The 70,693-nt window shown below is 45.0% G+C and overlaps 2 protein-coding genes and 1 long non-coding RNA gene across 5 annotated transcripts; 2 read left to right on the top strand and 1 right to left on the bottom strand.

Moving 5' to 3' along the window:
- The first annotated feature begins 10,124 nt into the window (after positions 1-10,124).
- On the top strand, positions 10,125-37,697 carry MOB1A (MOB kinase activator 1A). Of its 2 annotated transcripts, none has more exons than XM_023187952.2 (6): positions 10,125-10,433; positions 16,159-16,325; positions 21,597-21,690; positions 23,353-23,486; positions 30,412-30,575; positions 33,659-37,697. In XM_023187952.2, the coding sequence occupies exons 1-6, from the start codon at positions 10,420-10,422 to the stop codon at positions 33,734-33,736; spliced, it is 651 nt and encodes a 216-aa protein (XP_023043720.1). In that variant the 5' UTR covers positions 10,125-10,419; the 3' UTR covers positions 33,737-37,697. The 2 variants fall into 2 exon arrangements, with proteins under 2 accessions (XP_023043720.1, XP_023043721.1); XM_023187953.3 differs by having other exon boundaries at positions 10,214-10,433; positions 16,162-16,325.
- Positions 37,698-41,786: 4,089 nt separating this feature from the next.
- On the bottom strand, positions 41,787-42,965 carry LOC111523429. The gene is made up of 2 exons (XR_002725522.1): positions 42,520-42,965; positions 41,787-42,300 (listed from the first exon to the last, which is right to left on the bottom strand). It is a non-coding gene; the product is annotated as an uncharacterized LOC111523429 (long non-coding RNA).
- Positions 42,966-43,048: 83 nt separating this feature from the next.
- On the top strand, positions 43,049-55,540 carry BOLA3 (bolA family member 3). Of its 2 annotated transcripts, XM_023188026.2 has the most exons (4): positions 43,049-43,217; positions 45,689-45,803; positions 48,602-48,690; positions 55,297-55,540. In XM_023188026.2, exons 1-4 carry the CDS (start codon positions 43,164-43,166, stop codon positions 55,360-55,362), a joined length of 324 nt encoding a protein of 107 aa, XP_023043794.1. In that variant the 5' UTR covers positions 43,049-43,163; the 3' UTR covers positions 55,363-55,540. The 2 variants fall into 2 exon arrangements, with proteins under 2 accessions (XP_023043794.1, XP_023043795.2); XM_023188027.2 differs by lacking the exon at positions 48,602-48,690 and having other exon boundaries at positions 43,066-43,217.
- Positions 55,541-70,693: the final 15,153 nt, after the last annotated feature.

The raw sequence follows: 70,693 nt of genomic DNA, 5'->3' as shown, positions 1-70,693 counted from the left end.
GCCCCAGGCCTGCCACAGGAGTCACCTGTCCACTTGGCCAGCTAGGCTGCACCTGGCTTGCACACTGGCCCAGATCCTGTGCTGGCTGCAGGATCCATGCTCATCCCACAACTGTTCTGGGCATGCCCCAGCCCGCCTGTGTTATAGCTCATATCCACATTTGGCAATTCCTGAGTTCTTGTCCTGAATCCAGGAAGAATGAGGTTACGCTGACAGTGGAAGGGTGAGGAGGGTGGAGAAGAATTTTATTGAGTGACAGAACAGCCCTTAGTTGAGAGGAGATGACAGGGTGATCCCCCACCCAAAGTCAGATGGTCTCCCTCCCAGTATGGCTGGTTGCAGGGCTTTTATGGGCTCTGAATGGGGAGTGTGTGCTGATTGGTTTGTGAGTATGCAAAAAGGGTAAAACAAACGCACCACTCAAAGGTGGGCATGACAGTGTAAAACACCAATTAGGAAAAGGTATGTCTATGTAAAATAGGTGAAGGGTGGGAATCAATCAGAGGAAACCTTACCAAACAGGAAGAGAGGCTCTCAATCCAGTCCATGGATTTACCTGGGACTCGTAGCTTGATTTTCAGGCTTTAAAACTGTCTTTGGTTTGAAGGTTGGGTTTCACCAAGGACCTGCCCCTGTCTGCCTAGGCATTTGTCTGCCTCCTGCCACTATCAATGATCCACATTCAGCATTTTAAAGTTAGTAGCAATATTGGGAGAAATGATTTGCTGCAGAGAACAACATAACTAACAGGTAGCCCTTACTATGTACTAGTCACTGTACCAACTGCTTTATGCTTAGTAACTCACTTCATCCTCACAGTGACCCTATAAAGCAGTATACTACTACTATTCCCATTCTACAGAAGAGGAAATTGAGGCACAAAGAGGTTAGTAACCTCACATAGATAGTAAATGGCCAATCTAATTTTCAAATCCATTTTCTTTCTTTTTTAAGATACAAGAGAAATGATCATTTTTGAACTTTAAGAGAAAAGGAAAGAAGTTAACAACACAAACTTTAGTTTCTGATAAATAATAATAGCCAGTATGACAGAAAACAGATAAAAAGTACAACATTAACAAAATCATAATAATAACCAACATATACCAGTTACTGTTCTGAGCATTTTACATGCATTATTTAATCTTCACATCAGTCCTACTCTTATTCCTTTTTTGCAGATGAGGAAACTGAGGCACAAAGAGGTTAAATAACTTACATTAGTTACACAACTAGTGAGTTAGAGTTAAGACAACAAAGGAAAATGACAAAAATATAAAAGTAGAGGCATTTTGGATGGTCGCAGTGGCTCTTGCTTGTAAGCCCAGCACTTTGGGAGGCCGAGGCAGGTGGATCACCTGAGGTCAGGAGTTCAAGACAAACCTGGCCAATGTGGTGAAACCCTGTCTCCACTAAAAAATACAAATATTAGCTGGGCACGGTGGCATACACCTGTAGTCTCAGCTACTTGGGAGGCTGAGGTGGGAGAATTGCTTGAACCTGGGAGGCCGCAGTTGCAGTGAGCCAAGATTGCGCCATTGCACTCCAGCCTGGGTGACAGGGCAAGACTTTGTCTCAAGGAAAAAAAAAAAAAAAAGAGTAGAAACATTTTAAAACTGCAGAGTGGGCCAGACGCAATGGCTCATGCCTATAATCCCAGCACTTTAGGAGGCCAAGGTAGGCAGATCACTTGAGGTCAGGAGTTCAAGACCAGCCTGGCCAACATGGTGAAACCCCATTTCTACTAAAAATTAGCCAGGCGTGGTGGTGCATGCCTGTAATTCCAGCTACTCAGGAGGCTGAGGTGGGAGAGTTGCTTGAATCCAGGAGGCAGAGGGTGCAGTGAGCTGAGATCACGCCATTGCACTCCAGCCTGGGCGATGAGAGCAAGACTCCGTCTCAAAAAAATAAAAAACTTCAGGGTGATTGGGGTTTCCCCATGGTTGAAAACAATATTAGCCAAATTTTTGTCACCAATATGAGCCAAAATTTTGGCATCACATCTCACTCAAAAGTGCACCTTCAGGCCAGGCACGGTGGCTCACGCCTGTAATCCCAGCACTTTGGGAGGCCAAGGCGAGTGGATCACCTGAGGTCAAGAGTTTGAGACCAGACTGACCAACATGGTGAAACTCCGTCTCTACTAAAAATGCAAAAATTAGCTGGGTGTGGTGGCATACGCCTATAATCCCAGCTACTAGGGAGGCTGAGACAGAAGAATCGCTTGAATTTGGGAGGCAGAGGTTGCAATGAGCTAATATCACACCACTGCACTTCAGCCTGGGCGACAGAGGGAGCCTCTATCACAAAAAAAAAAAAAAAAAAATGCACCTTCAGAGAAAGCTACTTTGTAGTCAGAGAACTACAGGCCATGCCTGGTAATACAGATTGCCATCTGTGCCCTTGATTCCGGCCTGAATCCCTCCCCCTACACCAACGTCTTTTGTGGGTATTCACTTCTGCACCACTGCAGTGGAGTGTGACGATGAGAATGCTGTCAGAGGACTTTCCCAACATCACCACATTTATCAACTTCCCCCTTCCGTCCTCCTCTTACAGGAACTTTCAAGATCATTGAATAGATCCTTCTTAAACACTCTTCTCTTGCTTTTGTAATACTCCTTCTTAGTTTCCCTTCCGTTTCTCTGACTGCATCTTCTCAACCTCCTTTGTCTGTTTCTTCCCTTGTGGTCTTTAAATGTCAGAAGTCTGGGCCAGGCGTGGTGGCTCACGCCTGTAATCCCAGCAGTTTGTGAGGCCAAAGCGGGCAGATCACGAGGTCAGGAGTTGGAGACCAGCCTGACCAACATGGTGAAACCCTGTCTTTACTAAAAATATGAACATTAGCCGGGTGTGATGGTGTGTGTCTGTAATCCGGCTACTCAGGAGGCTGAGGCAGGAGAATTGCTTGAACCTGGGAGGCTGAGGTTGCAGTGAGTCGAGATGGCGCCACTGCACTCTAGCCTGGGTGACAAAGTGAGACTCTATCTCAAAAAAAAAAAGAAAAAAAAAAAGGTTGGAGAAGACCAGCCTGGCCAACGTGGTGAAACCCGTCTCTACTAAGAATACAAAAATTAGCCGGGCGTGGTGGCATGTACCTATAATCCCAGCTACTCGGGAGGCTGAGGCACGAGAATTGTTTGAACCCAGGAAGCAGAGGTTGCAGTGAGCCAAGATTGCGCCACTGCACTCCAGCCTGGATGAAAGAGCAAGACTCTGTCTTGAAAAAAATCTATATATATGTATATATAATATATATAGTAAATATATGTATATATAATATATAGTAAATATATATATGTATATCAGAAGTCCTCAAGGCTCCATTTTGGCACCTCTTCCTTTTTACCCTCCCCTCAGCTATTTTACACACTTCCATGGCTGTAAATATCTATATGCTGATAACTCCCAAGTTTATATCCATCCATCCAGGCCTCTTCTTTGAGTTCCAAATCTGTATATGCCTGTACAGTCTAACATTTCAGAGTTAATGCATCCAAAACAGACTACTGATGTGCCCCTAAAGCTGCTTTCTTCCCAGTCTTTTCCATCTCAGTAAATGGGAACAACCAGCTACCAGTTGCTTGTGCCAAAGACACAGGAATCAACCTTGCCTCCACATCCAGCTCTTCATTGAGACTTGTGTATTTTTTTCTCTAAAATAAATCTCAATTCCACCTACCTCTCTCCATTGATCTAAGCCAGGTCAACTCTATCTCCTACTCAGACAAACACAACAACCTCTTACCTGCTTCACTTTTTTTTTTTTTTTTTTTTTTTTAAGACGGGGCTTACTCTATCACCGTGGCTAGAGTGCGGTGGATTGAGTACAGCTCATAGCATCCTCAACCTCTCAGGCTCAAGCAATCCTCCCACCTTAGCTTCCCGAGTAGCTAGGACTATAGGCACATGCCAGCACACCTGGCTAATTTTTGTATTTTTTGTAGAGATGGAGTCTCCCTATGTTTCCCAGGCTGATCTTGAACTCCTGAGCTCAAGGATCCTCCCTGCTTAGCCTCCCAAAATGCTGGGATCACAGGCCAGGATCACCTGGCCACTGTCTCGGTTTTTTAAAGAGTAAATGGTGTCATGCTTGTCCTGAAACCCTTTCAATGGATGGCCACCTTGCTTCGAATAAGATCCAAGATTCTTGGTGCTGGTTTCATCTCTCTTCACTTTCCCCTTTGTCTATCACATTCTCATCACACTGACTTTTTTCAGTTCCTTGAACACAACATACTCTTTCTTGCTTCAAAACCTTCACACATGGCCGGGCGCGGTGGCTCAAGCCTGTAATCCCAGCACTTTGGGAGGCCGAGGCGGGTGGATCACGAGGTCAGGAGATCGAGACCATCCTGGCTAACATGGTGAAACCCTATCTCTACTAAAAATACAAAAAATTAGCCGGACGTGGTGGCGGGCGCCTGTAGTCCCAGCTACTCCGAGGCTGAGGCGGGAGAATGGCGTGAACCCAGGAGGCGGAGCTTGCAGTGAGCTGAGATCCGGCCACTGCACTCCAGCCTGGGCGACACAGCGAGACTCCCTCAAAAAAAAAAAAAAAACCTTCACACATGCTGTGGACTCTGAGCAGATCTCTTCTTTCTCTCTCTCCATTCAGCTAACTCATCTTCTGGAGACTAGGCTTAAATGACATCTCCTAAGTCTCCTCAGTCTCTCTCAGATCTCTCCTGCAACATGCTTTTAAAAAAATGTTGCCAGGCACAGTGGCTCACTCATGCCTGTAATCCCAGAAATTTGGGAGACTAAGGAGGGAGGATCCTTGAGCCTAGGAGTTCAAAACCAGCTTGGGCAACCTAGTGAGACCCCATCTCTAAAAAAAAAGGGGGGGGCCGGGCGCGGTGCCTCAAGCCTATAATCCCAGCACTTTGGGAGGCCGAGACGGGCGGATCACGAGGTCAGGAGATGGAGACCATCCTGGCTAACACGGTGAAACCCCGTCTCTACTAAAAAATACAAAAAACTAGCCGGGCGAGGTGGCGGGCGCCTGTAGTCCCAGCCACTCGGGAGGCTGAGGCAGGAGAATGGCGTGAACCCGGGAGGCGGAGCTTGCAGTGAGCTGAGATCCCTCCACTGCACTCCAGCCTGGGCCACAGAGCAAGACTCCGTCTCAAAAAAAAAAAAAAAAAAATTAGCCATGTGTGGTGGAGTGAGCCTGTAGTCCCAGCTACTTGGGAGGCTGAGGTGGGAGGATCACTTGACCCTGGGAGGTTGAGGCTGCAATGAACTACGATCACACTACTACTGCATTCCAGCTTGGGTGAGAGAGTCAGATCCTGTCTCAAAACAAATTCTTTTAAAATTATTGTTAAAAAAATTTTAAAGCCAGTGAAATTTACCAGTACGGGATTGTATATCAACTTTAGGGACACTAATGTTTGTTTGTTGAGACAGGGTCTCACTCTGTTGCCCAGGCTGCAGTGCAGTGGCACGATCTTGGCTCACTGCAACCTCTGCCTCCCAGGTTCAAGCAATTCTCCCGCCTCAGCCTCCCAAGTAGCTGGGATTACAGGTGTGTACCACCACACCTGGCTAATTTTTGTACTTATTTTATTTTATTTTATTTTTGAGTCAGAGTCTTGCTCAGTCACCCAGGCTGGAGTGCAGTGGCATGATCTCAGCTCACTGCAGCCTCTGCCTCCTGGGTTCAAGTGATTCTTGTGCCTCAGCCTCCCAGCCTCAGCTGGGACTACAGGCACATGCTACTATGCCTGGCTAATTTTTGTATTTTTTTTTATTTTTCTTTCTTTTTTTTTTTTTTTTTTTTGAGACAGAGTCTGGCTCTGTCGTCCAGGCTGGAGTAAAGTGGTGTGATTTTGGCTCACTGCAACCTCCGCCTCCCAGGTTCAAGTGATTCTCCTGCTTCAGCCTCCCTGGTAGCTGGGACTACAGGCACACGCCACCACGCCTGGTTAATTTTTGTATTTTTAGTAGAGACAGAGTTTCACCATGTTGGTCAGTCTTGACCTTGTGATCTGCCCACCTCAGCCTCCCAAAGTGCTGGGATAACAGACGAGAGCTACTATGCCCAGCCTCTGAGTGAGTTTTTGATTTCTGATAAATTGGAATTTTTCCTTCACAGTTAGAAAGTCTGCAATCTGAGTACTGAGATAATGGACAGGGACAGGCTTACCAACTTATTTTATTTTATTCTAATTTTTTTGAGGCAGGGTCTCTCTCTGATGCCCAGGCTGGCGTGCAGTGGTGCAGTCTCCATTCACTGTAGTCTGGACTTCCTGGGCTCAAGGGATCCTCCCACCTCAGCCTCCAGAGTAGCTGGGACTACAGGCTCAAGTCACCACGCCCAGCTAATTTTTGTATTTTTTGTAGAAAAGGGGTTTCGCCATGTTGCCCAGGCTGGTTAGCAACTTTACTGTTTGTTTCTTTTTTTTTTTTTTTTTGAGACGGAGTCTCGCTTTGTCGCCTGGGCTGGAGTGCAGTGGCGGGATCTCAGCTCACTGCAAGCTCCGCCTCCCGGGTTTATGCCATTCTCCTGCCTCAGCCTCCGAGTAGCTGGGACCACAGGCGCCCGCCACCTCGCCCGGCTAGTTTTTTGTATTTTTTAGTAGAGACGGGGTTTCACCGTGTTAGCCAGGATGGTCTCGATCTCCCGACCTCGTGATCCGCCCGTCTCGGCCTCCCAGAGTGCTGGGATTACAGGCTTGAGCCACTGCACCCGGCCTACTGTTTGTTTCTTTTCACCTATTTGTGACAAAGATTAAAATTCCTTAATCTGTCACAGGAGTAGAGTTTGTTTGTTTGTTTTGTTTTTTTTTTTTAAAAAAAAAAAACTTGAGCTCCCAACACCACCAACTGGCTGGGAGGGGCAGGAACCTTACTGTGACCAAAGTGGGAAGATGCCCTGTGAGGGTGAAGTTGTTAGGGTAAAAGTGGAGTTTTGCAAATGATAGGATGGGCACTTACACAGAACGAAAATGCAGAGTTGCAAATCTTGCCTCAGGGAGCTGGAAAGGGGAACTGTGTGATGAAAGGGGGGCGGGGAGAGGTTCAGAAGAGCCAGTCCTGGAGACTTCATAATTTGCTGCTTAGCTTCTGCTTTCAGCATCTGCTGTGACCAGATGGTGTGCAGTGATCTCTGGTCGGCTAAGCCAAGAAGTGAATAAAACTTCTTTAGTCTTTGTACAGATCTTGTCTGATGGGGAACAAATTGTCCCGTAGCAATTAGCAATGAACAATTTCTTTTTCTCTCTTTTACTGGAAAATCTTATCTTTGATCTCTAAGTGAACTATGTTGATATCCTGCTTAAATATTGATTGAGGATTTTTCCCTAACCCTGAAATCCTCCCTCCCTGCTACCCCAACCAAATTTAGCCATCCTGAAAGGTTTTTCTTATAAATAGCTGGTCGTCTATCCTCAGTGGTTCTTCAACTGGAAGAAAAATACCATTGAAAGAAGAAAAACTTCCATGAATTTCTTTTTTCCATGTTATTTGGAAGTCATTTTTATGATGTTATTTAAGTAATATAAATTACCACAGAAGTGTAAATCGATTTTTTTTTTTTTTTTTTTTTTTTGAGACAGGGCCTCACTTTTGTCAACCAGGCTGAAGTACAGTGGTGCGATCTCGGCTCATTGCAGCCTCTATCTACCTCCAGGGCTCAACCCATCCTCCCGCCTCAGCTTCCCAAGTAGCTGGGACTATAGGTGTGCACCCCCACCCCTGGCTATTTTTTTTTTTTTTTTTTTTGTAGAAATGGGGAGATAGGGATTTGCCATGTTGCCTCGGCTGGTCCCAAATCCCTGAGCTGAAGTGATCTGCCCACTTCAGCCTCACAAAGTGCTGGGATTACAGGCGTGAGCCACCTCGCCTGGCCTAAATCTGTGTTCCTATATTTGTAACTTCTATATAGCTATGTCAAATCACTTATATTTATCAATCAAATTCCAAAAAACTACAAAAGTTTAAAAAATTCAAATTAAAATTACTAATTTATTTTTTTCAGGGGAGGAAAAAGAGTACGTAAATTTGCTTTACATAACTGACTGAAAAATATATTCAAGAAATAGTAAATATAATTTAATACAGTCTCATGTGCCCTAACATCATTAACTTAATGTGACAAGTGATACATGAATGAAATAAAATTACTGGAAACATGAATAGTGTGTAGTCAGGTACAGGGCAAACTCTTTTACACTGAGCACCCTGCACCACCATTGGCTGAGCCATGACTCAAGTCTCCCACTATTTTCCTTTTGTTTTCTTCATTCCACCATGGTGGAATGAAGGCGTTGCTTGGCTGTCACTTGGCATTAATACCACACAAAAGCCTGTACATGAATGTTCATGACAGCATTATTAATAATAGACAAAAAGTGGTAACAACCCAAATGTTCCTCAACAGATGAATGGATAAACAGAATGTGGTATATTTCACATTATGGAATATTACTCATCCATAGAAAGAAATAAAGTTGCCGGGCGTGGTGGCTCACGCCTGTAATCCCAGCACTTTGGGAGGCCTAGGCGGGCAGATCACGAGGTCAGGAGATCGAAACCATCCTGGCGAACACGGTGAAATCCCGTCTCTACTAAAAATACAAAAAAATTAGCTGGGCGTGGTGGCGGGCACCTGTTGTCCCAGCTTCTCGGGAGGCTGAGGCAGGAGAATGGCGTGAACCCGGGAGGCGACTTACCCAGGCTGGAGTGCAGCAGCGCCATCTTGGCTCACTGCAGCCTCCACCTCCTGGACTCAAGGGATCCTCCCGCCTCAGCCTCCCAAATAGCTGTGACCACTGGCACACCCCATTATGCCTGACTAATTTTTCTATTTTTGTAGAGACAGGGTTTCACCATGTTGCCCAAGCTGGTCTCGAACTCCTGAGCTCAAGTGATCCACCAGCCTCAGACTCCCAAAGTGCTGGGATTACAGGCGTAAGGCACAACTGTGCCTGGCCAGGAATGAAGCTTTGATACATGCTACAATATGGGTGAGTTTTAAAACATGCCAAGTGAGAGAAGTCAGTCACAAAAGATCACATAATGTATATTTCCATTCACAGTGTATATGAAATGTCCAGATTAAGTAAATCCATGGAAATAGAAAGTGGAGTAGTGGTTGCCAGGGGTTGGGAGGAGGGAGGTAGGTGATAGTGACTGCTAATAGGTATGCGGTTTATTTTCCAGGTGGTGAAAATGGCCTAGAATTATGGTTAGGCTGGGCGCCGTGGCTCACGCTTGTAATCTCAGCACTTTAGGAGGCCAAGGTGAGTGGATCACTTGAGGTCAGGAGTTCAAGACCGAGACCAGCCTGGTCAACATGGTGAAATCCCGTCTTTACTGAAAAAAAAAAAAAAAAAATTAGCCGGGTGTGGTGGCGCACGACTGTGATCCCAGCTACTCGGGAGGCTGAGGCATGCGAATCACTTGGAATTTGGAAGGCAGAGGTTGCAACGAGCCTAGATTGCACCACTGCACTTCAGCCTGGGTTACAAAGTGAGATTCTGTCTGAAAAACAAACAAACAAACAAAAAAATTAGTGGTGATGGTTGGCACACTTTGAAAACATAAACAAAGCCGGAGGCAGTGGCTCACACCTGTGATCCCAGCATTTTGGGAGGCCAAACCAGGAGGATCCCTTGAGCTCAGGAGTCCAAGACCAGCTTGGGCAACACAGTGAGACCCCCATCTCTGCAAAAACTTTGAGAAAATAAGCCGGGCGTGGTGGCACGCACCTGTGGTCTCAGCTACTCGGGAGGCTGAGGCGACAGGATCACTTAAGCCCAGGAAGTCCAGGCTACGATGAACTGTGAACTCCAGTCTGGGCGACAGAGTGAGATACCTCAAAAAAAAGAAAAAAAGAAAAAAAACATAAACGAAAAGGACCACTAGAAGGTACATATTTAAAGGATAGATTTTATGCTATGTGAATATATCTCAAGTAAAAAATTAAAAAATTTTTAAATTGCAGGGGTATGTAGCGCTTATAGAGAGCCCTGTGCAACCTAGGGAGCTGGGTCGAAACCCAGCAGCACCAAGATAGACCAAGACCAGGACTAGCCACAGCCCCTTCCGCAGGACCGCCGTCCTCGCCACGCCTCCGGGGGAGGGAGGGCCTGGCTTGGAGAGCGATGATTGGCCAAGTTCTAGGACGAGGCGGAGCGAAAGGGGGGTGCGTCAGGTCCCTCCCGGCGCCGCGAAACCTTAACTCGCGAGATTTTGTTGGTTCCGCATTTCGGGTCTGCAAGGCGGGGGTAAGCGAGCAAGGCGGGCGCGGAGGTTTGCAAGGGCTCGCAGCGGCCAGAAACCCGGCTCCGAGCGGCGGCGGCGCGGCTTCCGCTGCCCGTGAGCAAAGGACGGTCCTCTCCCTCTCGCCGGCTCCGAGTCCTGATCCGGGCGGGGGCCAGAGGCCCCTCGCCTCCCATCTGAGGACCGAAGATGAGCTTCCTCTTGTGAGTGGGACCGGGCCGCGGGCGCTGGGGCTGCGGGCCGAGGTCGTGGGGGAGGCCTCCCCGGACCTGAGGCAAGGGCTGGGCCTAGGGGCCGGGGCAGGGGCGGGGTAGCTGGCGTTTGTTTTGCCTCTGTTTGGGTCAGCGGGGGAGGCCGAGATGTTGGGAGAGGCCGACAGAGATGAAGGTGAGGTAAAGGAAACGGAGCGTGAAGGTTGGGGAGTAGAAAGGCCCCCGGGGCGTAGCACCTCCAAACTTTTCCGCCCGAGCGCCCCCGAGGGCGGGGAGACGATCTGGGGGCGGAGCCGCGAGCCCCCAGTTTCTCTCGTCTCGAGCTTCTAGAAACCGTCCATGCCGACTTAACTCGCCGCTAGGTTATAGGTCCAGTTTCAGTATTGTCGGTGTTGAATGCCGCTCCGGGAGAATGTGCCTTGCCCCAGTTTGAGAAGCTTGAAGTTAAGATGCGGGCCTTGGAGTCGGATCGTTCTGTCCAATTCTGATTCTGCCCACTTACTAGTTTTGATTTTAACCACCTTCTCTTGTCCTCGGTAGAATCGTGTGTTTTTAATCATTATGTAATATACCATACAACATTATTACATAGTACATTGCAGTATTATTGTAAATAATTTGGAAAGTTAAAATTAAAACAAATTCATAGTCCCATTACAGGAACAATATTGCTATTTTAGTGCACTACAGCAATTAACTTGATACGCATACCTTAGAATCTCATTTTAGAGATAATGCCTGAGCCCAGTCAAACAAGGCTAAAATGAAGAAGCTTGTAAATTCCTTCATGATTCTTATGCACATTAAGGTTTGAGAAGCATTGCTCTGGCAAAGTATTTTTTATTCTCAGGTGGCTCTCTCTACCTTGTATATTGCTTAAATGTGTGTTTCGTGATTGAGTAATTATCCATTTTTAGTTATGGGTGTAATCCACATGCTTGACATTTTTATTAAATACAATATAAAAACACTACATAGTTTTTTTTTGTTGGTTTTTTTTTTTTGTTTTTTTATAACCAGAGTTCACCCACTTTATTGTGAGAGACTGGGATTCCTTCCAGTATTTGCTTTTATAAAATAGGACTACTAAGAATATGTTTATCTGCGTCTCATTTTCCCTCCTTTGGGTTATTCTCGTAAAGGAATGGACTCTAAAATACGATTACCTTGTCAAAAAGCCTGTATGATTTAGATTTAATTTCTATATTAATAGAAGTATTCCTCCCTCCTGTACTTTTTTCTTACGAGTTGATATTTAGTTAGTGAATGCACAGTTGCTTTGTGGACCGTAATGTGAGACTTTTTTTTTTTTTTTTTTGAGACCGAGTTTCGCTCTGTCACCCAGGCTGGAGTGCAATGGCACGGTCTCGGCTCACTGCAACCTCTGCCTCCCGGGTTCAAGCGACTCTCCTGCCTCAGCCTCCCGAGTAGCTGGGATTACAGGCGCCGGCCACCACACCCGGCTCATTTTTGTATTTTTAGTGGCGACTGGGTTTCATCATGTTGGCCAGGCTGATCTTGAACTCCTGACCTCAGATGATCCACTCCTGCACCCGGCTGAGACTTTCTTTTTTTAAAACTTGACCTTCTTGATGGGTGCTTGAGTTGTTGCCGCTTTTTGACCGTTATGAATAATGCTGCTGTGAACATATGTGACAGGTTTTTGCGTGGATGTATGTGTTCATATCTCTTGGGTATATACTTAGGAGTGGAATTGCTGGCTTACATGGTAACTGTGTTTAACCTTTTGAGGAACTGCCAAACTTTCAAAGTGCTGCACCATTTTACATTCCCATAAGCACTCTATGAGGGGTCCAATTTCCCCACACCTCTCATAGCACTTGTTAATTTTCTTTTTTTAATAGTCATCCTAAGTGGATGTGGAGTGGTATCTCCTGATTTTGATTTGCATTTCCCTAATGACTAATAATGTTGAACATTTTTTCGTGTACTTATTGGTCATTTGTATATATTCCTTGGAGTAAGGGCTATTCACATCTTTTGCCTGTTTTTAAATTGGGTTGTCTTTTTGTTTTTGAGTTGTAAGAGTTCTTTATACATTCTAGATACAAGTCCTTATCACATCTGTGATTTGCAAATATTTTCTTCCCTGTTCAATATAATTTTTTATCATGTTAAAAACGTTTCAGATTTGATTTTTAGTGTTTTCATAATTCTTTTTTACTTCTTTTTTTAAATTAAAAAAATTTTTTTTATTTGAGACAGGGTCTCACTCTATTGCCCAGGCTGGAGTGCAGTGGTGCCATCTCAGCTCACTGCAACCTCCGCCTCCCGGGTTCAAGCAATTCTCCTGCCTCGGCCTCCCAAGTAGCTGGGATTACAGGCACTTGCCACCACGCCCAGCTAATTTTTTTTTTTTTCCTATTTTTAGTAGAGGCGGGGTTTCACCATGTTGGTCAGGGTGGTCTGGAACTCCTGACCTCAAGTGATCCACCTGCCTGGCCTCCCAGAGTGCTGGGATTACAGGCGTGATCCACTGCACCCGGCTCTTTTTTACTTCTTAATCAGTCTTATTTAAAGTCCAAATTATTCGGGTAAAGTAAAAGTCTGTAGTTCTATTCCATTCCTCTTCCTAGAAGTAATCACCAGTTTTGATGAATTTAGTTTTTGATATTTTCTATGCATTTACAAAATGGGCTCCTGCTGTACATTTGGTTGTGTATTATATTTAACTGTGTATTAGATCTTTTCCTGTGAATACGTGTACTCTGTCTGGTTTTCTTAACTTCTATACAATATTCCATGATATGGATGTACCATACTTTAATTCAGTCCTCTGCTGATAAAATTGAGGATTGCTTGTAGGTTTCTCCCTATTAAAAACAATCTTGGAAAACAAATCCTTATCCGTATCTAGAGGAGATATTTAGAAGTAGAATGGATGGCTTGAGGAGCTTTTCAGTGTTAATAGATACTACCATATTGCCCTCCCAAAATGTTACACTTTATACTTTCACCAGTAGTGTATTAAAGTACTAGTTGCTCTGTACCCTAGTCTAGTGGTCCTCAGCCTTTTTGGCACCAGGGACCAGTTTTGTGGAAGACCATTTTTCCACAGATCTGGTTGGGGAGATGGTTTCTGGATGATTCAAATGCATTACATTGATTGTGCACTTTATTTGTATTATGACATTGGAATATATAATTAAATAATTTTACTACTCATCATAAGGTATGATCAGTGGTAGCTCTGAGCAACTAGACAGTCCCATATGGGAGTAATGGGAGAGAGTGACAGATCATCAGGCATTAGATTCTCATAAGGCACATGCAATTTAGATCCCTTGCATGCACAGTTCACAATAGGGTTCACGTTCCTGTGAGAACGTAATGTCTCTGCTGATCTGGCAGGAGGTGGAGCTCAGGCGGTAATGCCAGCAATGGGGAGCGGCTGTAAATACAGATGAAGCTTTGCTACTTGCTCACTGCTCACCTCCTTCTGTGGGGCCCAGTCTGTGACCTTGGGGTTGGGGGCCCCTACCCTAGTCCACATTTAATATAATCATGTAAACTTGACATTCAGATTAGGGAAAAAATAAATCTTACTTTAATTGAACAGGTTTTCACATGCTCATTGATTGTCATGCTTCTGAATTGTCTATTCATCTCCTTAGCCTATTTTTCTAAAGGATTCCTCATATTCTTAATGAGTACAGAAACCCTCTATTACCCAGTTCATCCTTAGTAATATATGTTACAAGTACTTTTATTTGGTTACTTGTCTGTTTGCTCTGTTATGGAAGTTTTAATTGATACTATTTGAAATCTGTCCATTTTTTTCTTTGAGATTTCTGAGTTTTGTGTAGGAAGACTCTATGGATGGTGTGAGATAGGAATAAAAACATTTTTTCCTCAATAATGAGTTGTGCCTGTCTCATTTATTTTCCCTGTTATAAACTTAAAGATGTTGGTGTTTCTTTTACTGTGGTTTGCTTTCAAGGCATCCCAAATATTTTGATATAGAAAATTGGATTTTTGAACTAAACCTCCCTGCGCCATTTTGTTTTTTATCTTCCCCACCCCCCATGTGGCCTTACTATGTTGTCCTGGCTGGTCGCAAACTCCTGGGCTCAAGAAATCCTCCCGCCTTCGTCTCTCAAATGGCTGGGATTATAGGTGTGAGCCACTGCACTTAGCCCCACCATTCTCTTTTCTTTTTTTTTTTTTTTTGAGACGGAGTCTTACGCTGTCGCCAGGCTGGAGTGCAGTGGTGTGATCTAGGCTCACTGCAACCTCTGCCTCCTGGGTTCAAGCCATTCTCCTGCCTCAGCTTCCCAAGCAGCTGGGACTACAGGCATGCGCCACCATGCCCAGCTAATTTTTGTGTTTTTTTTTTTTTTGAGACGGAGTCTCGCTCTGTGGCCCAGGCTGGAGTGCAGTGGCCGGATCTCAGCTCACTGCAAGCTCCGCCTCCCGGGTTTACGCCATTCTCCTGCCTCAGCCTCCCGAGTAGCTGGGACTACAGGCGCCCGCCACCTTGCCCGGCTAGTTTTTTGTATTTTTTAGTAGAGACGGGGTTTCACCGTGTTAGCCAGGATGGTCTTGATCTGCTGACCTCGTGATGCGCCCGTCTCGGCCTCCCAAAGTGCTGGGATTACAGGCTTGAGCCACCGCGCCCGGCCTGTGTGTTTTTTTAGTAGAGACAGGGTTTCACCATGTTGGGCAGGATAGTCTCGATCTCTTGACCTCATGATCCACCTGCCTCGGCCTCCCAAAGTGCTGGGATTACAGGCGTGAGTCATCGCACCCAGTCATGGCCCCATCATTTTCTATAGCACTTTGCGGGGCTGAGGTGGGTGGATCACTTGAGGTCAGGAGTTCGAGACCAGCCTGGCCAACATGGCAAAATCCCATCTCTATTAAAAAAAAAAAAAAAATTAACTGGGTGTGGTGGCACATGCCTGTAATCCCAGCCACTCGGGATGCTGAGGCAGGAAAATCACTTGAACCCAGGAGGTGGAGATTGCAGTGAGCCGAGATCTTGCCACTACATGCCAGCCTGGGTGACAGAGTCAGACTACATCTCAACAAAAAAAAAAAAAAAAAAAAAAAAAAAGGAAAAGGAAATTGAGGCCAAAAGAAGGTTCAGTTTCTCAAGAAGACACAGTTAGTGTTAGATCAAGAACTAAAATCCAGGATCTTTCTCTGTACCAGACTTCTTCAGAGGGCATACTAAATTGCCTTATTGTGGAATTGTGCTGCTAATCTTGCTTTTACGTGCAGGGGGAAAAAAAGCATTCTTGTGTTGCGATCATCATTTTCCTATCTTGGCATTTTTCAGAGATTTTCTTTTTCTTTTTCTTTTTTTTCTTTTTTTTGAGATGGAGTCTTGCTCTGTCACCTGGCCTGGAGTGCAGTGATGCAATTTCAGCGTACTGCAACCTCTGCCCCCCAGGTTCAAACCATTCTCCTGCCTCAGCCTCCCGAGTAGCTGGGACTACGGGTGTGCGCCACCATACTCGGCTAACGTTTGTATTTTTAGTAGAGGTGTGGTTTCACCATGTTGGTCGGGCTGGTCTCGAACTCCTGACCTCAAGTGATTCCAAAGTGCTGGGATTACAGGCATGAGCCACTGTGCATGGCCCAGAGAGTAATTTTTATTTTGTTTTTACAGACTACTTGATATACGTAAAATTATATACCTGTTCTACTTCCAGTCTTAAAAATTCATATACTTGCACTTTTAATCTTACAGCAGCAGCCGCTCTTCTAAAACATTCAAACCAAAGAAGAATATACCTGAAGGATCTCATCAGTATGAACTCTTAAAACATGCAGAAGCGACTCTAGGAAGTGGGAATCTGAGACAAGCTGTTATGTTGCCTGAGGGAGAGGATCTCAATGAATGGATTGCTGTAAACAGTAAGTTTTAAAATGCAACGTTGCTGTTTTATAGAAAGGTTTTGCTAAAATCTCATTGTTAATGAATTTTCTTTTACAGATAGAACTGTTTTAATATAACAAATTATCTATAAAGAAACATTAAGTACAAATACATCCAAAGCTATGTTGCTCTTTTCAGAGTACTTGGTGGTAGTTTGTGAGGTTGAGTAGAGGGACCTGAGGAGAAATGATGAGTGCTTTTGGGCAATTTCTGAGGAGAATAGCATGAAAAGCTGAGTAAGGTCAAATAAAAGATTGATAAATGAAAACATAATGCCTGTCGTGGTCTGTGACTTTGTAGCGAATCCATCTACACAGTTTTACTTCCACTCCCAGCAGTACTCATCAGCCTGCATATCCAGAAAAGTCAGTTGCAGTTCACATGGACAGTCAGTTGATTGTTGTGACTTAGAGTGTCACAGGGAATTGAGAGATTGGGAGAAAATGGAGGGATCTGAGCTGAAAGTCACTTAAAGTTCAAGAGAACAAGGGCATGACATGGGACAATATGCTAAGACTAGAGATTTGAATGTGAGAGTCTCTCATTTCTGAGATGAGATCATTTCTGGGTAATAATTAAATTAGAAATTTCAGATGTTCCAGGAATAAAAAGTTTAAATAAAAAGTTTAAAACTTTTTTATTTATTTATTTATTTGTTTATTTATTTATTTTTGAGACAGTCTCGCTCTGTCACCCTGGCTGGAGTGCAATGGCTTGATCTTGGCTCACTGCAACCTCTGCCTCCCGGGTTCAAGCCATTCTCCAGTCTCAGTCTTTTGAGTAGCTGGGATTACAGGCGCATGCTGCCACACCCAGCTAATTTTTTATATTTTAGTAGAGACGAGGTTTCACCATGTTGGCCAGGCTGGTCTGAGTTCAGGCAATCTGCCTGCCTTGGCCTCCCAAAGTGCTAGGATTACAGGCGTGAGCCACCATGCCCGGCCTAAAACTTTTTAATGGAAAATTTCAAACATACAAAAGTAGAGAGACTAAGTCCAGTGAATTCCAGGTATTGATTCCATTACCCAGCTCCAACAAATACCAGTTTGTGACCAATTCTTCTTCTGTATGCCACCCTGATTATTTTAAGCAAATCCCAGACATGATATTTTATCTATAAATATTTCAATAAGGTATGTCTAAAAGACAAGAACTTGTAAAGATGACAGTGCCATCATCCTTTAACTTATCAAATATCTGGTCAATGTTCACATTTTTCATGACCGTCCTATAAATGTTTCTTTTTTTTTTTTTTTTTTGGTTTTGAGATGGAGTCTTGCTCTGTCGCCCAAGTTGGCGTGCAGTGGTGAGATCTCAGCTCACTGCAGCCTCCACCTCCACCTCCCAGATTCAAGCGATTCTCCTACCTCTGCCTCTGCCTTCCGAGTAGGTGGGTGGGATTACAGGTGCCCACCACCACGCCTGGCTAAGTTTTGTATTTTTAGTAGAGATGAAGTTTTGCCATGTTGGCCAGGCTGGTCTCTAACTCTTGACCTCAAGTGATCTGCCCGCCGCAGCCTCCCAAAGTTCTGGGATTGCAGGCGTGAGCCACCGCACCTGGCCAAATGTTTTCTTTTTAAAATTTTTTTTGCCCTAAAACTTTATGCTTCGTTTAAATCAGGATCTGAAGAGGCCTGTATGTATGCTTCTTGAATCCCTCTTTTTTTTTCTTCAGAGATGGGGTCTTGCTTTGTTGCCTAGGCTGGAGTGCAGTAACATGATCGTAGCTCATTGCAGCCTCAACTTCTGGGCTCAAGTGATCCACCTCACCCTTCTGAGTAGCTGGGACTACAGGCTCACACCACCATGCCCTGCTAATTTTTTTTTTTTTTGAGACAGAGTCTTGCCCTGTCGCACAGGCTGGTGCGATCTCGCTCACTGCAGCATCCATCTCCCGTGTTCAGGTGATTCTTCTGCCTCAGCCTCCCGAGTAACTGGGATTATAGGTGCCTGCCACCATGCCCGGCTAATTTTTCTATTTTTAGTAGAGACAAGGTTTTGCCATGTTAGCCAGGCTGGTCTCAAACTCCTAACTTCAGGTAATCCACCCACCTCAGCCTCGCAAAGTGCTGGAAAAAAACCCCTGTTTAAAAAACTTTATTCAGGGCCGGGCGTGGTGGATCGTGCCTGTAATCCCAGCACTTTGGGAGGCTGATATTGGCAGATCCCTTGAGGTCAGGAGGTCAAGACCAGCCTAGGCAACATGGCAAAACACCATCTCTACTAAAAATACAAAAATTAGCTGGGCATGATGGCGCACACCTGTAAAATCCCAGCTACTCAGGAGGCTGAGGCAGGAGAATTGCTTGAACCCGGGAGACGGGGGTTGCAGTGAGTGGAGATCGCGCCACTGCACTCCAGCCTGGCTGACAGAGTGAGACCCAGTCTGGGAGGAAAAAAGTAAAATACAAAAAATACAAACAAACTATTGAGAACCCCAAAGAGCTTTTAATTATATCGAGTATATCTAGTGATACTCTGTTAGAAATTAAAACTGAGAAGATGTAAATACTTATTTTTTATTTTCTCTTGAGACAGTATTGCTCTGTCGCCCAGGCTGGAGTGCAGTTCATGATCTTGGCTCACTGCAACCACCTCCTGGGTTAAAGCAATTCTCCCACCTCAGTCTCCAGAGTAGCTGGGATTACAGGCATGTGCTACCATGCCCGGCTACTTTTTGTATTTTCAGTAGAAATGGCGTTTTGTCATGTTGGCCAGGTTGGTCTTGAACTCCTGGCCTTAAGTGATCTGTCTGCCTCATCCTCCCAAAGTGCTGGGATTACAGGCGTGAGCTGCTGCACCCGGCCCAAATTCATTTTAAAATAACAATAATAAACCCATTATATTTTAACATAAATATGTTTTTATGAAAAATGACTATTTTCCATAACAAATTTTAGTGAAAAATGTGGCATTGTTTTATATTTTTGTAAATCTTATTTAATGTCTGGCTTAATAGACAGCTGGATTCTTATATCCATTTCTATATTCAGTCTGTTGTGATATCACACATCATGGAGCCTCTGGAAAACACCATTGTGCCCTCTTGAGAGAGTAAGAGTGAAAAGAACAATTAAAATGGTTTGACCTTATAGATCCTTCCTCAGATAGGGGATTCCTGGACCACATTTTGAGAATAGCTCCTCTAGACCAAACCAACTACCGCCTGGGCATATATTTTGTTTTGTGTGAATATTGAATACCTGTGTTTCTTAGAAACATGACTAAGAGGAAGATTTATAAGTGAGGGAGTTTTGTATAAAATTCCTTTTACAAGATAGCATTAAAAAATCTATTTGTTTTTTAAGAAACTTGGAAAATCCCTAGTTGTTTTTAGGTACTTCTTTAGACAGGAGACTAAAACTTTTTATTTATTTATTTTTTTGAGACAGGTTGTTCGGGCTGGAGTGCAGTGGTACCCTCACAGCTCACTGCAACCTCGAACTCCTGGGCTCAAGGGATCCTTCCACTTCAGCCTCCTGAGTAGCTGGGACTACAGGCATGTGCCACCATGCCTAACTAATTTTTAAAAATTTTCAGCAGAGACTGGGGTCTAGCTGTGTTGCTCAGACTGGTCTCAAATCCTGGCCTCTTAAAGTGCTATGATTATAGGTGTGAGTCACTGCAACTAGCCTGAAACATTTTTTAAAACTTTCCAAGGCTTATGTCGTTCTCTTTGCATAGAGAGTATACTTCACTCGGTAACGTTTGTTTACTCACCCCCTTCCTCTTCCATTTTATTCTGGATCTAGTTGAAGCTCCTTCAGGAAGTACCCCGACTACTTCCAACTCTTCATTACTTTGCCTTTTCTCTGTAACATTTATCGTTGGCCTTTGGATCCTGTCTTCTTATATCTTGTACTATTATTGCTATTTTTATTTTGATACCGTGTCTCTGTCACCCAGGCTGGAGTGCAGTAGCGCCATCACAGCTCACGGAAACCTCAGCCTCCTGGGCTCAAGAAATCCTCTCGCCTCAGCCTCCTACATAACTGGGACTGTAGGTGTGCACCACCACGCCTGGCTAATTTTTTTATTTATTTTATTTATTTTATTTTTTTTTTGAGACGGAGTTTCGCTCTGTCGCCAGGCTGGAGTACAGTGGCCGGATCTCTGCTCACTGCAAGCTCCGCCTCCCGGGTTTACGCCATTCTCCTGCCTCAGCCTCCCGAGTAGCTGGGACTACAGGTGCCCGCCACCTCACCCGGCTAGTTTTTTTTTTGTATTTTTTAGTAGAGACGGGGTTTCACCATGTTAGCCAGGATGGTCTCCATCTCCTGACCTCGTGATCCGCCCGCCTCGACCTCCCAAAGTGCTGGGATTACAGGCTTGAGCCACTGCGCCCAGCCCGCCTGGCTAATTTTTAAAAAATTTTTGTAGAGATGGAGTCTCACTCTGTTACCCAGGCTGGTCTTGAATTCCTGGGCTCAACCAGTCCTCCCACCTCAGCCTCCCAAGTGTTGGGATTACAGGCATGAGCCACCATGCCTGGCCATATCTTATATTATTCATCTCTTTTAATTTTGTCTTTTCTGTTAACTAGAGACTCCACGGCAAGGGACTTTATCTGAAGTATTTTGTCCTCAATATGCTATAGACCTCAAAAACAAATGTTTATGATTAATTAGATCTTTTAAATGCCTCAGGATACAGCTGCTGCACCTTCTTCCTCACGGTATATTCCACAACATGTTTTGTCTCTTTCTAAACACAAATTGTATTATCTGGTCCAAATTGGCAAACTGGATTTTTCATTTCCTTGGATGTAATTATATTGTATATTCAAATGATGTAATAGTCATCATTAAGTTAGAGTTATCTCCAGTATCTTATTTTCCTGCTGTTATATGCAGGTGGATCATGAAGTCAGGAGTTTTGAGACCAGCTTGGCCAACATGGTGAAACCCTGTCTCTACTAAAAATACGAAAACAAAATTAGCCGGGCGTGGTGGCATGAACCTGTAATCCCAGCTACTCGGGAGGCTGAGGCAGAATTGCTTGAACCTGGGAGGCGGAGGTTGCAGTGAGCCAAGATCGCGCCACTGCACTCCAGCCTGGGCATCAAGAACAAGACTGTCTCAGAGAAAAAAAAAAATGTAGTGTACTAAAACTTAGAGTATCATTGGATTATTGAATGTCTCAAGGGTTCAGCTAAGAACCTAAATGTATTGTCTGTTTTTCCTTCAACTGAGAGGTCTCATGTTTTGTGTTTACACAGACATTTTAACACAATTCTATTATCTCTGCAGCTGTGGATTTCTTTAACCAGATCAACATGTTATATGGAACTATTACAGAATTCTGCACTGAAGCAAGCTGTCCAGTCATGTCTGCAGGTCCGAGGTACCTATACTGCCTATTATATAGGTGTTTGGATTAGTTTTACTTTATCATCAGTTGGTATAAATTAAACAATTAAGATTTGTTATTCATTTGTTTGAAGGTGATTCAGTTTTATTGGTTCTTGACTACTCACCCGTAAGCTTTTAGTTATTGTGTAATTTTTAAATTTTATTTATTTTGAGACAGAGTCTCTCTGTGTTGCCAGGCTGGATTGCAGTGGTGTGATCTTGGCTCACTACAACCTCTGCCTTCCAAGTTCAAGCAGTTCTCATGCCTCAGCCTCCCAAGTGGCTGGGATTACAGGCATGCGCCACCACTCCCATCTAATTTGTGCATTTTTAGTAGAGAGAGGGTTTCGCCATGTTCCCCAGGGCTGTTCTCAAACTCCTGGCGTCAAGTGATCTGCCCACCTCGGCCTCACAAACTGCTGGGATTAAAGGTGTGAGCCACCGCGCCTGGCCCGTTATTAGTTATTATTAAATACTTTGGTATGTGGGTACTCCCTGTTTTCATTTTTATATTGCATCATAGTAAGTCTGAATGTTTTGTTATAGAAGTAAACACAGAAGTAAACAGAAATTTGAGTTATGTTTGTCTTGAATTGCAAACATTTTATTTTTTTCAATTTTATTGATAACATGTTTCCTGTTTCTAGTTTTTAAATGAATTTCTTGAAAGAGTTTTTAGTTGATCTTTTAATATTTGATTATTTTTTCTTGTGCTTATTTAGTATTTAAAGCAGCACAATTTTGAAGTAATTATCTGGCTTGAAGATGCTAGATTTAAAAATGTTTTGACTTTAATAAATTTCAAGAAATACTGAAAAGATGGAGCTCTATCAGTCATAATATTAAGTCCATCATGTGATGGGATTAATATTTGCTGTGTTTCCTTCCGGGTTTTTTTTTTTCTTATAATAAATGACTGATTTTATGGATGATGGATGTTATCAAGATGTTTGTCTTTTGGAAAAGATTGTCCTTTCTGACTTTGCTACAAGTGTAAAGGAAAAAAGATCCCTAATGAGTTTGTAGTCCTATTTTTATTATAATATTTTAGGAAGAATGTTTTTGTTTTATATTGTGTTAAGTTATATTCCTCAAGCTTTAAAAGAAATTAAAATAAACAGGAAAATTAAACTTACCTATGGCTCAAATGCTTTACACAGTGATGTTTTGTATAACTCTTGTTAATCCTTCTAGCTCAGCAACGGTAAGGGGGGAAGTATGCATGCCTAATATATATCTCTAACACCTGGCCCACAAAACAGAGTTTTGTAATATTGGCTCCATTGATGATAATAAATTGATGAACAAGAATCTCAGAAGAATGTAATGGATCCATCAGCTCCATACCCAGCCGTCAGCAACCTTCTGCCTTACAGGAATGCATTTCCTTCCTGTTTCCCAGGGCTGTGTTGTTAATAAAACATCTATCCTGGCATTGCCTCCTGCCACATTATCTCCCTTTTTTCTTCCAGTTATAACTGTCACTTTCAGGATAATTCTATAGAGGACTTGTAGTAATCTTCAGTAGAACTTACGGTGATGTATTAAAGTTAGATATAACTTCTATTGACAAAACGTGAATGAACCTGTTTTAATTACAACTTGCACATTTGTTAATATTTTTGAAAAATCAGTAAAACATTTTTCTCTCCAGATACGAATATCATTGGGCAGATGGTACTAATATTAAAAAGCCAATCAAATGTTCTGCACCAAAATACATTGACTATTTGATGACTTGGGTTCAGGATCAGCTTGATGATGAAACTCTTTTTCCTTCTAAGATTGGTGAGTTAACATTGTGGAAATATTCTTTCTTTTTTTTAAATTTTATTTTATTAATATAAATAGAGCTGGGGGGTTTTTGCTGTGTTGTCCAGGTTGGTCTCAAAGTCCTGGCCTCAAGTGATCCTCCTGCCTTGGCCTCCCCCAGTGCTGGGATTACAGGCTTGAGCCTCCGTATCCAGCCTGTTTCTCTTTTTGAATGATAAATCTGTTCTTTTTAACATTGTTATACTCGTAGAGACTGCCAAATTCTTCTCCAAAAAGTTTGTACCAACATATACTCCCCCCAGCCATGTTTGTGTTTGCCTGTATTTCTTCACCAACACTGGTTATTACTCATTTTTTAATCTTCTCTAATTTGGTTAAATTTGTTTTAATGTACATTTAAAAAGTGTTGATGAGATTGAGCATTTTAGGTTTTTTGTTTGTTTGTTTCATTGATCATTGTGTATTTTCTGTTTATATCTTTCATCTATTTCTGTGTAAAGGATATCAGCGCTTTGTCATACATGTTGTATATGCTTTTCCCCAGGTTACCTTTTGTCTCATTTTGTTCATGGAGCATTTCTGCTATACACAACCGTATTATTTTGTCCTATTATATCTTTTATGACTTGGTTTTAATATAACAATTAGAAAGCTTTTCCCTGCTTCAAGATTATAAAAATATTTGTTCATGTTTTCTTTTTTTTTAATTTTTTGATACAGAGTCTCTGTTGCCCAGACTGGAGTGCAGCGATGCAGTCTTGGCTCACTGCAGTCTCCACCTCCCAGGTTCAAGCAGTTCTCATGCCTCAGTCCCTGGGTAGCTGGGACTATAGGCACATGCCACCATCCCCGGCTAATTTTTGGATTTTTAGTAGAGACGGGGTTTCACCATGTTGGCCAGGATGGTCTTGAACTCCTGACCTCAAGTGACCTACCTGCCTTGGCCTCCCAAAGTATTGGGATTACAGGTGTGAGCCACCATGCCTGGCCAGGCAGGTTTTTTTCCCTGAATGCTACATTAATTTGTTTCCAAATGGAAATACTAGTCAATTTGTCCCATTACCATTTATTAAACACATTTGCCTTTTCTCCCCTGATTATCTGAATGCGCATAACAAATTGCCATATATTTTTGCATGTTTTAGTCTCTTTATCTGCTTCTATAGAAATTCCACACATTAGTGACTGTGGCCCTGCATCTGTTAGCATCTTGTAAGGCTGGTCTCCCTTCCTTGCTCTTCTTTTTCAGAATATTCACAGCTATTTTGGGATATTTGTTTTTCCAAAGAACTTAGAAACATTTTGTCAAGGTAAAAAAAAAATTAGGTTTTAATTATGACTATATTTAATTTTTATAGATAGGGATTCTTTTTTTCTTTACTGAATCTTCCTAGCCAAGAACAAGATTTATTCATTTATTCATGTCTTTAGCTTTATTTTCTCTTGTAAAATTCTGAGGTTATGTCAGTTGTTCAAGTTTTAATTTTATTCTAGGGATTTTGTCTTTTATTGATAACATGGTTTCCAGCTGGTTATTTAGTATATAGGAAAGCTGTTGGTTTTTACTTTTTAATTTTTTAAAAATTTTTTTTGAGACAGGGTGTCACTCTGTTCCCCAGGCTGGAGTACAGGGGTGTGATCACAGCTCACTGCAGCCTTGACTTCCTGGGCTCCAGTAATCTCCCACCTTAGCTTCCCAAGTAGCTGGGACTGTAGGCATGCACCACTACACCTGGCTAATTTTGTTTATGTTTTGTAGAGATGAGGTCTCGTTATGTTTCCCAGACTGGTCTCGGACTCCTGGGCTTAAGCAGCCCTCCTTCCTGAGCCTTCCAAAAGTGTTGGAATTACAGGTGTCAGCCACCAGCACTGGCTCAGCTGTTGATTTTTATTTACATTTTATAATTAACCATCAGACTCTTTTTCTGTTAGTTTTTGGTTGGTTCTCTTGAATTTTTAAAGTACACAACTGTGTCATGTTAAGATAGTGTTCATTTTGCCTCTTCCTTCCTGATAATATATTCTTGTTTTATGCTTATCTGATTGCACTGAGTGGTATTTCAAGTGCAAAGCCGAGTAGTGGTGATGATGGCAGACATCCGTTTCTTGCTTTCTTACTATTATGCAAGTACCTCTAGTATTTCTGCAGTAAGCAGAAATCTTGGCTTTTGGTTAGAGGTGTGTGAATTTTTAAAAAATTATATTAATGAAAAATATCCACCATTTATATTACAAAAGTTTTTTTTTTTTTTTTTTTTTGAGACAGAGTCTCACTCTGTCCACCAGGCTGGAGTGCAGTGGCACGATCTCGGCTCACTGCAAGCTCTGCCTCCTGGGTTCACGCCATTCTCCTGCCTCAGCCTCCCTAGTAGCTGGGACTACAGGCGCCCGCCACCGCGCCCGGCTAATTTTTTGTATTTTTAGTAGAGACGGGGTTTCACCGTGGTCTCCATCTCCTGACCTTGTGATCCGCCCGCCTCGGCCTCCCAAAGTGCTGGGATTACAGGCGTGAGCCACCGCGCCTGGCCACAGAAGTTTTTTTTTAACGAGGAATGGCTATAGCGTTTATCAGATACTTTTCCAGTATCTGTTGCCTGTGACCACAAGGTTTTCTCCATTTTTTAATAAAAATGTTCTGCTGGAAGAGTCTTTCTTATTTGTTAATATTTTATGCGTTTGGCATCGGTGTTCATGGATGAAATCAATCCTTGTCATTTTTAACTTAAGATTATTTTATGAGCAACATATTTTTGAATTCCTTTTTGCAGTCTTTCTTATAGAGGCTTTTCAGGATGAAAATTTTTTTCCAGGTTGTTAAATTTGATCTGTTTGTTATAGGTCAGTTTTTCCATTCTGCTATTAAACCTTTTATTTCCTTTCTCACATATCTTTATTTTATATTGACTGTGCTTGAATATAATCTGCTAAATTCAGCTTGGAAAGTGTTTAGATTTAAACAAATTACTTATTTCTTTACTCATTAAAGATTAAAGTCTCTGCTTATGGCAGGTAAGTAATTCTTTTGATTTATCCTCTTTTTCTCTCTTTTTTTTTTTTTGGAGACAGGGTCTCACTCTGTCACCCAGGCTGGAGGGCAATGGCACAGTCTTGGCTCACTGCAACCTCCGCTTCCTGGGTTCAAGCGATTCTCGTGCCTCAGCCTCTGAGTAGCTGGTACTACAGGCGCCCACCACCACACCTGGCTAGTTTTTGGTAGAGACAGGGTTTCACCATGTTGGCCAGGCTGGTCTCGAACTCCCGACCTCAAGTGATTAACCCACCTTGGCCTCCCAAAGTGTTGGAATTACAGGCATGAGCCACCATGCCTGGCTTTTTTCTCATTTTCCTATTCTTAAATAATTCATTCTGATCCACCACCTCTCACTCCCACTGCCCTGCCATTAGGCTATTATCTGCATCTTACTTTTGCCAGTTATTTAGTCTCACACAGAACTGTTTATAATTTTTTACTAATATATGCAAATTATTAATATCCTTTTATTAGATGCCCGTTTATACATTCTGATAAAAAAGATGTTTGATTTTGAAATCTGGTTTTTTTTTTTTTTTTTGAGACAGAGTCTCCCTCTGTTGCCCAGGCTAGAGTGCAGTGGTGCAATTACAGCTCACTGTAGCCTCGACCTCCCAGGCTCAAGTGGTCCTCCTGTATCAGCCACTTGAGTACCTGAGACCACAGGCATGTGTGCAACCACTCCCAGCTAATTTTTTAATTTTTTTGTAGACACGAGGCCTCACTATGTTGCCCAGGCTAGTCTCAAACTTCTAGGCCCAAGCAACCTTTCTGCTTCAGTCTTCCAAAGAGCTTGAGATTACAGGCATGAGCCACTGCACCTGGCCAGAAATCTGCTTCTTCTTTTCTTTAACTTTCTTTTTTTTTTCTTTTTTTTTTGAGGCAGAGTCTTGCTCTGTTGCCCAGGCTGGAGGGCAGTTGCGCGATCTTGGCTCACTGCAAGCTCTGCCTCCTGGGTTCATGCCATTCTCCTGCCTCAGCCTCCCGAGTAGCTGGGACTACAGGCGCCCACCACCACCACGCCCAGCTAATTTTTTGTATTTTTAGTAGAGACAGGGTTTCACCATGTTAGCCAGGGTGGTCTTGATCTCCTGATCTCATGGTCCGCCCACCTTGGCCTCCCAAAGTGCTGGGATTACAGGTGTGAGCCACTGTGCCCGGCCAGAAATCTGCTTTTTCAATACATGAATACAAGATCCTGCCCAGGAAAACATGCCTATAAGCTCCAGGATAATGTCTGAAAAGTCAAGTTAATGAGGACTGGGGTGGTGGTGGGGAATAACCACAAACAGCAAAATATACCAAGTTTCAGGTTATTGAGAACTGGGTGGGAAAAAAATGCAAGGAAAGAGTGTTTTAAGCCTTCGTTTTCTGAAAGATTGAAAAAAGAACATGTTTCAAGAGTAGTCTTGTGGAACAGACCTTTAAGGCCAACTAATTTAGGTTTTTTTTTTATTTTTATTTGTTGAGATGGAGTCTCACTCTGTCGCCCAGGCTGGAGTGCAGTGGTGGTGATCTTGGCTTGCTGCAACCTCTGCCTCCTGGGTTCAAGTGATTCTTCTGTCTCAGCCATCTGAGTAGCTGGGATTACAGGCCTTAGCCACCACGCCTGGCTAATTTTTGTATTTTTAATAGGGACAGGGTTTCACCATGTTGGTCAGGCTGGTCTTGCACTCCTGACCTACCTGTCCCTGTTTTCTGATGGACTTTGATGTTGTCAGCCAGAATTCTCAGGAATGTAACCAGTTGGATCCCCATCTCCACTGCTTGGAAAGATACCAAACTCTACCCCATTTGTTTTCTAAAAAGGTGCTTATTTTCTTTCTTTTTTTTTTTTGAGACAAAGTCTTGCTGTGTTGCCCAGGCTGGAGTGCAGTGGCATGATCTCAGCTCACTGCAACCTCTGCCTTCCGGGTTCAAGCAGTTCTCTGTCTCAGCCTACTGAGTAGCTGGGATTACAGTTGCCCACCACCACTAACGGCTAATTTTTGTATTTTTAGTAGAGACGGGGTTTCACCATGTTGGCCAGGCTGGTCTCTTTGGCCAGGCTGGTCTCAACCTCCTGACCTCGTGATCCACCTACCTTGGCCTCCCAAAGTGCTGGGACTACAGGCATGAGCCACTGTGCCCGGCTGCCTTTTTATTTTGCTTAGGAGAGTTTCCAGTCTTCATTGAGAGAGTGTGTATGTATGTAATTTCTTCTTCTTTTTTTCCCTAAGGGACGAGGTTTTACTATGTTGCTCAGGCTTATCTTCAACTCATGAACTCAGGCAATCTGCCGACTTCGGCTTCTCAACGTGCTAGGATTACAGGCATGAGCCACCATGCCAAGCCAGTGTAATTGCTTTAGAGTTACAAATTACAAAGTAAAAATATTTATAATCAAAATACTTAACTCTTGTTGCATTTAATTTCAAAAAGAAACTCTCTAATTTTTTTTTTTTTTTTTTTGAGATAGAGTCTTGCTCATCACCCAGGCTGGAGTGCAGTGGCGCGATCTCGGCTCACTGCAAGCTCTGCCTCCTGGGTTCACGCCATTCTCCTGTCTCAGCCTCCCGAGTAGCGGACACTACAGGCGCCTGCCAACGCGCCCGGCTAATTTTTTGTATTTTTAGCAGAGACGGGGTTTCACCGTCTTAGCCAGGATGGTCTTGATCTCCTGACCTTGTGATCCGCCCGCCTTGGCCTCCCAAAGTGCTGGGATTACAGGCGTGAGCCACCGCGCCTGGCCGAAACTCTCTAATATTAAAGAACTAAATCTCAGTACTTTGGGAGGCCAAGACAGGTGGATCACTGGAGGCCCGGAATTCGAGATCAGGCTGGCCAACATGGCAAAAACCCATCTCTACTAAAAATACAAAAATCAGCCAGGTGTAGTAGTGCACACCTGTAGTCCCAGCTACTTGGGAGGCTGAGGTGGGAGGATTGCTTGAACCTGGGAGGTGGAGGTTGCAATGAACCATGATTGTGCTACTGAACTCCAGCCTGGATGACAGAGTGAGACAGTCTTAAAAACACAAAAACAAAACCAACTAAAACTGCAGGATTTTTGAACTTTGATTCAGCAGCATCTTATATAATTTGATACCTGTGCTAAGGCAGTCAGAAAAAAGTGGGTACTTTGTGAGGATTTGGATTTGGGTTTTCACTTCCTTGGCTTTAAAAAATATATACAGGCCGGGCACGGTGGCTCAAGCCTGTAATCCCAGCACTTTGGGAGGCCGAGACGGACGGATCACGAGGTCAGGAGATTGAGACCATCCTGGCTAACATGGTGAAACCCCGTCCCTACTAAAAAAAAAAACACAAAAAGTAGCCGGGCGTGGTGGCGGGCGCCTATAGTCCCAGCTACTCAGGAGGCTGAGGCAGGAGAATGGCATAAACCCGGGAGGCGAAGGTTGCAGTGAGCTGAGATCCAGCCACTGCACTCCAGCCTGGCCGACAAAGCGAGACTCCGTCTCAAAAAAAAAATAAAAATAAAAATAAAAAATATATACAGAGGTAGGTTTGTGTGTATTTATGAATGTGTGTGTTTATGTGTTGCAGGTGCTCATAGCAGTGTGTAAACTTTCTGCCGTTAGGCTGGGCATGCCTGTAATCCTAGCACTTTAAGAGGCTGAGGCAGGCAGATTGCTTGAGCTCAGTAGTTTAAGACCAGCCTGGGCAACATGGCGAAACCCCATCTCTACAAAAAATTAGCTGGGCGTGGTGGCGTGTACCTGTAGTTCAGGTTGCTTGGGGGGGCCAAGGTGGGAGGATCACTTGAGCCCAGAAGGTCGAGGCTGCAGTGAGCTGAGATTGCACCACTGCACTCCAGCCTGAGTGACAAAATGAGACCCTGTCACAAACAACTTTCTACTGTTAAATTAGATAACAGACTAATTGTTTCATATGTGTGTTTAATTGCAGGTGTCCCATTTCCCAAAAACTTTATGTCTGTGGCAAAGACTATTCTAAAGCGTCTGTTCAGGGTTTATGCCCATATTTATCACCAGCACTTTGATTCTGTGATGCAGCTGCAAGAGGAGGCCCACCTCAACACCTCCTTTAAGCACTTTATTTTCTTTGTTCAGGTAAGTTGATCCATGTCGATTTCTGTGTCCTGTGACTTGGACTTATTTGGGTTGGGAACTTCAACAAAGAGCAGTGTGTCCTATTTATAGATGTAAAGCCAATTATAGGCAAGCTTCTCTTTTCTGTTTTGTTCTCTTTTCCACATTGTTTATTTTATTGATGTATGCAGCAGTATAAAAAGGTATCACCCCCATTTGGGCCTTCTGCCTCTGGCCTCCCTAGGTCTGTGGTTAGGATTATCCATTCAGGGTTGTGGCCTGTTGCTTTGTGGACCCTTAGTCAGAATTGGAACCCTTTTTTTTTTTTGAGACAGAGTCTCACTCTGTGGCCCAGGCTAGAATGCAGTGGCGTGATCTCGGCTCAATGCAACCTCTGCCTCCTGGGTTCAAGTGATTCTCCTGCCTCGGCCTCCCGAATAGCTGTGATTACAGGTGTCCACCACTACCCCCAACTAATTTTTGTATTTTGTTTTGTTTTGTTTTGTTTTGTTTTGAGGCGGAGTCTTGCTCTGTCGCCCGGACTGGAGTGCAGTGGCCGGATCTCAGCTCACTGCAAGCTCCGCCTCCCGGGTTTACGCCATTCTCCTGCCTCAGCCTCCCGAGTAGCTGAGACTACAGGCGCCCGCCACCTCGCCCAGCTAGTTTTTGTATTTTTAGTAGAGACGGGGTTTCACCGTGTTAGCCAGGATGGTCTCGATCTCCTGACCTCGTGATCCGCCCGTCTCGGCCTCCCAAAGTGCTGGGATTACAGGCTTGAGCCACCGCGCCTGGCCTAATTTTTGTATTTTTAGTAGAGATGGGATTTCCCATGTTGGCCAGGCTGGTCTCGAACTTCTGACCTCAGGTGATCCACCCTCCTCAGCCTCCCAAAGTGCTGGAATTACAGGCCTGAGCCACAGCACCCGGCCAGAATTTGAACTTTAAAAAATCAAAATAATTCACATTATTTGAAAAAGATATCAAAGAATTGATATGCCTTTAGCCTAACTTTAGAGATACTTACATTTTTTGCATATTGAATTACATACACATGTCTGTCTTAGATATTTTATGATAAAAAACCTGGTAGCTTTATAGTAGATATTGTGTATTATAGTTCTGTGTACTGTATCATGCTCTTCCTGATCTTCTTTCTCAGATTGTTGCATAAAAGGTCTACTGCCCCTTTATCAAAAATTCAGTTTGTAGTTTTCAGGTAGTTTTTTTTTTTTTTTTGAGACAGAGTCTTGCTCTGTCGCCCAGACTGGAGTGCAGTAGCACTATCTCGGCTAACTGCAACCTTTGCCTCCTGGGTTCAAGCAGTTCTCCTGCCTCAGCCTCCTCAGTAGGTTGGATTAGAGGCGCCTGCCACCACGCCCGGCTAATTTTTCTATTTTTACTAGAGATGGGGTTTCACCATGTTGGCCGGGCTGGTTTCGAACTCCTGACCTCAAGTGATCTCACCTACCTCATCCTCCCAAAGTGCTGGGATTACAGGCGTGAGCCACCACGCCCAGCCTTTTTCAAGTAATTTTTATGTAAATTTAAATATGCATACAGTTTTGATTTCAATGTTTAACACAGTGAGGATCATACTGATACCTAGACTTGCTTCTTTAATAAGCCTCCCATTGTAAGAATATAGGAAAAAACAAACTCGCTTTTTTCTACTATACTCTCACCACACAGAATGCTTCTGTGACCAAACATGGGGACTGTCTCTCACACACCAAGTCAGTGATCATTTCTACAGTGGACACCAGATGAATGTCCTATAATACGATTCAATTCTGATAATGTCTATCTGGAGGTAGCATCAGATCCTACAAGTTTGAGAGCTCAGTCCCACAAGACTGCCTCCCAACCTGGGACATCAATCAAAAGTAATACATTGTCAACTATACCTCTGACTATAAACCAGGGTTCCCACAACCCCCTTCTTGGGTTTGATTAGTTTGCTAGAGCAGCTTATAGAACTCAGGGAAATACTTATCTCTACCCATTTATTATGAAAGATGCTAACAAAAGATACAGATGAACAGCTAGATGGAAGAGATGTGTAGGGCCAGAGGAGAAGGGGCTTCCATACTCTGTCCAGGCATGCCATGCTCCAGGAACCTCCACGTGTTCAGCTATCCAGAAGCTCTCCTGAGCCCTGTTTTTTTGTGTTTTTATGGAGGCTTCATTACTTGCCCATGATTGATTAAATAATTGGCCATTGATGATCAACTCAACCTTCAGCCAGCCCTTTCCCCTCCCCAGAGGCTGTGATCTGGGAAGGGCAGAGGGCTGGCTGAAGGTTGACCAGTTCCCATTCTGAAACTTTATAGGAGCCTCCAGCCACCAGTCATCTCATTAGCACACAAGATAATCTTAGCACTCTGGTGATTCCGACAAGGGTTTTAGGAACTGTGCGTCAAGGAACGGAGGAAGACCAATACTTATATCACAATATCATAACTATATTTTTATTTATTTATTTTTTTGAGATGGAGTCTCGGTCTGTCGCCCAGGCTGGAGTGCAGTGGCTGGATCTCAGCTCACTGCAAGCTCTGCTTCCCGGGTTTACACCATTCTGCCTCGGCCTCCTGAGTAGCTGGGACTACAGGCGCCCACCACCACGCCCGGCTAGTTTTTTGTATCTTTTTTTTTTTTTTTAGTAGAGACAGGGTTTCACCGTGTTAGCCAGGATGGTCTCAATCTCCTGACCTCGTGATCCGCCCGTCTTGGCCTCCCAAAGTGCTGGGATTACAGGCTTGAGCCACTACGCCCAGCCCATAACTATATTTTTAAAAAGAGAGGGCTGGGCGTGGTGGCTCACCCCTGTAATCCCAGCACTTTGGGATTTGGGATGCCAAGGTGAGCGGATCACTTGAGGCCAAAGTTCAATACCAGCCTTGGCAACATAGACCACATCTGTACAAAAAAGAGGAAAAAAAAAAAAGGAAAAGAGAATAAATGCCTATTTTAAAATGTTCACAGAGGTTATTTCATCATTCTTTTGGACTTCAGAAAACTAGAGTTGGGAATCCCTTCTCCAAAAGACATTTACAGAGTTTCAGTTTTAGATCCATTTTTAATTGTTATTTTTCTTCTCTTTTTAGGAGTTTAATCTGATTGATAGGCGTGAGCTGGCACCTCTTCAAGAATTAATAGAGAAACTTGGATCAAAAGACAGATAAATGTTTCTTGTAGAACACAGTTACCCTCTTGCTTCATCTATTGCTAGAACTATCTCATTGCTATCTGTTATAGACTAGTGATACAGACTTTAAGAAAACAGGATAAAAAGATACCCATTGTCTGTGTCTACTGATAAGATTATCCCAAAGGTAGGTTGGCGTGATAGTAAGACCTTAAGGACACAGCCAAATCTTAAGTACTGTGTGACCACTCCTGTTATTATCACGTAGTCATACTTGGTTGTAATATGTGATGGTTAACCTGTAGCTTATAAATTTACTTGTTATTCTTTTACTCGTTTACTCAGTCATTTCTTTACAAGAAAATGATTGAATCTGTTTCAGGTGACAGCATAATGGACATGAAGAATTTCCATCAGTAATTTATGAATGAGTTTCCAGAACAAATTTCTTAATAACACAATCAGATTGGTTTTATTCTTTTATTTTACAAATAAAAAATGTATTTTTCAGTATCCTTGAGATTTAGAACATCTGTGTCACTTCAGATAACATTTTAGTTTCAAGTTTGTATGGTAGTGTTTTTATAGATAAGATACGTATATTTTTTCAAAATTCATGATTGCAGTTTAAATCATCATATGACGTGTGGGTGGGAGCAACCAAAGTTATTTTTACAGGGACTTTATTTTTTGATCTTTATTTGCGATTGTTTTCATATCTATCTAAATTATTAGGAGTGTGTGTATCAGAAGTAATTTTTTAATGTCTTCTAAGGATAGACCAGGCTTTTAGTCTAAAAAGCTTAATTCAGATAGTAGCTTTTGGCTGAGAAAAGGAATCCAAAATATTGCAAGAAATTTAGGTCTCAAAACCACTATTTTTATTATTTCATTATTTTTCAGAGGCATTGAAATTCTGGATTAGAGAATGGAGGAAAATACTCAGAGTACTTGATTATTTTATTTCATTTTATTAAAAAATTACTTCTATGTTTTTATTGTCTTGAGCCTTAGTTAAGAGTAGTGTAGAAATGCATGAACTTCATCCTAATAAGGATAAAACTTAAGGAAAACCACAATAAACCATGAAGGTATATACATCTTATAACACACAGAGTTTTGGTGTGCTACCTATTCTTGAGAGAGTGAGTGAGTGTATGTGTTTAAAGGAAACAAAATGGGAGAAATAAGTTTTAAAAGAATCCTCATTCTGTTAATATTCAAAAGATGGACTGAGCTCCCACTTGGGTTTTATCTTGTTTTAATTGTTTTTGTATCAAAACTTGAAATTCCTCTATTTCTATTGGGATATAAAAACTTTCCCCTTTAGTGAAGAAAACGTTTAGTTTTTATTTGGTTCCTAGAATTTAGTAAACTCTATTTAAAATGTACTGAGGCACAACAAGTATTATACTGGAAGACTTGCCAAACTGGCAAAGCTTTAAGTTCATCAGCATTCTATGTGGTTCAGAGCTGTGATTTTTGCAAAGTATTTTACCAGCCTCCTTGATGGCTTTGATAAAGATTAGATTTGATGTTTTTTTTAAATTTATTTTTCTTAATCCACTAAACTATAAAGAAAATACTTACTTAGAAACTCCATTTTAAATAATCATTTTCTAGACATTCTTAAATGTATACAGAATTTTAAAGAAAACATTTAATCTAATTTAGGTAGCATCCATATATCATTGAGGAATTAAAGTGTGGGACAGTCGTTATGAAAAAAAAAAAAAAAAAGAGAAAAGCCCTCTATTAGACATTCCACAATCCATGTTTTAAGCTTATCCAAAGGTGCAAATGTCAGCCATTCTGTATGTTCATGTTGATCATTTGTGAACAAGAGAGCAGGTTTCTAGATGTCACTTAGGATGTGAACTGCCTCTCGACTTTAAACCCTGTTGGCTTTACTTTTTTAAGTCCACAAGTGATGAAACTAGTTTCTCAGGTAGGCTTGTACTTTCCTCATTATTTCTAGTATTTCAAATATTCTCAAAGAAAAGAGTTACCACTGTTCTCCATTTATTTTCAGTTATGGAAATGTTCCCTCTCTTCACGACTAAGCTCTAAAGCAAATGAAAGACGATCACACGTCAGGACAGTAGTAAAGGCAGCTTATAAATGGGACATAAATCAGAGATGTGTTGGTATTTTGAGACTCAGACTGTCCTTTTTAAAAATAAAAACAAAAACATTACCAGGTTCCCAAGCCAATCTGGCTTAACCAACAGTGCACCGAAATATTAGTGTTTACCTCCAAGGCTAGGGAGCCAAGGGGAGGAGGAGAATTGGAGGAAGGGGAGATAATGGGAAGAGGATGGTGCCTTCCAGAGTTGGCTAGAGGGCCAACCTTTGATAACAGTTTGATGAAATCAGTTTTTTTGTTTGTTTGTTTTTTTGTTTTTTGAGACAGAGTCTCACTCTGTCGCCCAGGCTGGAGTGCAGTGCCGGGATCTCGGCTTCCTCCAAGCTCCGCCTCCCGGGTGCACACCATTCTCCTGCCCCAGCTTCCCTAGTAGCTGGAACTACAGGTGCCCGCCACCACGCCCAGCTAATTTTTTGTATTTTTAGTCATGCCCAGCTAATTTTTTGTATTTTTAGTAGAGATGGGGTTTCACCGTGTTAGCCAGGATGGTCTCCCATCTCCTGACCTTGCATTCCACCTGCCTCAGCCTCCCAAAGGCTGGGATTACAGGCGTCAGCCACTGTGCCAGGCCTACAGAAATCAATCTTTTTGACTCTTCTTTCTTTTATCTCCCCATGCCCAAGGTTTGCCTGTTCCATAACACTCACTCCCTTCCCCCTTGCTAATCAGAATCCATCTCCTCTCAGTGTCTGATCTCTGCTCTTCATACATGATTACAGTTATGGGGTGGAGAGTGCTTGCTAAATTATGCAGTTAATCCTATGGTGCTTTAATTTTCAGGCCTTCAAAAAACACTTGGACAGTGATGTGCAGATTTTTAAACAGTTGAACTTCCTTGTACTACAGTTTTTGTATTAACAGCCAAATTTGTCTTTCATTCTTCAGATTGTGAATAAAGTGATTTTTACAGGGCTTCCAGCAAAGTATTTCCTTTCATCTAAGGCTTATAGAACCCTAGCTCATATAGCTGCTTACATGAGAAATGTGAAATCTGTATTCACCATGACTTTAAAGTAACAAAGGTAAAGTTTTTTAGTAGTGCCAAGGCAAGAGGAACAATCTTGGTGGTAATACTAAGTTTTGTCAATGTTGTGGTTTCCTGATTGTATTGTTGGCTTTCTCTCTGAGCATTGAGGTTATACTAGAAGTAGAGCTTCTCAAACATAGTATCATTACCTCATAAGCATTAACAAATCAGGCCCAAAGAGTATAAGTCCTAGAAATTTGTTTTTAAGCGGCCCTAATCATGGTGCCGGTGCTACCGCCTTGTTTTAGGAGCCTGCCTCCTGTCAGTATGAAACCCTCACCTGAAAAATGACAGCCTGGACACCAAACACTGAGCACCTTCAACAGGCACATTATTTCCCCTGGGATCAGTAAGGGGATTTGGTTTCTACTATTGTAGAATTCTGAAAAGAGGTAAAGTAGTCCTTTGGTCATCCTATTTTTGCTTTCAATTTTGATATTTCAGACTGTAAAAGGTCTTGGGGGATGATAGTACATGTGGTAGCAGTAATTTTTTTGAAGCAACTGCACTGACATTCATTTGGGTTTTCTCTCATTATCAGATTCTATTCCAAACAAGTATTCTGTAGATCCAAATGGATTACCAGTGTGCTATAGACTTCTTCTTATAGAACAGCATTCTATTCTACATCAAAAATAGTTTGTGTAAGTTAGTTTTGGTTACCACCTAAAATATTTTTAAATGTTCTTTACATAAAAATTTATGTTGTGTTTTAAAATCCTTAGGGGCTTTATCTATTTTTCTAAGTCAGTTAACTGTACTTTTAAAAAAAGTATTTTGTATCTACTTTTGTAACTTCATCAGAATAAAATATATTGAAAGCAAGAAATGACTGATTATGTATATCAACACACACTTCTATTTAAATATAGAAACTTGAGAGTTTTGCAGGTTCTGTGGATTTTTGAGTACAGCTTAAATTTGGAAAGTTATCTTTGCATATTATTTAGTAGCTAACATGTTTTCTTAGCCCTTAAAAAAGGAAGTTCCTAAGGCCGGGCGCGGTGGCTCAAGCCTGTAATCCCAGCACTTTGGGAGGCCGAGACGGGCGGATCACGAGGTCAGGAGTTCGAGACCATCCTGGCTAACACGGTGAAACCCCGTCTCTACTAAAATCAATACAAAAAATTAGCCGGGCGAGGTGGCGGGCGCCTGTAGTCCCAGCTACTCGGGAGGCTGAGGCAGGAGAATGGCGTGAACCCGGGAGGCGGAGGTTGCAGTGAGCTGAGATCCGGCCACTGCACTCCAGCCTGGGCGACAGAGTAAGACTCCTTCTCAAAAAAAAAAAAAAAAAAAGGAAGTTCCTAAATGAACTAAGTATCATACTACTAGGACCCAACCCCTAAGAAACAAACTATTCCTCTAATAGTGGCTAAAACCCATCCCAAACCAAAATACATGGTCTCCTTCCTGCCATGTGAATCAGGCTCCAGATCTCTTGTACATTCCTGGTTGTGAGATAGTAGAGTTAAAATTAAAAACTTAATGAATGTGGCTAAATAGTACAAGTTAACACTGATTTTATTTTTTTGAGATGGGGTCTCTGTTGCCCAGGTTGGAGTGCAGTGGCACAATCTTGGCTCACTGCAACCTCCGCCTCCCAGGCTCAAGTGATCCTCCTGTCTCAGCCTCCCGAGTAGCTGGGACAACAGGCACGCACCATCATGCGCGGCTAATTTTTTATAATTTTTGTAAAGATGGGATTTTGCCATATTGCCCAGGCTGGTCTCGAACTCCTGAGTTCAAGCAAGCTGCCTGCCCTGGCCCCAAAGTGCTGGCATTACAGGCGTGAGCCACCACACCTGGCCTAGTTAATACTAATTTTGTATAAGCTATGAGTAAACTAGCAGTTTTGGATTTCTTTTGACATTTTCAGTAGGCTTAAAATCATCACAAAAATGGTAAGTTTGTAAGGGTATCTAATGGCTGTTTCAAACTTTATAAAATAATAGAATAACTCAGATAATCTTTGGGAGAGCCAGACTCTGGGTTTGAACCTGCACAGTCAGAAACAATGTCCAAACTATGCCATGGAGCATCTCTGACAAATACCCCATTCATGTCCCCACTAGGTATGGACATCACAGCCCCTGCACTGTCCTTACTTAGGTGCGGACATTAGCCTGCACCATTATCACTGGCCACTAGATGCCAGTCTCTGCCACAGCACCTCAAAAGCTAGCTACCTTTTTAGCTTTTTACTGGAGTCCTTTAGTACGTTATCTCATTTAATCCATAAAGCAACCTGGAGAAAGTGGTTGCAATTAAGAGGTATGCCAGAAATATTTCAGTATTCTTTAGACCATGCCACATAAGCTCAGACAAGTTCAAATAGCTAGTATATAGCAAGTCTTTCTCTGGATTGCATTTGCAAAAATTCTGCATGCTCAGCACTGCTAGGAAGCTCTATAAAATAAAATGATGGTGCAATGAAAAATCATCCCAATGAGGTTAAAAAAGGAGATGCATCCAAAGAGTTCCTACCTAATGAATTTTCTGAGTTTCAGATGTATATATATGTATGAAAGCTATGAGTGATCATGGACCAAATATGTTTGAAAGCTATGAGTGATCATGGACCAATACAACTGAAGAGAACAAGAGAATCTCAAGGTCACAGCAAAAAAAGTAAGATGCAGAAAGGATTGACATTTCCTGGGACTAAATGCATTTCACTTGTTTTAATCATAAAGTAAAACATTTGCTTCTGTCAAAGAAAAAAAAAAAAATACTGGAACTGTTGGAACTAATTTGGAAGCCCAAGATTGGTCAGATCATCCTGCAAATCCTTTTCTAGAAGAGTTCAAACTTAAACCTGTGGAGTGCAAATTGCAGAGCCTCTCTCAGTTCTGTTCAGTAATCACAGTGCATGCACTTTTTGGCCCATACTGGGCTGTTGACAGATGACTCAAGCAAGGCTCTATCCTCATGGAGCTTATAAACCAGTGAGAACAGACACATACATAAATTCATAGTTGTAAAAGGCCGTAAGTGCAACAAAAGTTATAGGTAAGTTGCAGGCTCTAAGCTTACTGTGAGGCAGTCAGAGGTGGCTCTTTGGAGAAGACAAAGCTTGAACCTTAAAAGATGGGCAACTGCATAACCAAACTTGTAGCATAGCTTATGCAGGGAGGTGCAAGTATAGTATTACTAGAGGGTAGATTTCAGTTGGACAGGCAGATAGTGGTTAAATCATACAAAAGAATTTTGGGAGTTTTGCCGGTAGGTAGGTGATGGGGAATCTGAAGGATTTCAAGTAGTAAATGTTTTCATTTTATTTTACTTATTTATTTGAGACAAAGTCTCACTCTATTGCCCAGGCTGGAGTGCAGTGGCTCAATCTTGGCTCACTGCAACCCCTGCCTCCCAGATTCAAGCGATTCTCCTGCCTCAACCTCCCGAGTAGCTGCAAGTAGAGGTATGCGCCACCCCCCTGGCTAGTTTTTGTATTTTCAGTAGAGATGGGGTTTCACCATGTTGGCCAGGGTGGTCTCGAACTCCTGACCTCAGGTGATCCACCCGCCTCAGCCTCCCAAAGTGCTAGGATTACAGGCATGAACCACTATGCCCGGCCTAAATGTTTTCATTTCAGATGGCTCTGACAGCCTAGGGGAAACTGAGGATAAGGGGGAGAATGGGACAGAGAGTAGCTCAGAGTAACAGATAGTATGGACAATTGTTAAATTATGAGGAAGAGGAAGGTTAGAGATAAGCAAAAGTACCTTTTTTTTTTTGGAGACAAAAAACTGGTAGAAAGGCCACCGCAGCCAGCTAATGGTTTGTATTTTTAGTAGAGACGGGGTTTTGCCACGTTGGCCAGGCTGTTCTCGAACTTCTGACCTCGGGTGATCCGCATGCCTCGACCTCCCAAAGTGCTTGGATTACAGGTGTGAGCCACCTTATCTGGCCAAAAGTACCATTTTAAATAAAAGGAGGAATTCTGTCAATACAAATCTGTGAGCTTGCCATGGGTCACTTGGTTACAAGTGACAAATCGATTATACTGCCTGTAGTGCTTATTTCCAGCATTGCTGGTTTCCAGCTGTACAAGCAAAGTCAAACATTTGTTTCTTTTTATCTGTTTTCTTCTTTGTCTTGCTTCATTTCCAAAGTAGCTCTCCCTGCATGGTTGCAAAGATGGTTGCCAGCAACTCCAGCCTTTCTACCAGCTTAGCAACATAGCCGAAAAAGATCAATGTCTGGGAACAATAGTCACTGGGGAATACAAGACGGGAGGGGGGGGAAGGAGGAAGGGGGTAAGGGTTGAAACTACCTATTGGGTACTATGCTCATTACCTGAAGGACGGATTCGTTCATACTCCCAGCCTCAGCACCATGCAATATACCTCTGTAACAAGCCTGCATATATACCCCGATTCTAAAATAGAAGTTGCAAAATAAAAGGATCCATTTGTTTTTTTTTTCTTTGAGACGGAGATTCGCTCTGTCCCCCAGGCTAGAGTGCAATGGCGCCATCTCAGCTCACTGCAACCGCCGCCTCCCGGGTTCAAGCGATTCTCCTGTCTCGGCCTCCTGAGTAGCTGGGATTAGAGACATGCGCCACCACGCCCGGCTAATTTTGTATTTTTAGTAGAGACGGGGTTTCACCATGTTGGTCAGGCTGGTCTCGAACTCCTGACCTCAGATGATCCACCTGCCTCGGCCTCCCAAAGTGTTGGGATTACAGGCATGAGTCACCATGCCCCGCCAGGATCCATTTCTTTAGTTCCAGAAAAGTCCCTCTACCAACTCTCATTGGTCTGGCTCAGATCATGGGGCCAACCCTAAGCCAATCTCCGATTAGCCAGACTTGGGTCCTGTTTCCATTCCTAGAGCTGGGGATGGGTGTGCCTCATCTAAACCATGCTATCTGAAGAGCAAGGGAATGGTTTACCACTACTACCCTGCTTGAGAAAAAAATTTTTTTGACAGCTTAAATTGCATCATTGACCGCAATGAAGAAAACTTAGAAGTTAGCATATCATCTCTAAACATTTTAAAGGAATGAAGCAGAAAATGTAAGACAGGCTAGTAATTGATCCAAAGGAGAAATTCTGAAGGCCAGAACATAGGAGTCAGCTAATACTGTAATAAATAATTTAGATAATATCCATATAGAACAACCGTAGGTCCAATCCATCCAAGTGCAACGCTGAAGGGACGTATTGATTGCATAGGCCAGAATGTTGGCAAAAAGCTGATAAATTCTGCAGGGTGCCACCTGACCACGTGCTGCAAACAAGTAACAGCTATAGAGAGGAGAGGCTTGGTTCAATTTCGGCTTTGACTGGTCTGAAGACTCCAGAGGCGGGACGAATTTGCGGACAGTTCTACCCCATCCCACATGGCGTCAGCTTCCCTTCCATTCTCATGACTCCATGGTCCATGGCTCCAACCTGGGCCTCTGTTAGGCTGTGTCCTGTGGCACCTTAAACTCAGGCAAATTAAAAACTGTTCGTGGACTCTACTCAGCTCCCACCTAACCCTCCATCCAAGTCATTGTCCAAGCCAGAAACGGGAGTCATCTCAGATACCTTCCCCACCCTCACCCCACATGCAATCGCTGGATTCCATTCACCTCCCAAGTGTCTCAGTTCATTCTTCCATCCCTCCCGCCACTGGTTTAGTTAGGCCCCTCCATTCTCACCTGGACCATCGCTGTAGCCTCGGAGCTTCTGACTGTGTCTCTGGTTGCAGCCCCTACACGCCCTCCTTCTCACAGGAGCAGAGCGATCTTTCTAAACCGCGAATCAAATCCTTCCACGAGTCCCCGCACCTGGAGCGATGGCCAAGCTCCTCAGCTTAGAAGCTAGGCTGCCAGCGTGTGGAGTGGGAATGGAAAAGTACATCGGGGCACGAGGGGTATTCGGATGAGGGAAGGCCAGTATTGGGCGCTGAGACCTTGGAGTGTTACCGAGCTGAGGAGGAAGATATTCACGCGGGCAAGGGGACCCTATCCGTGAAATAGGCCCTGGGGAGGCTGAAGGAGCGCGGCACGAGCGAAGGCAGAGGGCAGGGCCCCGAGGCCGGCAGGCGCTGCAGTGTCGGGGGTGGCGAGTCAGCCAGGGCCAGGGGAGGCTTGGGTGGGGCCGGGAGGCCGGCAGCCTCCGGGGGCGGAGCCAGCCGACAGGAGGCCTCCGGGGCGGGGCCTTGAGGACTGGGGCGGGGCCGGGAGTCTGATGGCCTCCGGGCGGCAGGGGGCGGCCTCTCCCAAGGCGGCGGCTCTCGGTTCCCTGCTCCGCGTCTTTCGGGCATACAGTGACCTCGGGCGGGGGGTCGCGTCGGCCGGGCATGGCGGCATGGAGCCCGGCCGCGGCAGCGCCTCTGCTTCGCGGGATCCGCGGGGTGAGCGCGGGCAGGGTCGGGGCTGCTTTCCCCGGGACGGGAGCTGCGGAGGGACCGCGGGTCCGGCAGCTGTCGGGGCTTGAGGACCGGCTCCCGGAGGGCGCGCGTAGCACCTGCAATGGGGGGGCTCCTCTTCCTTTCTCTCATTCATTCATTCTTTCATTCATTCATTCACTCAGCGATAACGGCATTCGAAATTTCAAGCTCCGGCGCGCGCTGGGGGAACTCCCGAGTTGGGTGGAGGTTGAAGGTCAGGCGGACGAACACATGAACAGTCATAATACAGCGGGGCAAAGGATTGATTTACGGAGCAGAAGAGAGGAGTCATAGCCCCAGAGTCAAGGCGTGGGTGCGGGGGACTGCAGCGGGGCCGGGGCCTTGGGAAGGTCGACTCGGCCTCTGACCTTGATCCTCCTCCAAATCCCACACTACCGGAGCAGAACCCAAGCAGGGGCCACTTCCCACGCGCTCTCCTAATCTCTCCCCCTTTCTGATCCATCCTTTGCTTCAGCTCATACCCTTCTTTCTCTTTCCTTTCATTTTCCTTCTCCCCTGGTTCTGAACCTGCTTCCCCTGTGCATGAAAAGAAGTTCTTCCACTGCGGTGACTTTCAGCGTGGACAGTGATCATCTGGGGATGTCAGTTGATTGTTCCACTAAAGGCCGCTGCCCACAGATCCACTAAGATAAAAGGCTTCTCCCAAGGATTCTGCAACGCTCACCACTCTCACCCCTTAGTAGCTGCCGATTCTGCCTGCCATCTGGTTACTCTCCGCCTTTACCCCCAAGATTGTGCCCCCAGAAGCAGCTCCATCCCACCCTCACTCCCAGCAATCCTGCCCAGCCTCTGAACATCAAGTTTCTGTCCCTCCATGCAGACAATCACACTCTGGGCCTTTCTCCCGTCCTGCGTTTCTGTCCCTAATTGAATAGTTCTTCCCCTGCTCATTCATTCATCCAGCACCAAGTGCCTCTGAGGGCCTGCCCTGGGGTCAGCTCTGGGATGCTGCCGGACTCATTTCTGGCCTGTAAGACCAGTGGTGAGAAAGCCAGTGCACAGCTCATTTTAAAGGAGTGGTGCTCTGAGATTCTGTGACACAGGACCCTGCTCTGAGCTATCAGGAAGGACTGAGGGGTAGAGGGGTGGGACCTTCAGCACCAGCACCCATGAACGGCCCTGGTGTCCTCCAACCTGTCATCCATGTCTAGTCAGGGACCAGTGCCCAGTGCTTCCGTCATTGTAATGCCTCTTACTTGGGCATCTCTCCTGACTCGCTCCTGAAGGCACTGTTTCCTGCAGGTTACTTTGGTACCATGAGACTGGGTTCCATCACCTGGAGTCCCATCTCCTGTCTGATACAGTCCACAATCTTTAGCCTGGCATTCGAGGCCTGCCACACTCCATTCCCAGTCTGCCTTTTCAGCATGCACTCAGCCCAGCCAAGTGACTGCCGACCTGCTTTTCTGCTCCTTCACTACTAAATGTTGAGATGTGTTCCATCAGAAACATGGGCTCCCCTGGCCAGGCGCGGTGGCTCACGCCTGTAATCCTAGCATTTTGGGAGGTTGAAGTGGGTGGATCACCTGAGGTCAGGGGTTCGAGACCAGCCAGGCCAACATGGTGAAACCTTGTCTCTGTTAAAAATTCAAAAATTTGCCTAGCGTGATGGTGGGTGCCTGGAATCCCAGCTACTCAGGAGGCTGAGGCAGGAAAATCACTTGAACCCGGGAGGTGGAGGTTGCAGTGAGCTGAGATTGTGCCACTGCACTCCAGCCTGGGTAACAGAGCAAAACTCTGTCTCCAAAAAAAACACAACCACAGGTTCCCCATGGTAGCCATTGGGGAAGGGGTGTTGTTGCCAGTGGTAAACAACCTACAGATGTTCCTTCTTCAGGTTCTTTAATAGAATTCTGACTTTGCTCCCCAGTGAGAAGGAGTGCATGATGAAGAATAGATGGCTAATTGAGCAGTGGGCTGTGAGGTCACATCCCACTGGGGAGGGCGAGACACGTTAATCAGGCCTAAAGGTGATGGGAGTGTGGAATTTGGCCCCACCATCCAGGGCAGTAGATGCTGAATGACCTAGTGGTATGGATCTGAGGCAAGTTGTCCAGCTTTTCTGGCTCTATCTTTTTAACGAATTCTACCTTGGGCACATTACTGTGTGCCTCAGTTTCCTTACCTATAAAACTATCAGCATAATAGTGTTACATGACATTATCATGAGGAATCAAACATCTCTTGAATTAGGTTTGGGGCCTCTTGTCTCTGGAGTCAAATTGAGTTATTAACAATCATCCTCTCCCCACCAATAAAAGTTTATTCTGTATTCCGGGGCACTTACATGGACTCCTGATACCACAGAGCCCCTCTGACACAACCCATGGCTATGCAGACAGGCCTGCATAGTGGCCCAGCTCAGGGCAGCAGCATCTTCCTTTGCCCTGACCTTCCTCTCTGTTCTGTGGCAGCTTCCACTTCACCATCGGATGTTTGCCACCCAGACTGAGGGGGAGCTCAGAGTGACCCAAATTCTCAAAGAAAAGTTTCCACGAGCTACAGCTATAAAAGTCACTGACATTTCAGGTAAAGTTTCTCTCATTCTTCCCACGGCACTTTGATACGATTTTGCCCTTTGGAAGGACAGAGGGTCGGGGGCTTGGAGGAGGGGGCTTGCTGCTGGTGAGTGGCTTCTCAAGATGTGTTGCTGCTGGACAGATGGAGCTCGGCTGCTCCCACCTCATGGGATGGCAGTCAGGATTCAGAAACATCAGAGGGAAACTGAGGACAAGGCGCAGTTGGGAGGACTCAAGGGTGCCAGCCTGGCTCAGCTCGGACAAGGTCCCTCTCTGTCACCCCAGAGCTCAGGTCCACAGTCTGTCATTTGACTTTGAATAGGTTTTGCTTTAATTTTCCCCCATTCTTCTGACGCCCTAGGATATCAGAGCTGGAGTGGACCCCAGAAAGGTTTTCTTCAGCTGCCTTACTTTCCCCAAGAAGAAACGAGCCCAGAGAGGCTAAAGGAACTGCCCAGTTCCTCATAGGGAAGAGACAATGGAACTGGAACCAGAACCAGGACCCAGGGGAGACTCTGTCCTAAGGCCAGTTACCAGCCCCAGCCAAGCTCTGTCCTTCTCAGGCGGCCACTGGCACCTAGAAGTTCAGGCTGGCAGTGTGTTAGGAGCAGGCTGGAGAAGCAACTTCTGCACCCACAGGATGGGGAAGATAGGCCCTTTATCCACACATACACACAGAACGACCCGTGGCATGGGCCGCTGGATAGGCATCAGCCTGAATCTCTCCACACCCAGAAGCAGCCTTTGCCACTCAGCATTGCCACAAGGGCTCACTGACTTTACTGAGAACATAACATTTCCAAGGATTGGGGAGAAAGTTTAGAAAGTAGATTTTATTCTGGAAACTACAGGGAATAAAATGATCTAAAGATCTGCTGGGGTTTGGGTGCAGTGGCTCACGCCTATAATCCCAGCACTTTGGGAGGCTGAGGCAGGTGGATCACGAGGTCAGGAGTTCAAGACCAGCCTGGCCAACACGGTGAAACCCCATCTCTACTAAAAATACAAAAATTAACTGGGCATGGTGGTGCACGCCTGTAGTCCCAGCTACTCAAGAGGCTGAGGCAGGAGACTTGCTTGAACCCGGGAGGCGGAGGTTGCAATGAGCCAAGATTGTGCCACTGCACTCAGCCTGGGTGACAGAGTGAGACTGTGTCTCCAGAAAAAAAAAATTTACTGGGGCTGGGCACAGTGGCTCATGTCTGTAATCCCAGCACTCTGGGAGGCTGAGGCAGGTGGATACCTGAGGTCAGGAGTTTGAGACCAGCCTGGCCAACATGGTGAAACCCCATCTCAACAGAAATACAAAAAAAAAAATTAGCCGGGCATGGTGGCGGACGCCTGTAATCCCAGCTACTTGGGAGGCTGAGGCAGGAGAATCGCTTGAACCCGGGAGGCAGAGGTTGCAGTGAGCTGAGATTGCACCACTGCACTCCAGCCTGGGTGACAAGAGCAAAACTCCGTCTCAAAAAAAAAAAAAATCTGCTGGAAAGGTACATCAGGTGAGGGCTTTGCAGGGGTCTTGCGGCAATGCTGAGGCCTTGATGTTACCAGGTCCTGAACTTGCCCCAGGCCCAGGGCAGAGTTAAAGCTTGATCCAGCTCTGGCTCTGCGCAGTCCTGGACAGAGTGCAGAAAGGGAGTTGAGGCTGAGAACCTGGGTTTTACCAAAACTTGGACTCCTAGAGCACATTATAAGAGAAACAACAGGCCAGGCACAGTGGCTCACGCCTGTAATCCCAGTCCTTTGGGAGGCCGAGATAGGCAGATCACGAGGTCAGGAGATTGAGACCATCTTGGCTAACATGGTGAAACCCCGTCTCTACTAAAAATACAAAAAAAAAATTTAGCTGGACATGGTGGCGGGTGCCTGTAATCCCAGCTACTTAGGAGGCTGAGGCAGGAGAATGGCGTGAAGCCAGGAGACACAGCTTGCAGTGAGCTGAGATCCGGCCACTGCACTCCAGCCCTCAGTGACAGAGCAAGACTCCATCTCAAAAAAAAAAAAAGAAGCAGAACAAAGCCTGTTGAGTACATTGCACCTCTTGTACAATGGCCTGGCTGAGTTAATCATGCAGGGGACATTTTCTTGCCCGTGTTATTTCATGCTAGAGCTATGTGTTTATCATCAGTCATCAGCACCAGCTCTCCAACCAGGTGGAGGAAAGCTCAGGCAGGGGGTGGATGGTCCACCAAGTCTGTCTTGAGGGCTTCACCAAAAAGTTCTCCCCCAAAACCCAGGATGAAACCCTGGATGCTGTGCTGTGAACCCAGCAGTGCTAGAGATAGCCACGAGCAGCTCCATGCATAGCATGTTTGCTGTGTCCCTGGCTCTCATGCTCCCCTGGTTCTTTCTTTCCTTTGGATAGTATTACACAGTTTTCAAACCAAATTGTGGTGTATTTTTGCCCTTCAAAAATACTGATCGTCGGTCCTTTGGAAGGTGGAACACTGAAATTCCATCCTTCTCATCCTCTTCTGTGGTGTTTATTGGACTAGTAAAAGGAAACACTGTACACTCCCTAGGTTGTCCATGCTTTATGCCTTATCTTTCCTGCCCACAAGTGATAACCCTGCGTGGTGCAGCTGCCTCGCAAAAGGAAGAGCACATTTTGGATTGTGGCAACCTGTCAGGAGGAGCATGTGGTCAGATTGGAAGCCATGATCTTTTCCTAATGGTCTTAGCAACTTTCCTTTGTGCTGAATGATAATATTCAGACCTTTGGATTGTACAGTACTTTGAGGACATATGGGACCATGGCTGCCATGACTTAATAATTGAAATGCTTTTGAATCATGTTTATTTTAGGAGGTTGTGGGGCGATGTATGAAATTAAAATTGAATCAGAAGAATTTAAGGAGAAGAGAACTGTCCAGCAGCACCAGATGGTTAATCAGGTCAGTAGAGGCAACAGTGCCCCTTGCCACTGGCCTTCAGCCTCCAAAAGGGCCTGCCAAGCAGGGATGGTGGTTTTTGCTATCAGTTGCAGGAAAGAATAATGCAGTACCACAGTCATGAAACAGGACTCAAGACCTGAGAAAAATCGAATCTGGGAGTATCTGCGTTGTGGCAAATAGGAATTTTATTCAAAATTGAAGCCAGGCCTCCCAATAGTGATTTCGTATGTCCTTGTATAATGCTACTAATGTTTACTGTTATTGTCACATATTGATGAGGATATCTAAACACAGACGGTGCTAAAAGATGCATGTTTTTGTAGATCTGAAGAGGGGTTTTTGGACTCTCTTTGGGACCGCTTTACAGATGGGTCAGTTGGTGCATGGTGTGAGTGAGAATGGCTGCCGCTGCCCCAGCCCCAGTGACAGAACATTTGGGTTCTGGAACATCATGGTCAACCAGCCTAAGGCTCAGTTTAAATATTATCCATATTTATTTTAATTGGAACTTATAACAACTTTGACCCTTGTTCCTGTACCTATGACTTTGCCCCCTCACTGGGTGTGTTTGGCATCATTCTGGAAGGCCTTGCCATTGTGAACTGGTGTTATGTTTGTAAAGCACAGCACTGGTAATGAGCGTCTGTTCGGTGGCCTCTCATGCATCAAGTGCAGGTGTCCTAGACTGCTGTTCACGCATTTCCCCCGCCCTTCTCTGTGTGCACCCTCCCAGCTGGCCTCTGCCTGCTGGTCTCTCTCTATCTGGGCGTTTGCCCAGAACGGACCTTCTGCCTGGGTTGCCCTTCCTTCCGTCCTCCACTTAGCTCAAGTGCTGCCTCCCCTCCCTCCCCAGCAGGGAATGAATGCCCTTCCCCCGCCCTCCCTGGCTCCCTTTTTTGGCTCTTGGTGGTTTCCGTTTGTGTCCTGAAAACTGACATCCCTGCTGTCTGACCCTGCAACCTGTCAGCCCTTTGTGGACCAGTGCCCTTTGGGATCCATCTTTGTGGTTCTCACGGAACCTAGCCCTTTGCAGTGGATGTGACCCCTACAGCCCTAAGGCATGCTGGTGGTCTGCTGGGTGCTCCAGTCACTGAGCCCTCCTGGAAACTCTTCCAGCCCCATGTGATCTCTGGGGTCAGAATCAAGGTAGAAGACGAGACAGGGAAGACCTGGCTGACTCAGATGATCCCCAACCCGTGGCACTTTGGGTTTTATTCTCAGATCTCTGTACAAGCCACCTGGTGCGACTGGACCCACGGGTGCTGGTAATTTGAGTGTGTCCCTTGGCCTGAAGCCACAGTTACAAGTGGTTAAGGAAGCAGGTTCTGCAATTCGACTTGCCACTTTCAAATCTGGGCTTTGCTACTTTCTAGCCACGTGACCTTGAGCAAGTTTTTCAACCCTACCCTTTGCCTCAGTTCCCTAATTGAGAGTAACAGTCCTTGCTTCAAAGCATTGCTGTGAGGATTCATGATAAAGTACACATTGAGCACTGACAACAGTGCCCGACACAGAGTAAGCCTTTCATAAATGTGGCCGCCATCACCATCATTTCACCTCCAACACTGGAAGGAAGCTGCAGCAGTCTGGGGTGGGGAAAGGCTGTTGATTCCTACAGTTTAGGGGAGTGTCAGCTCACAGTCTTGGGATTAAAGTGTCCTCTGGTCCCCTACAGCAGCATGTGCCTCTCCTCACACTTCCTGAGTAGACAGCCCAGCCACTTGTCCTTCATTTCCCCTCGAAAGCAGGCTTAGTGCAGGGCGGGGCTGTGTCCCCCACACTTAACAAAGGACCTGGCACATGGAAGGAGCCCAGTCAGTATCTCTTGAGAGTTTGCAGATAGTGAGGAGAGTTGGCTTGTGTTTTCTTATTGGCTTATCCATAGAAATTAAATTTTAGTATCTCAAAGGCGCTCCGTTTTGGAGAACTCACATCCTGACATTGGGGCACTTGTAAAAATTTATATATATATATATATATATATTTTTTTTTTTAATTCCCACGGAGTCTCACTTTGTCACCCAGGCTAGAGTGCAGTGGCGCTGTCTTGGCTCATTGTAACCTCTGCCTCCTGGGTTCAAGCGATTCTCCTGCCTCAGCCTCCCAAGTAGCTGGGATTATAGGCGCGCACCACCACACCCAGCTAATTTTAGTATTTTTAGTAAAGACAGGGTTTCACCATGTTGACCAGGCTGGTCTCGAACTCCTGACTTCAGGTGATCCACCTGCCTCGGCCTCCCAAAGTGCTGGGATTACAGGCATGAGCCACCATGCCCGGCCTTAAGAATATACATTTTTATATTTATATAGAGATGAGGTTCCACTATGCTGCTCAGGCTGGTCTTGAACTCTTTGGCGATTTTCCTGCCTCGGCCTCCCTAAGTGTTGGGATTACAGGTGTGAGCCACTGCGCCCAGAGCAGCTGCATCCTGAGTTACTCTAGAGGCCTCTCCTCCACTCCCAGTCAGAACAGCCCTTCTGGCTCAGGACTTGGGGTGTCATGCAGCTCCACACTGGGTGTCTGCAGGCAGCTGACATGAGGGGGTCCCCTGAGCCTGGCCACAGTACATTCTTAGGGGGCTGACACTTGTGTTAAAGTATATGGACTTGGTCATAGGCAATTTTAGATGATTTAAGTTTGGGGATGTTGGCTTTGACAGTCGCATGAGAATGATGAAAATGAAAATCTTCAGGAGCAAGTCTGTTGGCTGGCAGGGTCTGAGCCGGGACCTGGAGCTGCCCTGCCAGGACAGCTGTTGGGAATGGGATTCTGACAGGCACTGCCCTAAGAGAAGGCAGAGACCTGGAATCAAGGGGAAGGCAAGGTGGTAACTGGACTCCACTCCCAGGGCCAGCTGGTCTCTTCAGGAGTGAGGTAGGGGTGGGGTAGGTGCCCCATCCAGATGCTCTCATGCCCGGGCTGTTTGGGTGGGGGGGCTGGTGTCCTGCCGGAGTGAAGCTTGCCTCATCTATTTTGCCTATTCACCCTGCGCGTAGTAATGTTCATCCTGGTGCTACAGAATCAGAATTTTCTGTCCAAAAGGCCTGAAAATGTCGCCCAACCCATCCGATACTGGCATCCCTCCTGAGCTTCCCATCAGACGGTCCCTGCGGGATTCCCTGGAGGGCCCCCCAACCCCCCGCCGGCACCCTCAGGAGTGGACTCGTTCCTCTGGGACCCTGCTGCAGGGGGCTTGGCCTCTTCCAGGCCCCAGTGCATCTCTTTTGAAATACTCACTGGGTATTTGCTGTGGGCCAGCCCCAGGAGGCGTAGATATTGAGAATTCTGTACCAGGAGCACCTCCCTACCTGTCCTCCTGCCATCCTGGGGAGGCGGCAGCAAGGGCAGAGTAGGTAGTTGCGGTGAGCACTGAGTTGCCTTTGGAGGTGGACAGAGGTGAGATCTGAGCCTCATATTGGCAAAGATTGCATGAGGCATTGACCACAGGTGCCCAGCGTCGTGCCTGCCACGTGGAGGGCAGTTGCTAAACAGTTGTTGCCGTCTCCCCGCCTCCGGCCTCTTTCCAGCTTTGGGGATTGCCCTCCCCTAAGCCGCCTCCACCAATGTCTTTCCCCTGCTCAGAGCCTTTGCATGGCTCCCCTGCTTGCCCAGAATCCAGTCCAGTCTTCCTAGCCTGGGATTGACCATGCTTCATGTGATCTGCCTCAGTCTCCCTGACATGTGCCTACCTCAGTGAATCACGGGAGCTTGTCAGCCTCTCCTCACTTTCTGTCCTGGGCCAGATGCCCTGTCGCTCTTGCCTGCTCCATTTCTGGCTGGCCAGCTCCAGGGCTGCCTCCTGTGTGTGGCCCTTGTGCGTCCACCCTAGTCACCAGTGCAGTAGCTTACCTCGAACACCAGAAGCAGGGCTGTGCTGGCTTGAGTCTGGCAGTCCACTGCTGCCCGCGTTCAGTCCATTTGTGTTAGACTTGTGCTACTTTCTCTTACCTTTTTCATTACTTTCCCATGCCTTTTCCTCTGTGTCCCCAGCACCTGCTATAGTGCTGTGGGCATGGCAGGTGCTTAAGATTGTTTATCTAAGCTGCTTCTTATTACCTATGGGACTTCGGCCAAGTCACTTCCCCCAGCAGGGCCCCAGTTTCCTTAACTGTGGAGTGACCGAGGTGATCTCTAAGACCCTGTGTGGCTGTAAGGGACTGTAGTGTGTATTGGGAAGCCCTCAGGGGCTGCACAGAATGCAGGGAGAAGGCATCAGGGAGGGGGAGTGTGCAGGGCCTGAGGGGGTGAAGCCCAGAAGGTTCCTCTGTCCAGGGTCAGTCACGTGAAGTTGTGACTGGGCCCTCACCCAGCCAAGTGGATGTAAGGAGGAAAGGCTGGTTGTGGCCCAGGCACAGACACAGTCTCTAGGGAGCATTCCACGCCTGCAGAGAGCAAGTGGCCCAGGGACCTTCGCCCAGTGATAGGAGGCTTTTTCCAGGGACATTTCTGCCTGTTTGCAGATTTGAGGGCCTTGCACTTGATTGTGGAGTTGGAGGGTGTGCAGTGTAGGCCAAGTGGGGCAGCTCATTGTCCCCCAACACAACAGGAGCTCCTGGATCAGGGCAAGTCAGGAACATGATGGAAACCAGGTGTGGCCAGGACCTCAGGATACCTGGGTTCATATCCTGATTCCATTACTCACTTGTTTGCCGACTTTGGCAAGGAGTAGACTCTATTTTTTTTTTTTTAAATAAAATACAGGGATAGGACTAGATTGTATCTAAGGATCTATAAACCTGACCACATATATTAGGATTCTTTATATTGTAAGTGACAGAGACCAAGTTAAAATTAGCATAAGTAAACAAAGGGAATTATTTGGCCCATGTAACAAAATTATCTGGTTTCTGGTATATCTAGATTCCTCTCTCTCTCTCTATCAGCCTCTCAGCTTTCAGCTTCTTTCCCTGTGTTGGTCTCCTTTTCTCATGCTAAAGATGGGCTTTCTCTCCTTGGTGGGAAACATGGTCCATGGCCACCTCCAATTGATATCATAGCATATTGGCCCAAGACACAAGGCTCCACTCTCAAAAATCCCAAGGGAGATTCTGAGTGGCCCAATTTGGGTCATGTGCCACCCCGGTCCAGTCATAGCTGGGCCAGTGGCACATCATGACCTCAATATCAGACCAATTGGTAGTTCCACCAGAAGTGTACAATAAAGTAGAAAAGGGATTATTCCCCAAGAGAAGGAGCTCACTAAACAGACTGGAAAAGAAAAATGTCCACTCTACTATGATCATCAGATTTTGGCCTTATACTAAAAGGATCTTATTTTTCCTCTGTACTGATTATAAACTTGAGAGGTCCAAGCCACTCTGATTCTGTAACCTCTCTTTCTCCCAGCACTACAGGGGCCAGATATCTATTTGACTCTGGTGGTTCCTTCAGATTTGGGCTCTGACACCATTTGTAGCCTGAAAACAAGTCCCATAATTCCTTTGAAACTTTATTTCTTGCTCTGACCATTGGGGAATTTGTGCTAATTGGTATGATTTTAAAGAACAGCTCATTTTAAAGAATGCTTGATGCTTGAAATAACAAAATACAGGAAGCAGCATAAAAGTTCACTAGGGGACAGGTTGAAAAGTTATAATACATTCATATAATGGAATACTATGCTGATGCAAAAAAGAATCAGGACACCCATACATGCCTAACATAGAAAGATCTCCAAGGTAGATGTTTAGGGGAAGAGCAAAGTGTAGAGCAGGGGTAGAGCAGGGGTGTCCAATCCTTTGGCTTCCTTGGGCCACACATAAAATATACTAACACTAATGATAGCTGATGAGCTTTAAAAAAATTTTTTTTTTAATCTCAAAATGTTTTATGAAATTTTACGAATTTGTATTAGGCCACATTCAAAGCTGTCATGGGCTGGGCTGTGGGTTGGACAAGCTTGGTGTAATGTGTTTGAAATGTTAACCATTTGCGTTTTAAAAGATCATGGGGTGAAATATATTAGCTTGAATATGCCTGGTGAATATGCATTTTTAAATCCCCGTAAAGATACACAAGAAACCGGCCAGGCACAGTGGCTCATGCTTGTAATTCCAGCACTTTGGGAAGCCAAGACAGGCAGATTACTCCAGTCCAGGAGTTCAAGACCATCCTGGGGCAATATAGTGAGACCCTGTCTCTACAAAAAATAAAAAATTAGCCAGGCATGGTGGCATGTGCCTGTAGTCCCAGCTACTAGGGAGGCTGAAGCAGGAGGATTGTTTGAGCCCAGGAGGCGGAGGTTGCAGTAGGCCGATATTGTACCACTGCACTCCAATTTGGGCGCTAGGGTGAGACCCTGACTCAAAAAAAAAAAAAAAAGATACACAAGAAACTAACAACAGTTCTTTTGGGAATGGGGGTGGAAACTGGGGAGACGGACAGGTGTAGGAGGGAGACTTCCCTGTATGCCTTTTTGTACTTTTGGATCTTTAAATCATGTTAGATATTATTGATTAAAAAAATTGTTTTTCAAAAAAAGGAAAAATTGCTTAAACAAAGCACAAAGTCTCCTTCAGATGTAGAGCTGTATAAAAATACTCTCAGAGAATTACTGTAACCAATGTCAAATACACAAAAACTGATGATGCTATTTTCTTACTTAGGCACTAAAAGAAGAAATCAAAGAGATGCATGGATTGCGGATATTTACCTCTGTCCCCAAACGCTGACCACGCCCTGGCTGCATAGATGCTGCTGCTTAAGACCTTGAATGAACTTGACTAACATCATTCTTCCCTAAGCATTCACCAAAAAATTTATATATTTTGCTCATATACATTTCCATATTATAATTATAGAAGATGTATAATCTATTTAGATGTTAATTAAAGGAAGGAAACAACTGAAGCTTTTGAAGGGTCATTAGTAATGTTTCAGGTTCCTTTACTTTGGCCAAAGGGGTCTTGTCTTCAGACAGTTCTGTCCTGCTGCTACAGAGAGAGAATGCAGTGCTAGCTTTTTGTCTTGTGAAGAGGTTTTCCTGTTTCTTCCCCCCACGAAACTGCTGAGGCCTCTTCATCTTACTGAAACAAAGAAAAGATCCTTTCCTATTGCTGTTCTTTTCCTTTATCATTCTTTTCTTCCCCCTCTAAACTTCTTACGTGAATGATCTGGGAACCTCAATTTCTTATGCTCTGAAATGGACTCTGAGGATTTGGGGGTGCCAGGATCCGGGTTCTTTTCCTGTGTTCAAAGATCCTCCACCCCTTGATTCTTGGTAGGAGGCAGAGCCCACCTCCCATGACAGAAGCTGAAAAGGCTTGCTTTCCCTGCCTCCCTCACAGCTGAGGCACAGGCAGACGTTCCAGACTCAGCCAATCAGATGGACCTGCCCTGAACTTGGGAGCAAGTGACACTGAGGAGCAGGGACAGTGGGACATCCATTCCTGCTGCAGCCATGGCTACAACATCTGGTGTTCTGGATGGTGGTGGTGGCAGCCGATGGAGTGCTATAAGCTGCTATCTTTGGAGTCTGTGGTGGTGGTTGCGGTGTCTGGGTCTGCAGCGTGGTTTGGGCTCCAGCCACGGAGCCTTCCTTGTCCCTGTTTTCAGCAGCTGGCCCGCCAGTGTTCCCAGACGTCTTGTGACTGCCCCCACACCCTTTCATTAAATTATTTTCTGCTCCCATCAGCCAGCACCCCTGTTACCATGGCAGTGGGAGGTTGACCATCCACTCCTCTCTCACACTCCTTTTCAAGGAACCGACCACCAGAGAAGTTAGGGGTCACTATTGGTTCTGAAGGTACCTCCCTAAGAAATGAGGACATGAAGATATAACAACCTTTTCTGCCCCAGGTTTTTGGGGGCAGAAAAAAATTTCAAATATTCTGTTCATATACTGTGCCCCCATTTTGTAATTTTACAATATTCTCTGTCTGCACAGTGGGGTTGGGAGGGATTGGTACCTGCCAGGGGAGAACTGCCTTTCTTACAAGGAGTAGAGTCACTCAGTTGTATCAGAGCTGAGAAGGATGGGACAAAAAAGAACTATGCCTGAAGGCCCGAGCCACCTCTGAAACAGCTGGACACCCCAGGGATGGCTTTCAGGTGATGTGGTGAGGAAACACCCAAGCTTGGAATCCCAGAGGCCAGCAGGACGGCAGTGGTCAGTGAGAATGGAGAAACCTCAAAATTAGACACACTGATTCCCTGCGTGGAACCTATTTGTCTTTCTCTTAAGAGTGGGCATGGGGAACATCACACACCGGGGCCTATCATGGGGAGGGGGGAGGGGGGAGGGATTGCATTGGGAGTTATACCTGATATAAATGATGAATTGATGGGTACAGCACACCAACATGGCACAAGTATACATATGTAACAAACCTGCACGTTATGCACATGTACCCTAGAACTTAAAGTATAATAATAATAAAAAATAATAAATAATAAAAAAATTTAAAAAAAAGAGTGGGCTCAACATAGTGATCTAAAGAACAGAATAGGCCAGGTGTGGTGGCTCACACCTGTAATCCCAGCACTTTGGGAGGCCAAGGGGGGAGGGGGGCGCGAATCACAAGGTCAGGAGTTCGAGACCAGCTTGACCAACATGGTGAAACCCTATCTCTACTAAAAATACAAAAATTAGCCAGGCATGGCGGCACGCACCTGTAATCCCAGCTACTCAGGAGGCTGAGGCAGGAGAATCGCTTGAACCCAGGAGGCAGAAATTGCAGTGAGCCAAGATTGTGCCACTGCACTCCAGCCTAGGCGACAGAGTGAGACTCTGTCTAAAAAAAAAAAAAAAAAAAAAAAGAAACCCAGAACAAAGTGAAAGTGACCTGCAGTTTCAGAGAATACATCATGTAATGCACAGTGGCTTTCTCCTTGCTCTCTCCCTTGGATTGTTTGCTCTGGGGGAAGGCAGCCATGTTGTGAGAACACTCAAGCAGCCTGCGGAGAGGTCCATAGGGTGAGAAACTGAGGCTTTTTACCAACAGCCAGCCAAACGGGCCTGCCAACAGCCAGCACAGAATGAGGCCTTCTACCAGGACAAGAGCCATGTGGGTGAGCCACCTTGGAAGTGGATCCTTTAGCCACAGTCAAGCCATCAGAAGATTACAGCCCCAGCTGGCATCCTGACTGCAGGCTGAGCCAGAGCCACTCAGCTGAGCCACTCCCCAATTTCTGACCAAGAGAAACTGTGAAATACATATATGTGTTTGTTGTTTTAAGCCACTGTTTGGGGTTACATTTTTATGCAGCAAATGATAATTAATATATTTGTTTATTACTGAAGGAACACAGGGGCCTCTCATTTACTGACAGAAAGGTTGAAAAGTCAAACTTTAGGCTGGTTGCACTGGCACACATGTGTAATCCCAGCACTTTGGGAGGCTGAGGTGGGTGGATCACTTGAGGTCAGGAGTTCAAGACCAGCCTGGCCAACATGGTGAAACCTTGTCTCTACTAAAAAACAAAACAAAACAAAACAAAAAAACAAAAATTAGCCAGGCATAGTGGCATGTGCCTGTAGTCCCAGCTACTCAGGAGGCTGAGGCAGGAGAATCGCTCGAACCTGGGAAGCAGAGGCTGCAGTGAGCCAAGATCGTGCTACCGCACTCCAGCCTGGATGACAGAGCCAGACTCCATCTCAAAAAGAAAGAAGAGAAAAGAAAAGAAAAGAAAAAGAGCCAAATTGCAGAAAGGACACAGGTCCAGCTAGGAGTCAGGAACACCAGTGCCACTGGGTCTCCCCTTCATCTGCTGTCCATTCTTCTCTGCAGATCAGCTTTATTATCTCTCACTCTAGATTGGCATCTGCCATACAGTAGTGACTTGACTGCCTGTAGCTCTTAATTTATATATTTTAATGTCCAGGCCAGCCGGATGTGGTGGCTCACATCTGTAATCCCAACACTTTGGGAGGCAGAGATGGGAGAATTGCTTGAGCCCAGGAGTTTGAGACCAGCCTGGGCAACAAGTAAGACACTGTTTTTTTTTTTTTTTTTTGAGACGGAGTCTGGCTCTTTCGCCGGGGCTGGAGTGCAGTGGCCGGTTCTCAGCTCACTGCAAGCTCCACCTCCCGGGTTTACGCCATTCTCCTGCCTCAGCCTCCCGAGTAGCTGGGACTACAGGCGCCCGCCACCTCGCCGGGCTAGTTTTTTGTATTTTTTAGTAGAGACGGGGTTTCACAGTGTTAGCCAGGATGGTCTCGATCTCCTGACCTCGTGATCCGCCCGTCTCGGCCTCCCAAAGTGCTGGGATTACAGGCTTGAGCCACCGTGCCGGGCGTAAGACACTGTTTTTACAAAAAATAAAAATTAAAAAAATTAGCCAGTTGTGGTGACATGCACCTGTAGCCCTAGCAACTCTGGAGGCTGAGGCAGGAGGATCAATTGAGCCCAGGAGTTTGAGGCTGCAGTAACCTGTGACTGTGTCACTGCACTCAGCCTGGATGGCACACAGTGAGATCCTGTTCAGGCCATGGGAAGAGCAGACTTTCTTTTCAAGTTCCCAGGAGGGCCTCTGATTGGCTCATCTTGAATCAGGAGCCACCTGGACTAAACCACTGCACGAGCAGACTTTCTTTTTAAGTTCCCAGGAGGGCCTCTGATGGGCTCATCTTCAATCAGGAGCCATCTGTACTAACCTGTTGGAAGAGCAAACGTTCAAGTTCCCAGGAAGGCCTCTGATTGGCTCATCTTGATTTCGGAGCCACCTGGACTAACGAGGTGGAGTCCGGGGGTGGTATAAAATTGTAGTCTCTAGCTGAACTCCGGCTTGAAGTGGAGAGAGGAGGCGTTACCAAAAGAAGAGGGGGTTCTATTCTTCGAAGGAGGGCTGGGACAGAGCAGCAAATGTTCTTGACTGGAGGAAAAGGTAAGTGTGGCTTTGTGGGCCAAGCCGCATACGAACCTCCGGACACCAGAAGACGAGACTCTTCCTTCTGCTTCACCCCACCCGCACCCAGGGAACTCTTCAGGCTTGTGAAATGTGTAATCCCCTAAATGCTTCTAAATTTGGAAACAAGTAACCCCCCCACCCCAGTTGTTCTTTCCCCCAAATTAAAAGGAAAGTTGGGAGAGGAATCACAGGTTTTCTTTTTAATTGATGGATTAGAAAAGAAGAAAGTGTTTAATCCCAGTGGCTAGAGTATAGCATTGCATCGGACGCAGCCACCTCCTAGCTTTTTAAGTGTTGCTTGTGGAAAGTGCTAGGTTCACCTGAGAGGTCTTCGGAGCTCAGTGTCCTTTTAAAAACAATGTGCAGTTTTCCAGTGGAAAACCCAAAGTGCCCTGAGGTGCCTGCTGACTGGGCAAGTCAGTGTAGGGGAAACGCCTGCTCCACAGCCCTCCCCTGGGCACATTTCATTCCTGGGTTCCTGTAGTGCCCCTCAGCCCTGGTTAGACCACCCAACTAGCAGAATAGGGGACAGGGTGGCCAGTAACCTGAGAGGGGACCTGAGGCTGCAAAGCCCCACCCAGACACAGACTGGTTAGGAGCCAATGGTTTCAATTCCCTTTCTTGGGAATCCAGAGTGGGAAAGGTGAGTGAATGACTCGCGGAGAGCCAGTCCACGACCAGACAATGGCTGCCGGAGCGCTCAGGACAAACGGACCTGGGAGTCCAAACCGGGAAGTGCGGAGATAATGAACTGGAGAGGCCAAAGTTGAACAAATGGACTGAGAAGGTCATGAATGAAGGGTTGTGGCAAGAAAGTGCTAAGAGAAAGCAGGCCCTGAAATAAAGAAGATACAGTGATTCCCATTCTGGCTGTAAATTCGAACCACCTGGGATAATTACAAATATCCCTTCCTGGGTCCCTGCCAGGTTTAAGAGTCTCATTAGTGAGGGGAAGGGAGAGCGGAGGCACAGAGACCAGGTAAGTCACGGGAAGGGTGGACTCTCCTCTCTATCCCCTACCAGCCCCCCAGGCCTGCCCTGCCCAGCCCACGGCAGTTCCCCTCCCTCCAGCTCCTTTTCCCTCGATGGGGCTACTGCGCATCCATTAATTCACCTCGCCTCCACCCCTCACCCATTTGCGGGGAATTGCCCCCCAACCCCTAATTCCGCGGAGTGAACAGCGGGAGCACTCCCAGGCAGCCAGAGCCCGGGCAGGCCCGACGTGGCTTGCGGGCAGAAGATGTCTGTCCTGGAAAATGGTCGCAGCCGGCAGTGGTCTGTTAATCCTCTCAACAGAAAGCAGCCCCACGAGTCTGCGGTCCCACGGGCCGGCTTTATCCACAGGGTGCACCCAAGCACAGAGAAGGTGGAGATGGAGTGACGGGAGGGGGTTCCGACGCCCTCAATCCCGGGGTCCAGATGTTGTTGGAGAGCGGCAAACGCGCCCTAGTCCGTGCTTCTTCGCCACGACTCTGAAATGTCGTTTTAAATAAGACAGTCACTCACAGCTCAAGTCTGCCAGCGGTGGCTTCTGAGCTCCAGCTGCCTTCTTCGGGCCACCTAAAGGAGAGCAACCCGCAGAGCGCGCACTCTTGCACGCCCACCGCCTCTCCACTCCCTGCTCAATCAGCCAACATTTGTACCTGCACTGGCGCTAATGATGCTGATCGGGCTATGCTAGGAGTCATCTCTACCCTTAGGCACCTCATTCCAGGAAGCTGACCTCATTTCTCAGCTCCTGGTAAGATACCCTGTGGCTGTGAATTTAAAAGAGCATTTGTGTAATTTATTTTTTCTGTAAGGAAAAGGTGTTTAGAGTGGCAGATGACAGTGTACCTAAAAGATGCCGGACAGGTTATTTTCTTTTACAATAAGACTACAAAGAAGCAATCATAGAAAGAAACAATCATAGTGACTATTGTCAAACAAAACTGCGAACCCAAGTGTCTATACTAAAGCCAACTTGGTTTTTGTTTGTTTGTTTTTGTTTTTGAGATGGAGTCTTGCTTTGTCTCCCAGGCTAGAATGCAGTGGCACGATCTCTGCTCACTGCAACCTCTGCCTCTGGGGTTCAGGTAATTCTCCTGTCTCAACCTCCCAAGTAGCTAGGATTACAGATGCCTGCCACCAAGTCCAGCTAATTTTTGTGTTTTTTAGTAGAGATGGGGTTTCACCATGTTGGCCAGACTGGTCTCGAACTCCTGACCTAAGGTAATCCACCCACCTTAGCCTCCCAAAGTGCTGGGATTACAGGCGTGAACCACTGTGCCTGGCCTAAAGCCAACTGTTAAAGCAGCCACCAGGGAATGCAGTGTGAGTGCAACAACAGACTTCTGCCTCTCTCCAGAAGATATAAAAACAAGTCATTGGGGGCACAAAAGATGAGTACATAAAAGAGTAAAACAACTGATGTTCAAGTAATGCCTTTAAGGTTTTTGCAATTTATTTTTTTGAGACAGGGTCTTGCTCTGTCTCCCAAGCTGGAGTGCAGTGGTGCAATCTTGGCTTGCTGTACCCTCTGCCTGCTGGGTTCAAGCAAATCTCCCACCTCAGCCTCCCGAGTAGCTGGGATTACAGGTGCCTGCCATCACTCTCAGCTAATTTTTGCATTTTTAGTAGAGACGAGGGTTCACCATGTTGGCCAGGCTGGTCTTGAACGCCTGACCTCAGGTGATCTGCCTGCCTCAGGCTCCCAAAGTGCTGGGATTACAGGCGTGAGCCACTGTGCCTGACCGGTTTTTTTTGTTTGTTTGTTTGTTTTTGTTTTTGAGATGGAATTTCATTCTTGTCCAGGCTGGAGTGTAATGGTGCGATCTCAGCTCACTGCAACCTCTGCCTCCCAGGTTCAAGAGATTCTCCTGCTTCAGCCTCCTGAGTAGCTGGGGTTACAGGTGTGAGCCATGAGCCACCATGCCCAGCTAATTTTGTATTTTTAGTAGAGACGGGGTTTCTCCATGTTGGTCAGGCTGTTCTCGAAGTCATGACCTCAAGTGATCCACCTGCCTCGGCCTCCCAAAATGCTGGGATTACAGGTGTGAGCCACTGTGCCCAGCTCCCCCCCTCCCTTTTTTTTTTTGAGACAGGATCTCTGTCACTCAGGCTTAAGTGCAGTGGCGCATTCACAACTCACTGCAACCTTGACTTCTGGGGCTCAGCTGATCCTCCCACCTCAGCCTCCCAAGTAGCTGGGAGTATAGGTGTGCACTACCATGTCTGGCTTTTTTTTTTTTTTTTTGTAGAGTTGAGGTCTTACTATGTTGCCCAGGCTGGTCAAATTCCTGCCCTCAAGTGATCTTCCTGCCTTGGCCTCCCAAAGTCTTGGGATTACAAGCATGAGCCCAGCCTTTTTTTTTTTTTTTTCCTAATAGTTTTAATTATTTTTTTAATAGTCTTTATTGTTTTAGAACAGTTCTATATTTACAGAAAAATTCTGAAGACAGTGCAGTTCCCATATGTCCCACACCCAGTTTCCCTGATTATTCACTTCCTACCTGAGTATGGGGCATTTTTTACAATGAATTTGTTACACTATTATTAATGACAGCCCACACTTTATTCAGGTTTCCTTAGTCTTTCTTTAATGTCTTTTTTCTAGGTAGCCCCTCCATGAAACCAGATTACATTTAGTCATCATGTCCCCTTGGCTCCTCCTGGCGGTGGCAGTTTCTCCGATTTTCCTTATTTTTGGTAAGCCTTACTCCATATAAATATATTCTGGGGGAATTATAGATGGGTTTGACAGAAAGCATTTTTAAAACCAAAAACTACAAAAGAAGAAAGTCACAATCAGTTGATCAGTTGAAAGTTACTCTATTCCAAACATCTTGGCAAACATTAAATAATCACATTTCAGAATCACACCAAGCCAAAAACAACAACAACAACAAAACTGCCTTGAGTTATGGACATCAGGAAGCAGTAGCTTTGCACAAAAAGGATAAGTTTAAGGAGAACGTTGTTTGAGGTGAGGCTTGGTAGATTTATAAACAAGGTTAAAGGTTTCTACACACATTAACCTGTGACATTAAATATATCTCTAAATAAAACTTTATAAACAAGCAGAGACTTTTCCTTTCATTTAACAGAACTGTTGGAAGAAAACAAACAATACTTTCAGTAGAAATGGAAATTCCTGATGCTTTGGGAATTGTTTCAGTACTTTTTCTAATACTTCAGGCATTGACTAGAGGAACTGAGACTAGAAAATATTTTTACCTGTTTAGTCAGTATCACATATCTTCATCTGTTTGTTCTCACTGCTGAAGCACACACTTAAAATAATCATCATACATTTATGCACACAACCGCTTCTCCCGTGCTCTATACAAACCTATTAAGCTATTTTTCTGAATCAAATTTCCACAACTTTAAAGAAAAAAAAAAATCACAGAATAACATCAGAATAACATGTTTTTCAAGGCAGGCATTTTAAAAGCTAACCCCAACTTGCCCTGTTTTAGGCTTTGTATTACAGTGTTTAACTTGCTTTCTTGGGTAGTTAGTCTGGAAATCAGTTCATCACCTGATATAGGATGGCTGGTTTTTTTTTTTTTTTTAATTTTTTTTGAGATGGAGTCTCGCTCTGTCACCCAGGCTGGAGTGCAGTGGCCGGATCTCAGCTCACTGCAAGCTCCGCCGCCCGGGTTTACGCCATTCTCCTGGCTCAGCCTCCCGAGTAGCTGGGACTACAGGCACCTGCCACCTCGCCTGGCTAATTTTTTTGTATTTTTTAGTAGAGACGAGGTTTCACCGTATTAGCCAGGATGGTCTCGATCTCCTGACCTCGTGATCCACCCGTCTCGGCCTCCCAAAGTGCTGGGATTACAGGCTTGAGCCACCGCGCCCGGCCTGATGGCTGGATTTTAATATTTGCTGTCGCTAATTCACTTGGTTAAATGCCTAAAGCTAGTAGTCTACTAGTGCTGAAGGAAGAGGGGAAGCATTTATGGCTCATTAGAACCAATCCACATGGTTTCCAGATCAGCTGATTTTCTCACTACGATACTTAACAGCAAGATCAGAGGCTTTAACAACGTCATGTCAGTAAAGCCATCAATAATTCAGAAGAAATTTTAATTACAAACTTAAAATAATTACATAGTTGTAAATTAGTCTGTCACTAAGTAAAGACCACTACATTTCACTTTGGGAGACCTTGTAAAATGTAAGCTAACTCACTGCTGGAACCTTGAAACAGAGGTCACCCAGATCAACAAGCATGAGTCAGTCCCTTCTGCTAGCTTCTCATCCCCTGATTTGAGTTTATGAGATGAGCCAATAATGTAGAGACCATAAGCTCATTTTTTCTACCTAAAACTAAGTCTCAGCCTGTCACTTTCCTTCTGACCCAGTTACAGCTGCTTCTCTGGTATGTGCTTCAATCCTCTTCACTGGGCACCATTAAACACTGGACTTGGTGGCTGTCCATGCATGTGACCAATTTCACTATCCATCCTCTGGCTTCAGTGCCAATTTTAAGAATGCAAATTCCTACGTGGCCAGATTTCTATAAAGAAGGCAAGTTATTTTATTCTGGCTAAAGTTAATCATATTATTAATATCTTCTAAAATTAGCCTTTACATTTACTGCTTTAAAAAAATTCCAGGCCGGGTGCAGTGGCTCACACCTGTAATCCCAGCACTTTGGGAGGCTGAGGCGGGCAGATCACGAGGTCAGGAGATTGAGACTATGCTGGTTAACACGGTGAAACCCCATCTCTAACAAAAAAAATACAAAAAATTAGCTGGGCGTGGTGGGGGCACCTATAGTCCCAAACAGGCAGGAGGCTGAGGCAGGAGAATGGTGTGAACCCGGGAGGCGGAGCTTGCAGTGAGCAGAGATGCTCCATTGCACTCCAGCCTGGGCAACAGAGCAAGACTCCGTCTCAAAAAAAAAATTTCAGCAAACATAAAATTTAGGTCTAAAAGATGCCAGTGATTTAAAAATCTACATAGATCTAAGATCAATGCCTGTGTATGAGTGTAGCTACTGCCACGAGGCATTCTAGTCATAGCCAGCCTAGGGAAGTGTGAGCTGAATACAGGTCCTGTGCCACAAAACCTCTGACTGAAACAGAACTACAAAAGTGAGAAGCATTAATAGATGTGCACTGTATTTATATAAGCTGCTCTCTTCAGCATTAAAACAGCTGATCTACTGTGTCAATCTGGTAGAGATCAGTTGGTGCCATATGTAAAAACCAACAGGTTAACTGACCAAACTTCTCCAGATTTCAATTGGTTCTATGGGATCAAACAGACATGATATGTTAATCATGATGAAAACAATAATCTTAACCATGTTTAAGAAAAAATATATAAAATTTTAGTACAAGTACTTATTTTACTTCTGTACTCAAAAAGGGTGAGAATCCCAGCTACTCAGAGACTGAGGTGTTTGGATCACCTGAGCCACAAGTTCAAGACCAGCCTGGACAATATAGCAAGACCCCTGCCTCAAAGGAAATTGAGATTTAAATTTTGTTTGTGATTTCCTCTAAGTGAATAATGGTAAAATTTAACAAACTAGCATAGCTCAATTTACTGAGCTACAAAATATAACATTCAGCTGGGCATGGTGGCTCATGCCTGTAATCCCAACACTTTGGGAGGCTGAGGCAAGAGGACTGCTTGAGGCCAGGAGTTTGAGACCAGCCTGAGCAACACAGTGAGACCTCATCTCTATAAAGTTTTAAAAAAAGAGAAAATCTTAGTGTACTTTAATTTATGGCAGGTGCTATATATGAGAGTTGAAGTCTTCTGTACCTCCACAATGCCACACTTTCTTACTCACAAAGGATAGTTAGAAGCTAGAATACAACTTTTTTGTTATTTATAAATGCTGCCAAAAGAAGAAATGTTTATTGAATTTCAAATGACACAGTTGTAAATTGGCAGTTAGCAGCTTTCCATGTAAAGCTTCATCTCAGCATGAAAAACTTGATTAGAGTCAAAACTAGCCAAGGAAAATTCAAGTTTATGATGCCTAAAAGTCTACTGTGTGGCTGTCTGAAACGTGTATTGTACCATGGTGTTATCCATCCAGTCAGGCTTTTGAAGCTACCTGTAACAGTCACTGTTGTAGGGAGAAACAGCTCCACAATTAAAAAATAATCTAAGTGAGGCCAGGTGCAGTGGCTCATGCCGGTAATCCCAGCACTTTGGGAGGCTGAGGCAGGCGGATCACCTGAGGTCAGGAGTTCGAGACCAGCCTGGCCAAGATGGTGAAACCCTGTCTCTACTAAAAATACAAAAATTAGCCAGGTGTGGTGGCAGGCGCCTGTAATCCCAGCTACTCGGGAGGCTGAGGGAGGAGAATCACTTGAACCCGGGAGGCAGAGGATGCAGTGAGCTGAGATTGCACCATTGTACTCCAGCCTGGGTGACAGAGCAAGAATCTATCTAAAAAAAAAAACATCAGAGTGATTACATTAAATACACATGTCAGCATCTTTGGCATTTTAGTCCAAATCAGTGTTGACAAAGTAGGGACTTAACTCTTTTCATCTTCATTTTTCCAAAAGCAGATTCACCCAGCACCTTCATTTTCCTCTATAATATACAATATTTTTGCTTCAGCTACTGAAATGATTCCTTCATTCTGAACTTCAAACACGTAGAGGGCTTTCCAAGTCCCTAAGGCAGGAAGCAGTTCCTTATCAAATTCATTATCAAGGCTGGGTGTGGTTTCTCATGCCTATAATCTCAGTACTCTAGGAGACCACGGTGGGTGGATCGTTTGAGTCCAGGAGTTTAAGGCCAGCCTGGGCAAAATTGTGAAATCCCATCTCTATAAAAAAATGGAAAAATTAGGCTGAGCGCAGTGGCTCATGCCTGTAATCCCAGCATTTTGGGAGGCCAAAGTGGGTGGATCATGAGGTCAGGAGATCGGGACCATCCTGGCCAACAAGGTGAAACCCCATCTCTACAAAAAAAATACAAAAATTATCTGGGCGTGGCAGCACATGCCTGTAATCCCAGCTACTCAGGAGACTGAGGCAGGAGAATCCCTTGAACCTGGGAGGCGGAGGTTGCAGTGAGCCAAGATCACACCACTGAACTCCGGCCTGGAGACGAGGGAGACTCCGTCTCAATTAAAAAAAAAAAAAAATTAATTAGGTGTAGTGGCACATGCCTTTAGTCCCAGCTACTTGGGAGGCGGAGGTGGGAGAAGAGCTTCAGCCTGGGAGGTCGAGGCTACAGTAAGCCATGACCGAGCCACTGTACTCCAGCCTGGGTAACAGAGTAAGGCTGTCTCAAAACAAAACAAACAAAAAAAAATATATATATATGTATTTCACTATCAAAATCCACAACCAGAACTCCTCACCCCACTCTCTTGACTGGCTCCTCTATGTAACTGCCTTCTGAGCCCTCTTCCAGTCTTGTGCAAACCTCTCTGGGATTTTGGATTGGGTTTTTGTACATTCCACTCTGTTGTCAGGCCTGTTCACTTGATTGTGTGAACCTGCCTTCAGCCTCAGGCAGCTAGACTTCAAATTTCTAGGCCTCTTGTTTTTCTATATTTTTGTCTTAATTTTGTTAATTTGTGACTCAGACTGGCTGTGTCTCCCATTTGAGGGTTCCTTTCGTACATGTTTTTCATTTTTGTTATGCCATTTCTTTGATCCATCTCCATCTGTATTTATGTTGTTATGCCCAGACCGTTTATTCCCTGAAGAAGACCACCAGAGTCCAGAGTCAAAGCCAAGCAGCAAGGATCTTTATTACAGGTTCGAACCTGGAGCTCTCACTCACTCGTGAAACGAGCCGGGCAGGAGAGCTCCCCCACTGGGCTCTGAACAGTGTTATATAGTCTAAGAAAAGTAGGCATAGAATCATTATATAAATCAGATGTATGATTGGCTAGCGTTTGAACAAGGCAATTTGGCTATGATTGGTTCCCGCCATTTCTAGTATTTCAGTTAATTTTGAAATTCTGATGACGTTTATCAGGGACTTGCAGGGCAGGGGCAGGGCTTGTTTTTGCAAACCCCGAGGCGGGAAAGCAGTCCTACAGAAGCAGAACAAAGGCAGTTAATCATATTGTGACAGGTTTCGCAACAGGTTTTGCAACATGAATGTACCTTACTTAAACGCGTCTTGTGACCTTGCCGTGCCACAGAAAGAAAAACAGGAACTTACAAAATCTTTACAAAATGTTTGTGAGAGCAGAACAAAGGTTTAGCAATAGGGTGTGGCAGGAGAGTGAGGACACGTTTTTGTGTCCTTTCATTTCCCCCTCTCATAAGTAACTGGGTGTCCAATCTTGGACCTCCAGACTCTTATGTCTACTTCCTTCTACATAGACACAGTAACAGGCTGATCTCTCTTTCTTTTCCTCACATTTCCCCCTTTTCTTTTCAACAAAACCACCATTGTCATCACGACACTGAGATTACATACTTCACAAAGTAACAGAATATCATGAAGCAAATGGAGACTGGACGAGATCACAGGATGGCGTTAAAATTAAAATTAAAATTGCTAATGAAATTTTGGGCACGCATTGTCATTGATAACATATTATCAGGAAATAGGGTTTGAGAGCAGACAACCTGACTGACCAAAATTTATTAGGTGGGAATTTCCTCATCCTAATAAGCCTGAGAGCACTACAGTAGGCCGGGGCTTATTTCATCCCTTCGGCTTCAACTGTAAAAGGCAGCACGCCTCTAAGGGGGTCATTTATAGGCCTACCCTCAGAGCGCATTCTCTCTCTCAGGGATATTCCTTGCTGAGAAAAAGAATTCAGCGATATCTCTCCTATTTGTGTGCAAAAGGAGAAAAGATATGGCTCTGTTCTGTCCGGCTCACTGGCGGCCAGTTCAAGGTTACCTCCCTTGTTTCCTGAACATCGCTGTTATCCTGTTCTTTTTTCAAGATGCCCAGATTTCATATTGTTCAAACATACATGCTCCACAAACAATTTGTGCAGTTAAGGCAATCATCACAGGGTTCTGAGGTGACATATATCCTCGTCAGCTTACAAAGAAAATGATGGGATTAAGAGATTAAAGACAGCCTATAGTAAATAGAAGCAGTAAAGACATTAGGGGGCCTAAAAAGGGTGCTAGAAGAGAAAACATGGAAGAGCTGCTGTAGTGAATTGTTGCTTTTTCATTTCTAAGCTTAGTTTATGTAGGCGTTGAACTCTCTCCTCAACTAACCCTGACTCATTTATATAGAAACAGCATTCTTCTTTGAGGACCCGCCTGGGGGGTTTCCCCGGGGTGAGTTTTGTTCTCATAGAGCCAGAACCTCCAGACATAGGGATTAGATGGCGCAGCAGTGAGGAGAGTCAGATGCATAAGGCATAAGAGCATAGGTAAGCTAGACATGGTTACGGCTATGGGGATGACGGCGCAGGGTTAGCTTTAAGGGATTGTTCTTAGCTTTGTCTACAGTCCATGTAACTGGTGCTCCAGACGGCCCAAGAAGGTCGGATGTTGGGTCCACTGGTTTGACGTGTGTGTAGTGGGTCCACGAAGCGATGCCTTCTACCTTGAGAGCGGTGGGAGTAGTCAGGAGTACTTGCAGTGGTCCTTTCCACCTGGGTTGGAGAGTCTGTTGCCAGTGGCGCTTGACTAGGACCCAGTCTCCTGGCTGGAACGGATGGGGCGTCGGCGGAGGTCCTGCTTCGTACAGTTCTTGTAGCCTGGGCCAAATTTCCTGGTGAATTTTCTGTAAGGCTTGTAGGGAGAACAAGAGCTCAGAGACATTTTTGGTTTCAGATTTGAGTAGGTCATCTTTTAGACTGGGAACCAGGGGTGGGGGTCTGCCATACATGATTTCATATGGGGTGAGGCCCAGTCTGTAAGGGGTATTCCGGGCCTGGAACAGAGCGTAGGGGAGAAGTACTACCCAATTAGCGCCAGTCTCCATGGTCAATTTAGTTAAGGTCTCCTTTAGGGTCCGATTCATCCTTTCTACCTGTCCTGAGCTTTGGGGCCTATAAGCACAATGTAATTTCCAATTTGCCCCAAGAATGGAAGCCAAATCCTGACTTACCTTAGCAACAAAGGCTGGTCCATTGTCTGACCCTATCTGGACGGGAAAGCCATACCTGGGGAGGATTTCTTCCAAAATTTTCTTTGCTACAACCTGAGCAGTTTCTCTCTTAGTTGGGAACGCTTCTGTCCCTCCTGAAAAAGT

This window comes from Piliocolobus tephrosceles, chromosome 15 (assembly GCF_002776525.5).
Source record: "Piliocolobus tephrosceles isolate RC106 chromosome 15, ASM277652v3, whole genome shotgun sequence".
Classification (NCBI taxonomy): Eukaryota; Metazoa; Chordata; class Mammalia; order Primates; family Cercopithecidae; genus Piliocolobus; species Piliocolobus tephrosceles.
The sequence above is the reverse complement of the archived record's forward strand: the minus strand, read 5'-3'. Positions and strand labels throughout refer to the sequence as shown.

Coding starts and splice junctions, on each gene's coding strand:
- MOB1A (XM_023187952.2), top strand. Junction 16,326..21,596: donor TGAATGGATTGCTGTAAACA/GTAAGTTTTAAA, acceptor TTATCTCTGCAG/CTGTGGATTTCTTTAACCAG. Junction 30,576..33,658: donor ACTTTATTTTCTTTGTTCAG/GTAAGTTGATCC, acceptor TTCTCTTTTTAG/GAGTTTAATCTGATTGATAG.
- BOLA3 (XM_023188026.2), top strand. CDS start 43,164: ATGGCGGCATGGAGCCCGGCCGCGGCAGCGCCTCTGCTTCGCGGGATC. Junction 43,218..45,688: donor TGCTTCGCGGGATCCGCGGG/GTGAGCGCGGGC, acceptor GTTCTGTGGCAG/CTTCCACTTCACCATCGGAT. Junction 48,691..55,296: donor AGCACCAGATGGTTAATCAG/GTCAGTAGAGGC, acceptor TTTCTTACTTAG/GCACTAAAAGAAGAAATCAA.